This window comes from Notechis scutatus, chromosome 3, assembly GCF_049901735.1.
Source record: "Notechis scutatus isolate UNSWTSFEM ecotype Mainland chromosome 3, rNotScu1.2, whole genome shotgun sequence".
NCBI lineage: Eukaryota > Metazoa > Chordata > Lepidosauria > Squamata > Elapidae > Notechis > Notechis scutatus.
The window spans coordinates 48,157,280-48,229,368 of NC_142011.1; the positions used below are offsets into that span (position 1 = coordinate 48,157,280).

Below are 72,089 nucleotides of genomic sequence, written 5' to 3' on the forward strand. Positions count from 1 at the left end.
AAGGATAGAGAGGGAAAGTACTTAAAATTAATGCTCTCACAATATAGAAATGCTGGTATCTCTCTCTCTCTCTCTCTCTCTTTCTTTCTTTCTCTCTCTCTCTCTCCATTTTGAGCTGAAACCATTTTGGGAGCATCTTCAGGGCTGCCACAGCAAGGCTGGTTGGAGCTGTGGGAACATAATGGGGGCGGGGGGATAGTGATAGCTGGGGATGTGTAGCCAAAGCAACATTCTTTCCCGTGAGAGCCAAGGATGCTCTACCAGTGCTGGAGAGGCATGGACCAGATCCAGCCAGGATAGTAGCTGCGACCTGGTTGGACCTTGTGACAGATGTATGACCTGGGGGGGGGGGGGAAGAATTTTGGGGTTTGATTTGGATCCTTCAGAGTTGGGTTTTCCCCAGATGTGCCAATATGACACTAAATCCTCAGATGTGCCAATATGCCTAATAAATCTATGCTTTGAGGAATATGCCTGCCTTGGAGTTTTGATTCCGTTGGATGTGCTAACTGGCACACAGATTTCCCACCTGCTTAAAATTATCATGTAGGTTTGACTAGTTCATGTTGTGAACAATCCTGAGTTCTGAACTACAATGGTAAAAAATAAAAATAAAAACAAATGAGTCAATTTTGACTAACAACAAGATTACAAACTATTTTTCCAAAGAGCTACTTAAAAATGAATCAGCTCAGGCTGCATCCAGTTCAGTGGGTGCCGTTCTTGTTAAACTTAACAATGCTTGGGTTTTATTTGGAGTCTCATATACAAGAAAGCAAAACTAAAAGAAATTGAGTTATTTTTTGCACAGAGAAAATTTTGTGTTATGTCTGGAGCCAGAAGCTCAGAATCAAAATGTCAGTAGAAACATGACAAGATTTCAAGCACCAATTAAAAATGCTGCAATTTTTTGTTTATTGTCAAAAAGCCCACCCTCTTTTCAAAAAACTAAACAGACTCCAGATCTACCAGTGGAGGAGATCAAAGCAGAAAAGCAGCAATTGTGCTGAGCCTACTACTTAATTTGTCCCACTTCAGAGTAACAAAAAATAAATAAAGATATTTATTCCTCGCTACAGGGTTTTAATTGTCACTAATCTAATTGCTATGTCCAATTCTTGCTACATCTTTGCTCATTAAATGTTGTTGCTTTTCTGGTTTTTCTGTTTATTTCCAAGTAGCTTCTTTCTCAAGTTTTTCACACATCTTAGATCAGAACTACAGCCAATTTATACACCCAAGGAAAAGTTTACTTCTTTTCAACTAGCTACAGAGCAGTGTGGAAGGAAGAATGCTTCATCTCTCTAAAATATTCAGTGGTAGTATGTTTATTTTAAAAAGTGCTGATTTGCTAGCATTCAGGTAATCAAAATCAAATGGAACTAAATAAAAATATGAAGACAAAAACTCAGTAAAACTAGTAGCATTATTACTTATTTCATCCAAAACTGAAATGCTACTTAATCATGTAGTGTCCAAACTTATCGTTTCCATCCTGACATCCCCAGACTTTGTAAAGTGTGCTGTTAAAATGGGTATCACAATTATAAATTAAGGAATTATATTATTTCTCTATTACAATTCCCAAAAGACAGGTATATACAAAACCAAAGCATTGTTGTTGAGGTTTCTTATGGAGTCATTCTCCTGGTTTATGTTAGGCATTAAGAGGTGTGCACATAAACTGTGGTGATACAGTACTGCAGGATAATTCCTGCTCACTGCCAGGAGTTTGATCCAGCCTTTCATCCTTCTGAGGTCCATAAAATGAGGACCCAGATTGTTGAGGGCAATATGCTGACTCTGTAAACTAGCTAGAGAGTGATATAAAGCACTATGGAGCAGAATATAAGTGCTATTGCTGTAAACTGCTGCTACTGCCAGAATAAACAAAGGAACCAGTTCAATTGCAAAAACATGAAAATAATACATACTTGCATACATACATACTATAAATGATGAGAGTTCTTAATTTTGACCTCTTAATGAGAAGAGATTTCAGAAATATTCTAATTCTGCTACAAATTTGTGCATTGTCAGTGATGGGGGGAATAAACTAACCATTAAACTTAAAACTGAGTGATTTTTTCTTCAATATAAAATAAATTTTAATGATTAGAAAAAAATTGATAAGAGAAAAAGTGAGCTTTTTTGTAATCATAGATCAAGACAATTCTGTAATCCTTTGCTCTATCCATTTTGCATTAGTTGGCTATTTTTTATGCTCTCTTTAAAACTTTTTTTAAAAAGAAAAATCTGTTCTATCCAGAAGATGCTAGTGCTTGGATAGCAGCCATAATAGGATTGCATTTGTAATGTGTTTGCTAAAGTACTCCTTCCATCTGTTCTTGGATTTAGGGTTAAAAATAATTATTATCTACAAATTTCCATCAACAGACATGTCATTTACACAAATTTAGATGTGTTTGTACACATGCAAATTCATATATGGTCATATGATGAATCATGTATGTCCAATAGTGCAAGCAAACACATTTCAACATTTGCACACAGTCTCACAAAAATGTATATACCTTATTGCATGTTTCAAGTAGAGATTTTGGTTTTTACATTTGGACATTCTGTACAATTTGGCTAGTTAAACCTGCCCAGCTGGCTGAGCAGATGCTTTGGCCTTTGAGGAGGGGAGGAGGAAAGGCCTTCTCACATTTGGCCCTCACTTTCGGAATTCCCTTTCCCAGCCAAGTAAATAGAGCATGCCAATTGAGGGTCATTCCAAAGTCAAAATAAAATCATGTTTCTGTCATAGCATCATTTATTTTTTACTAGTGATCATGTTTTAACATTTTAATTTAATTTTTAGTGATCATTGTTTTTAATGGATTTCATATTGTATGATACCTTTGTGGAACATTAATATGTATTTTTGAGTACCTATGCACCATATTGTGTTATCTTTAAAAGTAGTCAAATGTATAGACACAAAATAAGAAACACCTACACAATACTCACAGAAGAACTGTTGTCAATGTTCAAATAGAAAGTCATGTTGGATGCAGAAAGCTTTATATTCAGTGGTGGGATTCAAAGATTTTTTACTACCGGTTCTGTGGGTGTGGCTTGGTGGGCGTGGCAGGATACTGTAAAATCCCTATTCCCTCCCCACTCCAGGGGAAGGGTACTGCAAAATCCCATTCCGTCCCCACCCCACTAACCTGCTTTCCAGCTCTGTTCTCCTGTGCAAGGCAACAAAAGAAGACCCAGCCAATCAGCTGGGACTCGGGAGAGAGAGAATAGATGGGGGCGGGGCCAGTCAGAGGTAGTATTTGCCAGTTCTCTGAACTACTCAAAATTTCTGCTACCGGTTCTTCGGAACTGGTCAGAACCTGCTGAATACCACCTCTGTTTATATTGCTACAAGTCCTTGTTGTGAAGGAATGTTGATGTCATGCATTCAAAGTCAAGTCTTCTCAGTGGAAGCACCTTCCTCTGCGAATTCCTACCTCCAAAAATAAGTTCAGCCGCTTAATTTTAGCCTACCAGGAAATGTTGGGGAAAGGAATGGAATCTTGAACTGTACTCCCAAGGAAGTAATGTTAAGTGGAATATACGATGGAAACACTGCTGAAATCTGAGTTTGGATTATCTGCTGTGTGGTTGTAACTCTATGGTTTCAGTCTTACTGCTGTGCAGTGGAACTGTATGCCCACTCACCCCAGAGAAATTTTAACTGAAGTATCATTAAAGCCTAACTAATAAAAGGTAAAAAAAAATTGTACATTCATGTCTGAGTCTAAGGGGCGGTACTCATCTCTATTTCTTAGCTGAGAGAGTCAGTATTGCCTGAAGACATTTCTATGGTCATGTGGCCAACATGACTACATGCCAAGGCAAATGAAACACCGAAGTGGTACTTATTTATCTACTCTCATTTGCAGGCTTTCAAACTGCTAGGTTGGAAGGAGCTGGAGCAAGGAACAGGAGCTCAACCTGTCGTGTGATGCTTGAGTCTCAAACTTGGGCTGTAATCTTTCCAGCTGACAAGCTTAGCATCTTTAATCACCGAGCCATTGCACCCAAGTAATAAATGAATGAATGAATGAATGTCCAAGTAAAATCGCATGAACATATGGACTGGCATGCAAATAGACTGTGTACGTATGCTTAAAATGAGGGATTAATAAAATCTCTTGAAAAAAAGATTGCACACTTTTCTCATTATACTATAATTACTGAGAGCAAACTAACCAGCCATGTTATAGTGCTACCACTAGAAAAGCATAAAATTTGCTTCTTTGATTGCTGAACTCCATTCTGCCATGGTAATAAAACCAGTGACTGGTGCGGTCTCTGTGCTTTAATGTGGATCAAGTCAAGGAAAGGATTGGTGAATTTTCATGGCTTTTTTCTCTTCCCACCAAGCATCAATGGCTGATGGGAAATCAATCCTTAGCCTAAGGGAGCCAGGGTTGGGCACAATTGTACATACTTGGACTGTTATACTTATCCGCCTGCTAATTTGCCTAACACATCACAGAATCTCTACACTATCAGTTGACCTATTTCTGATTTAGTGTTCTTCTGAGAAGGCCTGGTGGAGGGGTGAGGATTAAAGAGGGAAGGAGCAATTGGTAATATTGATTAGTCTTGTTACAGAATGGTGCTGACTCCAGTTCTGTCTTCACAACTGACAATACAATAATTCCTTTTGAGATGTCTATTGTTGCTCATTGTTGTTTTATCATTTACAACTTTGAATTCTATTTTAGTGGGAGACCCTTATTGGATAGGGAAAGACGGGACTAGTCAATTACTGATCTTGCTGTTTGCCCTTTGCTTGTTTGTTTGAGTACAGATAAGCTTTGACTTACAACAATTTGTTTAGTGACTGTCCAAAGTTACAACAAAGTGAAAAAAGTGATTTATGACTGCTTTTCACACTTACCACCATTGCAGCACTCCATGATCATGTGATTAAAATTCAGACACTTGACTAATGACTCCTATTTATGATGGTTGCAGTATCCCAGGGTCACATGTTCACCTTTTGTGACTTTCTGACCAGCAAAGTCATTGGGGAAGCCAGATTCACTTAAGAAACAAGTTATTAACCTAACATCTGCAGTGATTCACTTAACAAATGTGGCAAGAAAGGTCATAAAATGGGCTAAAACTCACTTAACAAATGTCTTACTTATCAACAGAAAATTTTGGGCTCAATTGTGGTCATAAGTCGAGAATTACCTATATGGAAAAAGTTCTGGAGTCGATGAATCCTTTCATAGAAAGAAAAACAAAACACTTTGCTTAAAGTATGCACACATAGACACAGACACAGACACAGACACACATTTAACCCTACCTTTTTATGAACAAAATACACAATAGAAACACTGTTGTGGGTTACAGACATAGGATGAACTTACAAGTGAGAGATTTAATGCCTTTAATGAAATGACACAGAAAGACAGTGTTCCAGGAAAGGAGAAGCTTTCATGATATTGGATAATTTGTCTTTTTTGAAGCAAGAAAGGAGAGGGAAGGGGAAAGGAGCTAGAACATAAGCATCTTGAAATAAGTCTGTTTTGACTGCGATGTCAGAATCATGGACTGTGTCAGCCCTTACATGGGCTTAACAAAGGGCTACAAATCTGACCTATAAAAGTCCAGGAGACCACTAGATAACAGTAATGATATAGGATGTCTCAAAATACAGTTGGGATGCCCTGCATACAACTCCCCTTCCCCTCCTAACTGAATTTTTTCGCTGCTATCTTAATAGTTATCCAATTGTTTGCAGTCCAGATCAGGTAGCGCAACAGTTTAAATATAAAAGCATGTAACCTTCCATGTAGACGTTGGAACTGGTGATTTGCTTATTGAGCCTGGATAACTTAGGGATTCTTATTCTATTACCTTGACTGTACTGCACCTTCCCAACTTTAATTCTTTTTTAGCATAATACAAGGGAAATAAAAATGTATCTTGCAGACCTGATGAAGGGTTTGATATTATCTATTTTTTCACACTTATTCTCTGTATTTTTTAAAAGGCAACCAAAACTCCTCAGTGCCTATAGGAAATTTTCTCTTAGATGGTATCCTCCAATAAGTCGTTTTTGCAAGGACAGGATGAGTGAGGAGAGGCAGACTTTTATTGCCTGCTTGCCATACTGTATCTCATAATGACCAACTTCCAGCATCTACTATTTGTATTTTAAAATATATAAATGTTAAATATAAAAAGTGCATCTAGCATTGCATAAAATTTGCCATCAAGATAAGGATTTATACTATATATGCATAAGAATTGCTGTGGAAAAATAATGACACAACATACTGCAAGAAGGTGAAATTGAAGATTAGTTAACATCTAAAAAACCTATCTGATAATGATCCAGCAAAAGGGGTAAGACCAGGAAACTACAGGCCAATTAACTGCTTACCAACAACTTTCAAATTACTAACTGGTATGGTATCTGATGCAGTCTGATAACATCTGACTGAAAGCAAGCTCTTTCCACCCAAACAGAAAGGAAACAGCAGAGGAACAAAAGATCAGCTCCTAATTGACAAGATTCTAGAAAACTGCAAAAGAAGGATAATCAGCTTCAATGTAGTGTGAATTAATTACAAGAAGCATTTTATCCTGCCACATGATTGGATAATCAAATGCCTAGAAATAACAGGTGTCAGTAGAAATCTCAGAAGCTTTGTGCAAAGATCAATGGAATGCAATGGAAGACAAAGTTGCTGGTCAATTGTGACAGATTGAGACAGGTTAATGTCAAGAGAGGAATCCTTCAAGGAGACTCTTAAGCACTATTGTTTGTCAATGCACTGATTCCTCTGTCAACGATACTGAATAACTCAGGCCATTGCTATCAAACATTAAAAACATTCGCCAGGCTATCCCACCTCCTTTACATGGATGTATCCAAACTCAGTGAAGGAAATACCAACAAAACAATTAACATCTAGGCAATTCCAGTCCTTAGATACACAAATGGAACAATGGATTAGAGTTAAGCAGGGCTAAAAGCTCTGGATAGGAAGGCTAGGAAAATAATGACAATGAATCATGCTCTTCACCCTCGGAGTGACATTGACAGACTCTACTTACCAAGAAAAATAGGTGGACATGGAATGTTGCACATACATCAGATGTAGAATAAGAAAAAATGGCATTGGAAGAATATCTGAAGGACAGTAAAGAAAATGCCGCGAAGCTAATATACCAGAAAATCTTATTGCATACTGGACCAAACTGGTCTACAAGAAACCCAAATGAAGAACAGAAAAGAGACATGGGAAAAAAAACATATTACATGGCCAGTACATTAAAAAGATTAAAATGCTCTGAGACTTTAGATTTCCAACAGACAAATAATGGCCACATAGTCCATTTAATGACAGTTTTGCTAAAGAATTGTCATTAAGAAAAATAAAAATCAGGATAGTGGATATTGCAGTACCTAAGATTGGCAACATAGAAAAGCAGGAGAAAATAATAAAATACAAAGACTTGCAAATTGAAATAGAATGACTATGCCAAAAGAAAGCAAAGATAGTACCCATAATAATGGGTGCAATTCGAAAACCTATGGAGCATCGCTTGAACACCATTAATAGTGATAAAAATCCCCATCAGTCAATTGCAAAAGGCAGCTTTAGCTGGAAAAGCTTACATCCTGCGAAGATACCTTTAACACCATCAAACAATATGGGAAGATGGATAAAAAAGCCAAATCCAGTCTAAACATCTGGCTGACTCTGTGATCAACCATAAGAATAATAACAATCTCAGTTGTGAAGCCTCTTTAATTTGTAAAATGTTGCAAAGGGTAAAGAAAGTGTAATGTTCCCCTGAGGAAGGGACAGTTGACATTTGGAGACTCTGAGAGGACTCGGTTGATTTCAAAACAGACAAACTGATCTAATGGGAAAATGGAAAATAAATGGATAATAAAATTAGGAAAAGGAATGGCTACCTGTGGCTACAAAGGTGTCCAGAGACCTTCTTTAGCAATACCGGTGCTCTCTGTCCATTCTTACTTTTGAAAAATAAAAGGTTGCTGTAAAATATTAGGAAGCTGATCTGTTTTAAAGCAATGTTTTAAAAACAACTTGAAAAGCACTGGCTTAAACTACATTACATTCTAGCATCGTATTTATTTGTAGAAATCCCCTTGGGCCCAACTGGGAGGGTAAATAATATATAGTGATTGCTGTATGATACAAAATTCATCTGGTAAATGGATGATCATGTGACTATCGTTCTTGTAGCTTTGATTTTGGCTTCTCTTTGATTTTGCTGATTCAGTAAAAATTCATATTGTGCTTTTAAAAAAAGAAAAGAAACATGTATTTTGTTTTTTGTACAGAGTGGTACTTTCACTGAGACATTTTCTCAGTGAGTCTGAAGGCTTTGTTCCCAGATGAGCTTTCATAAAAAGTTTAAGCAGAAACATTTTCTTTAATGTGATCTGTATGTTTTTCATAATTTCATCCAGAGTACCCCAAAAGAGCTCACATTGTTTGGGTGTGTCTCTGAATTAGTGCTCTGCAAGTGCTTTAAAAAAAAAAAAAAAGGATTACTTACTTTGTACTTCATTGCCTGTTACTGAACAGCTTTATTCTTTCTATATTCAAAATATAACACAAACAAAGAATAGCACAAGAAATGGGAAGACCATGTTAAATAGCTCCTTCTGGCTTTCCCATAACAGAGATTTTTGTCCCTGTACACCATACGGTAAGTCTGCTAATACTTGATTATTTGCATTTACTTACATTTGCACACTGTTAGGGCTCACAGATCAACAACATTTTTGAGTACCATCATAGGATTTGGCACAATACCCCCAGTTTAAAAAAAATAAAAATAAAAAAATGACTAAAGGCATGAATGCTGTGATCTTGCAAGATTCTGTGTTAGAAATGTTGATGAGGTTTTAAATATGTATGCCATGTTTTGGTATTATGGATACCATATCAACCATAGGTACTGTGGTTCCAGCCACTGCTAAAATGTTTTTCAAGTACAATTTAACATTTATTTATTGATCCTCCACTTGTATGACTTTATCGGGAGGGCAGCAACATTTCTTGTGTAACAAAGGGGGAGGATTAATTTCCTTCATTATGCCTGGATAACTGTTGCTAAGGCTGCTGATTACCATGCATAGAAAGCTAGCAAAGCCCTAGGTCCTCAAGAAGTACAGATTGCTCCATTGATTAATGACATAATCCTTAGGTGCAATTTGGGGAGGGGGAATCAGATGTCAAGATAACCTTGAAATCATCATGATAATGATGGATCTGTCCTGTTCAAGTATGTCACCCTATTGGGTGGCAATTTCTGTCTAGGACTGGATTTGCTTTATTCCTCTTTAGCACTGCATTTGAGTTTCAGCCAATCTATGTGGAGTAAAATTATGAAGATGAGGAGGTCGTCTAACTTATTGCTGCTAAGCATGTCATCACCAGTCCTGAAGGTCGTGCTGTATTTAGTTGCTCATTGCATTCCACAGTGCAAAGCTGCACCAGCAGTTTAATTCCCAAAGAGCACAAACAGGAAGAAAATTCTCCATTATTCTTCATTTCATCTTCAACATACTGCCTTGCCTGCACAGTATGCAACCTGCTATGTACAGTACGCTGTGTATTTGGTCACACTTGCTAAAGCTATTTATTATACCTGTTAATCTGACTATCCCTCACCTATTAATTCAGCATCATTAGACAATGGCACGTTAACGTTGTATCCATCTAAATGAAATTATATTGCTTGTTTCAGTGATAACAAATCTAACTTATTTTGTATGCTTGGTGATGTCGGAAAACCAGTAATGCTTTGCGAAGCTCTAGACAGCAAGGCAGTAAAAGAAATGCTGCATACTAAATACATTTAGGCATGCTTCCTTCTCTCTCTCTAATATATAGATAAAGGGCAATATAGCAGAAATCAATATTGCAATATTGCCATGATCTTCTGTGAAGGCTGCACCCATCTCAGAAGACTCCTTGCAACATTTGAGGGGCAAAAAGCATCCATAAAATGCTGTATAAAAGAGAGCTGCACAAAGCACAGAGCTTCCAGCAGCCAAAGAAGAATGAAGCAGAGTGGAGCAGGAAAAGCCTGGGTAGAGATGCTAAGGTATATTCTCCTTGTCTAACATAGACTGGAATCAAGTCACCGTGCAAAGCCAAAGTTCCAAGTAGTGGCAATTGCTGCAAGGCTTAATATATAACCGACTGCAAGAGTCGGAAACACAGCATCAGGTCCAAAGGGATGGGTGGCTTCAGTAGGTTGCCGTCAAGGCGCAGGTAGCGAAGACGTGGCACATTTTCAAGATCTGAAGATGCTGCATTAAAAGAGACCAGAGAAGTGGGGCATATCTGAGTCCCATTGATTTCTGAAGGCAAAAGAAAAAAAGAAAAAAACCCACAGGTAAGTAATAAGCTAGGGTTAGGGAAGTTACAGAGATCATCTGTTTCATATTCCAATCTGCTCTTTCAGCATTTATTATTCATCAACTAATTATTGACAGAGTTATTCAAATACAATATTGTATTATTGCAATAGTCCCTTCCAGCTTAAAGATATTTATAATTCTACTCCTCTGTTTGAAATCATGGAGGAAACTTCCCTCGCCGGCAGTAAACAAAGCCTTTTCTATTCAGTTTTTCATTCCCATGCTTTTTTTCCCCACATTCATTTAATAAAGGGTCTATATAAATCACTCCTAAATACTGAGTATCTACAAAAGCAGATAACAGTTAGTGTAAAATAGAAGTATAAAAACAACGTTCTAAAGCTCCTTAGAACACCTGCAATGTTTTATAATAGTTAGGATTTTAATCTTCTCTATAACTTTACAAGCTATAGCTTTTTTTGTTCTGCTTTAAGATATTAGAAATGTGCAGTGAAGACCAGGGATGAACAAGCTAGTACATGCACTTTCTTTGCTCTAACTTTTATTATCCCTTCCCTTCCTTCTATACACACATTGATGGAAAACTGTAATACAAAGCCTTTTGTTTCCATGAAGGATTCCTACATATTTTAGAATTCTAAATTGTGCACTGAAATTTCAGGAATATAAAGGTTCCCTGTTGCAGAACACCACAGAGTGAATGAAGATGGAAAGAAAAGTTAGTAGCATCATATTTCTTCATATCTATGCAATACAGCCTAAAACACAAAACATTTATGGACTGCTTTTCTAACAAGTATGTTTGTTATATAATATACTTACCTGAATGCTTGTCTTCAGGTGTGCATTTGATTCATATTTCATTATTAGAATGTTGTTATAATGAGATCTACATCTACATATTCAGAATTTATAAATACAATTTATTAATTGTGAATGATATTGATAACTCAGAAATTTGCACTAAGCTCTCCTTATAGAAACCAAGTTATTGTGCCTTTTGTATAATCATCTTGGAATAAATCAAGTACTTTTTGTTGACTGGTTGCAATGTGGGGCAAATCTAAGAGCAAATGGGAGGGCCAAAAACTGGATCTGGAGTTTCCTTCTCTGGATAGCTCTGACTTCTACGCCTTCCACATCATGCTTATCAAACATGGTAAATTATATAATCTTCTAACCAGTATAGTTGAAGTGCAATAAACTTGCAGGATATTACTTTATACAAGATACAAGATTATGCTGTACTGATCATCTAACCACTCGGTGGCGCAATGGTTAGAGTGCGATACTGCAGGCTACTCTGCTGACTGTCGGTTGCCTGCAATTTGGCAGTTCAAATCCCACCAGGCTCAAGGTTGATTCAGCCTTCCATCCTTCCGAGGTGTGTAAAATGAGGATCATGCTGGGGGCATATGCTGACTTTGTAAATTGCTTAGAGAGGGCTGTAAAGCACTATGAAGTGGTATATAAGTGTAAGTGTTATTGCTATTGCTATATTAGACCATTGAAAAGCCCCACTCAAGCACATTATTAATAAACTACAGGCCATTTTGGACAATGACATTGCACTTTCTCAGACAGAGTAGCAGAACCCATATCCACATATAGATAACCACCCAATATGAAGCAGATTCTCACATGCAATAAAAAAACAATAAGAAGATTATGTTAACAAGCAAACAAGACTATGTAATAAGCCCAGTTGTCTATTTTACACCAGCAGTGCCATACAGATTCCAGCAACTTCATACATATGATTAGAGGTACCATTACATGTTCTTCCTCTAATGAAATCTATACCATCATCTGCCAACATTGCCCCTCTGGAGTCTACATAGAACAAATAAGACAAACTCTGCACAAAATAGCAATAGCTATTATATATTGATTTACAGTTTTCTTGCAGCCCTTTCTAAATGGTTTACAGCAGGGATGTTAAACTCAAGGCCCGTGGGCTGCATCTGGCCTGTGATGTGGCTGGATCTGACCCAAGGGGCCATCTGGGTCTACCCAGTGCAAAGAGGAACAATCAGGCCAGTGTCTTTGGCCCAATCTACTCAGTGCGAAGAGGAAAGATCAACCCAGCATGGCTTTGGCCCAGTCTACCCAATGCGAAGAGAAAACATGCCGGCAGTTTGGGGAGTGGCATCAAGTTGACCACACCCACCCAGTTGGCCACACCCATCTGACCCCCCCGAGGTCAACTACAGCTCTGATGGGGCCCTCAATGAAATTGAGTTTTACACCCCTGGTTTACAGTGTCAGCATATTGCCCTGTACAAGCTGGATCCCCGTTTTATTGATCTCGGAAGGATGGAAGGCTGAGTCAATCTTGAGCTAGTGAGACTTGAACTACCAAACTGCTGCAGTCGGCAGCCAGCAAAAGTAGCCTGCAGTACTGCATTCTAATCACTGTGCCACCACGGCTCAAAATAATGAATGGATACAAGTTTAACATCAGGATCAAAACAGAATTTCTGAGGACTGTTTCCAACACAATGGCTGGGCTGGGAATGACAGTAGTATGGTAACTGTCCCCTCTCTCTGGACTTACTGATTCTGTTATTCTGTTATATTTTTTACCTTGTTTCTTTTGTTTCTGTTATTTATCTTTTGTATTTTTCTAATCTTTCCTCCCTTTTTGTATCTTAAAGCAGTATTATGAAAAATAAATTTAAAAACATTAGTATCTGCTACTAGAAAATATTTTATCCTTACTGTTCAGACTAATGCTCGGAAATGTATGCACAACTTTAAAAAACAACCTTCAGTTCTTTTAATTTAAGATGTGAAAGAGTGTTATGATTGTCTACTGAAATTCTGGGTTTGAAATAAGATTCAGGTCCTTCCTATATAAGGTCCATCTTATAAGGACATTTTATTGACCTACAGAATTGCCAAAAATTTAACTTGAAAGAAAAACCAACCCCAAGCTTTTGGGGTTGGTTTAAACTATAGCAGCTCATTATATTCTTTATTACTTCCTTGTTAAGACATTCTGGAAGGAATTCTGCATTTCTTAAATGCAGATGTTTTCAATTAAGGCAACAGATGTTGGGAACTCCTGCTGAACATACTCCTGGGAACAGGAAGAAGAAATGTTTTATTTTTCTACAGCTATGTTGATGTATTCTAAAGGATACAAACTAATCTATTAAATTATTAAGGCTTTACCCAATAGTATGCGAAATATACGTTGATTTTAAAAAATCACATTTAAAGACACAAAATGTGAAAACTCATTGATATTTTTTCTCCGTACTCCTTTACACAGTCACTCATTAATTTAAATTAATATAAAAATAGTATGCAAAATAATTAAAATTGCTTTGATTTGCAATGATTTCTCAGCAAAGAGAAAAATCTTGGGAAAATAAATCAGTCCTAAAGCCAAAATCTATTAGCTATAGATTGACAGAAGCCGCAGAAAAGTAAGTGGACGGATGCTGACTTTTCCCCCTCCCTTTCTCTTTCTTCCTATATCAAAGAAACATAAAAATAATTTCCATTTTTGTTATATGGAAAGATCTAAATGTTTCTTTATATGGCAATAGTACAATTTGCATGGAAAAGAACAATTTGCTCTCAGTCTGACTCCTCTCTACTCTGCCACCCACCCTGTTCTGTTCAATCATCAGTCATAAAGTTACAGCTTTGGGCAAGATGGAATTTATAATTTCGTGGAATCCCATGGAGTTAGGAGCAATGAGGGAGAATAAGATTTCTTACTAAGGTTCCCTTGAAAGCATCAACAGAAGTAAGTCATTTTGGAGTTTTTAAAATGAATGTTGAGTCATGAGATAATCTACCTCTTCCCACTCCCCTTTCCCCCCACAAACAGGACCTCTTGTAGATCTAACCAATTACAGACTTGTGCCAACTCACTTTGAATTGAGTTGTCATTCATGTAGAGGTGCTCCAGCTTGGGGCTGATATAGGGGATGCTGGTGAGGTTGTTGTATGCCAAATGCAAAACCAGCAAATTGGTGATGTTGAAAGTGTTGATAGGCAATCCTTTGTCAGACAGTTTATTATAGTTAAGCCTGATGAAGGCCAAATTGGAGAAATCTTTGAAGTAATCGTTGGGGATATTATCAATTTGATTCTCATCAAGAAAGAGCTGGTGAATGGCTTTGGGAACCCCAGGAGGCATCTTGCTTAGCCGATTATGAGCCAGGTTGAGTTGCATGAGGTTCTTGAGCCCCTTGAAAGTGTTCTTTTTGAAGTCTCCATTATCCAGTTGATTATGATGAAGATCTAAAAGGAGGAGGTGATCTAACTTGCTGAATACATTTTCAGGGATTTTGGAGATACGGTTTCTGCTCAGCCTAAGTTGCTCAAGATTGGGAGGCAAGTTGTTGGGCACTTCCTTAAGGAAATTTTTTTCCATGTACAGAAAGACAAGATTATCCAACTTTTGTAGTACTTGTGATCCCACTGAATCAATGCGGTTGTTGTCCAAACTGATCCATCGCAGCCCTGATGCATTCTTGAAAGATTCTTCAGAGATCTTATCAATGAAATTGTTTTGTAGGTACACATATTGGGCCCTGGGTGGGATGAGTGGGACTTTTCTCAGGTTGCGGCTGTCACAATAAATGGCTGAAGGAAAATCTGGGGGGCAGAAGCATTCTCGGGGACAATCTGGAAAAACTGAGGGTGGTCCTGGGGGAAGAGGTGGAGGGAACTCGGTCGGTTCAACTGGCTCAGGGAGTGAAGGAGTCGGACGTTTCTTGGGAGGTTTGGGAGGTTTGCGCCTCTGTCCATTTACCTCACAGATCAGCAAAAAAATGAGTGGGAAAATCAATCTGGCAAACCTCTTCATGGCTAAATAGAACAAGAAGAAAGAAAAGCAAGCGTTAAAAATATACTCCTTCATTCATTCATTCATTCAATAATAAGTCAATATTTTCCTACATAGACTGTTCTTCTTTTGTTTTGCATTTATGTTTGCAAATAGAATTTTGAGAGCTTGCAAATCTGGTTAAAGACAACAGTTCAAAATATTGGATAACAACAGGCTGGGGAAATCTGCAATAGAATGCTTGAACTTAGGAGTCAGCCACCTGTTATACTTAAGTGTGATCGAACTGGGATGGGACAGAAATTTTGGAATATACAAAACCAATGCTGAAAAAAACCCATCCATGAGGGATGGCGTCAATGAGAATGGTAGTCACATACTTCCAATAGTTGCAGGGAGTTAACAATGATGGGGTTACACTACCAATGAACGCTCTTGGATCACCACATGCAAACATACAACGCCAATGAACCCTCTTGGATCAGCACATGCAACATAGAACAGCATATTTGCCAGGCCTTGGATGCACGTAGTCCTCGACTTACAATAGTTTGTTTATTGACTGTTTGTAGTTACTACAGCACTGGCTTATGACTGTTTTTCACACTTACTACTGATGCAACATCCCCATAGTCAGATGATCAAAATTCAGACTCTTGGCTATTGATTCATATTTATGATGGTTGCACTATCCTGGATCATGTGATCAACTTTGGTGGCCTTCCGACAAGCAAAATCAATGAAGAAGCCAGATTCACTTAACAACCATGTTACTAAATTAACAACTGTAGTGATTCAGTTAACAACTGTGGCAAGAAAGGTCATAAAATGGGGCAAAAATTCACTTAAGAACTTCTGTTTCTCATTTCCCACTTTCCATTATCACATCTCTTGCTTCCCTGACCCTATTCATACTTCACAGATGATGGAGGAAGCTGAAGTCACTGTCCATCTCTCTGCTTTAGTCTGTTTTGTCCTCATTAGTGTGGACTTTTCTCTCTGAATAGGTCTCTAACCTTTATCCCAGGAGGGCAATGTATTTCGCTAAGAACAGAAATTTTGGGCTCAGGTATGATCAAGGGCTACCTTTATTTGTTCTTTTTCCCAGCCATTCATTTGGAGCACAGGATACAAAAGGGAGGAGGACTGCAAGGAAAACATATTGCCCTTCTGGGATAAAGGTTAGAGACCTATACAGAGAGAAAAGTCCACATGAGGACAGAACAGACTAAAAGCCTGCTTGCTTTTGGGGGCACAATCTCAAAAAGTTCCTAGATTCATCAAGCTTTCTCATCATCCTGACCAAATTCCAGAAGCAACCTATCCATCATCCATTATTAACAATGACATACATGGCAAAAGCATATTGCAGCTCAAGAAAAGTTGATCTTGAAAGAAAAAGACTTATATGGGAATACCAACTTCCCTGAGAGTGCACCCTGGAAGAGTACATATAGTGGGAATTGCTCCATCAATAAAGCTGTAAAGGCTTTACAGGGTTCCAGTTCTATGTCCTATCATTGTCTGCTATGATATCAGCAGGATGACGAAGCCTACCTGGAAAGTGACTCCATAGAGGAAAGTGACCCCATAGAGCAGGGGTCCCCAACCGCCGGTCCGCGGACCGGTACCGGGCCGTGAACAAGCCTTACCGGGCCGCTGGTTGCTGGCGCCGCCATCTTTTTGGTAAAAGAAATTTTTCGTCAAAAAAGATGGCGGCGCAGCATTTTCGGTGAGCTTTCCGGGTAGAAAGCCATTTCTACCCGAAAAGCTCACCGAAGTGCTGGCGCCGCCATTTTTTGACGAAAATCGCCGGTGACATCACCGGAAGTGATTTTTCGTAAAAAAATGGCGGCGCCAGCTGACGCCGGAACCGGGCTGGCGCCCAGCTGACGCTGAACCGGGCCGCAGGCCGTCGAAAAGGTTGGGGATCCCTGCCATAGAGGACTAAGCAGAAGCACACTGGCAACTGCTGTTGAGATTGCAGGGTTCTTTCATGTAAATGCATGGAATATGATGTGCCATGAGCCCTTTGCCTTTTGGAAAAAAAGTATGTGGACAGGAAACAAAGACGGAGAGAAAGTAAAATTAGCAATAGCCGGTAGCCAGAGAATGTCAGGGTTTGGGAGGTTTTTGTGCTAAGGAGAGTCTGAAGACAGAATGGCACCACTTGAATGATGGATTATGGCTTATACTTTGACTGCATATCCAGCCCTCATTCCTTGGGGATTATTTATATGTATGGATATCGTAATGGAATTTCATGTTGGTTTCATGTTTGTTCTGCTCTAAACATCCAGATATGGCCAAAGTACTCACAAGAATCTGGACTGAGATTCTCAGCTTAGTCACTGATTTAATCACTGAGAAGCAAAGCTGTGACTAAAATGGCCTACTGCCAGCAGAGATTTCTTCCAAAAGGTAAAGGACTCATGGTACATGATATTCCAAGCATTTATAAGAAAGAACCCTGTAATTTCAACAGCAGTTTCTAGGGTGCTTAGTCTGCTTAGTCCTCTATGGGATCATTGTTCCAGGCAGGTTTCTTCATCCTGCCGATGTCATAGCAGACACATGTGGGGATGGCTTCTTCCTCTACGAGGTAACCTCATCCCCTGCACACAAAGTTATACAGGTAAGATAAGACACAATCTAAAGCAAGATTTGGAGACAGGGAAAATTATTGCAGCAAATCTATCACGGTTCCTTCTGTCTTTCACAGGCGTAACAGTGTCAAGTACTTCATCCAGGTATCCAACTGCAGCCACATGAGAATTGCAGTTGGGATATTGTTGTTTGGCAAGTTAAAGCAACTGTCAGCTGGGAAACCATTTTTCTTTGAGGCTTCTGAGCTGCCACATTCAGTGCCTGGGAAATTGGGAGGGGGACTTCAAGGAGCAGTGGAAAATTAGCCACAACAACATTCCTTTTTCAGAGAGTCAAGGACATGTTACTCTGCACGTGGAGGGGAGTGTCTGGGGATAGTCTCTGGTTGGAATGAAGTAAGGACTGGACCATGTGATGAACTATTGGATTGGATTTTGGATTATCTTTGGGCTAAGGAAAACCTGGAAATCTCAGATTCAGGTTTTCCTCAGATGTGCCAATAAAATCTCTGATAAAAAATCTCTAATAAAATGGATCTTTGAGAAGATGACAGTCTTGGAGTCTTTTAATTTGGAGGTTGTTACTTGGAATGCTGACAGCAACATGACTGTAAGGATGCTGAGCAAAGAACCATTAGCTATTGTTTAAGTTCCCAGTTATCCTCTCGAGACAATTTGTTTTTCTAAATGTTTCCTTTGGGTGCAAATTTTAATTACTTTAAAATTAATTCTAGTGAATTATATGTCTGAGCAATATAAAACCAGATGCCTATGTGTGATATATTTATACCGCTAGAGTGTCATTACTGGGAATTGAAATATGTGGTGCCTTCTCCTTTATCAAAGAAATGTTGCTGTTCTTTTAAATATGTATTTCCTCCAAGTAAATCAACAGGAGATATATTTCTGGAACTGATTTTTTTATGCCATTAAAAGGTGCGTATGTCAGATTTCATTAATATGATAGGACCACCACAAATCTTGCCTATAGTTTTGTTTCCTGAATTCCACAAAGTCTTAGTTGCAAAAATGCATTATTTTTATGACAACAGCATTTTCCTTACTTCTTTTTTCAGAGTTGAGATATCAAATAATTTTTTTGTGATCTTAAGAAAAATAACATGCAATCATCAGGTTTTACATTCCAGAAGCCTACAAAGAATGACCTACCCTATCATGATGTCCTTGCTTTTACAGGATCCTTCCATTCCTAAAGCTAATTTCATTCCAGTAATTCATTTTAAGATGTGATGGCCTTTCCCTAGAGCATTAGCAATGTTAGTTAACACAAAAATATGAGATTTATGTTCAGTTGCTTTACATTTTTAAACTTAGAAAATACTTGTAATTTGGATTGTAATTAACACATGAAAAGTGTTAAAATTGGTTTTATTACTTTAATAAAATAGAATGTCCACTTCTTGTGACCTGTAAAATCCATCTAGCAAGCTTAGCTGGTTTATCACAAAATGGCTGCTGCAGAAAAATATCCAGATATTAAAAAAAAACAAAAAACCAAGGGTAATAAATAAACAATTTGCCTTAGATTCTTTTTTTTTTAAATAAAAGTTTTATTAATTTTCAATAAACAAACATACACAAACAAAACACAAAACATGAAAACATAAAACTTCTTTTTGGAAAGCGGCTTAGTCCCGGGTTACATCTTTTTGTACAAACATAAATCAAATTCATGCTCACTTTATATACCATTTCATATCTTATTTACCATTCTATATTTTCTGTTTAGCTTCTCCCCTCTTTTCACTCTCTTAATTCTATTTTATTTATTTCATCTCGATTTAAATCATTATACTTGTATCTTTTGTCCATTCTGTTTCAATTATCAATTTATCTTTTCTCTTTAACACAAAATTTCTCCTGTAATCACTGATTGAAATATGACGCTTTTATATCTTTCCCCTAAAATTAACACTTAAAATAATATATAGTTTTCATTCTGATTCTGCTTAGTACATTCTAAAGCTACGTACTACATTTTAAAATAATAAAATAATAAGTTTATAATATAATTAAAACAATAATCCATAACAAATTAAACTCTATCATTAAATGTTAAGCATTTTACACATTCCCGTTAATATTAATATTATTAATTAATAATAATATTAATCTCCATTCTCTTCTGTATTCCTCTTTTCTGTTGCTTTCTGACATTGTATCGATTTAATAAATAAATCATATAATGTTCCAGTTTTCTAACTTTATTTCAAATACAGATACAACAATACAGTCTTATGTACTTTTGCAGAATCTCTTTTTTAATTATGTTTTTACCCTTTATCTCTGAAAAAAACCTGTTTCTTTACATCCTGTTTCAAACCTTTGTAACTTCTCTTCACTTTTCCCCTTCCTTTCTTCTCCGATCTAGCCTTTTTACCCCCCCGTCTCTTGACCTCCACCCTCTTAATCTCCATTCTCTTCTGTATTCCTCTTTTCTGTTGCTTTCTGACATTGTATCGATTTTTACCTTATTTTTTCCCTTTTTTGGTTATTCTTTTAAGTCGTAAATTCTCCATTCTCTTTCCCCTCTTTCCCTTTTCTTCCCCAGTTAAAGTTGTTTGTTCATTAAAGATGGCTTCTTCTTCTTCCTCCTGACCTTCTTGTTCTTGTAATTCCTGATAGTTAGAAATCGCCATTTCTAAGAAATGAAAAACAGATCCAGAAGAGCCCTTCCCTTCTTGTTCCTCTTCTTTTAGCTTTTTAAATTCCACTTTCAATTCTTCAACAGATAATGCCATTGTAAAAAATTTTTTAAATAACCCAAATGTTTTTAATCTTTCAAATAATAATTTCCAAAGGTCCCAAAGTCACCAAGCAATCCAGATCAACACAAGCTGTTTCATTTAGCACTTTCTCCTTTTTATACTTTCTCTTCCTGGGGTACAGTTCAATTGCAAAGTTCCAAAATGTATCTTTTAGAAGTCTTATTACAGTTTAACTCTGATCTTATAAGCTCCAAGCAGCCTCCTCCAGCGAAGTCTTAATATTAATTCTTTACCTCTCCCTTCCCACTTATAGCAAAAAAAGATTTTTTTTTCCAGTTCCAATGTTCAGAAATCTTTAATGTCCCCTTGGCTTTAATTTTCAAATTTAATTACCTGCTGATGCAAAAAAGGTTTTTTCTGATTTCCATCTGCTATCTCCATAGGGAAGGAGAGTGAGAAAAAACAAAACTTTCCCTTTTAACTTTCATCCGCCGCTTTTTACGATCTTCTTTGGGAACAATGTATCTTTAATAGAGTTAAGTTTCCAGGGTATTTAGATGTTACTTGTTATCCTGGTTCAGCCAAAAACTTTCACTTTCTCAGCTTCCTCCTGCACATTCTTGTCCAGCTGAAAGCTTCTTTGTGGCGGCCATTGCTGACCACTGCTCCACTGCTTTTGGAAAAGGGAGTTAAGCCAGCTGAAGAGGGGGGTTGCGATTCCCCCGGATCCCTGCTGGATCTCCCCTGTCTTCAGTCACCTCTACAGGGTAACTATTAGCCCCCAAATCCGGCTGGATCGGGGGCACTCCAGCGGCGAGCGCAGCAGAAACCGCGCACGATCGCGGATTCCTGCTGCCGAAGAAGCCTTGCAAACCAGAAGTCCAACAATTTGCCCTAGATTCTAAGAATAAAGGAAAGGCAATGTCTGATTTCCAAACTAACAACATTATTCCTTTTAATCCATAGTTCTATCTATGTAAGGATTCCTCCAACATTATTTTTGTCTTTCACACTTCCCAAACAAAAGGGGCATGTTTTGTCTCTTTTTCAGGCTCCCCACCATTAGCACATTCTTCATTTAAAAGACAGATATACATTTGTACATACTTTCCATATAATATTATCCAGTCAGAGGCCATCATGCTCTGTTCAGTCATCATCCAACTATACTCCTCATTTCCTCCAATTTACTAGCCTAAATTTAATACCCTCCTAACCCCTGCCCAGTCAAATTTCTACATGCCATCTCATGGTGCTCATCAGTTCTTCTCACCAGTCTCTGGATCTCTGTGCCACCTGAATCCATCCAAGATTGTCCACCACTCCGACTATGTTAATTTTCTTTCCTTTTCTTTCAAGTTACGTTGCATAACTGTTGCATGTCACCATCATATTTATACGTTTTTAAATATTGACTAAATCTCAGCGGCTGGAAATCCATCAATCTCTAAAATGTTAATACAGCTGCTGCCATTTATAAGTAAGCAAGTGAATAAACAGAATATTCATCATCAAATGAAAATTAAAGTCATGTCCTTTTACTGAAAATTATTCTTAATCCTGATATAGGGATCAAAGGTAGCATGTAAATGCATTCAGCCTTCATAATCCATAAAAGCACAGGTGAGTTCAGACTTTTGTAATTCCCAATCTTTTGTATTAGAAAGTCAAAGTTTAGAAAGTGTGATCCAGCTAGATGGAAAATAATTAAACCTCCTCCATTCCCCCCACCCCCCAGTTCCATTGTTCCCATAGATGTGTTTCCATTCTGCATTTTATGGAAAAGACAAATTGACTTTATCAACTATGCTATTTCTATCTTCAAACCTGGAAAACTTCGTTTGTATTCTTGTAGCACCCACTACCAGTTTTGTTATTTTCTGAATCCTGGGTGTTCTGCTTATTACTCTCTGGATGGGTATAAAGCAGACAGAGCAACTCCACAAAGCATCCATACAAAGTCTTTTTTATTGGTTCATCAGGCATCCTTATCAACTCACAGTTATGACGAGGTTCTTCTTAATGTCCAGTCCTTTGCATATCTGCATTATGGTGTAGAAAGATAATAAACTCTCATCCCCATGATGATTGAAGCATCTGCATGGTAATGGATTCAGGCAAGAGTGAGGGAGCCTCCCCCAACCCAACAAGGTTCAATTTAGTGACCAATCAGGATTACAGGTGTGACCACAAAATATGGACTACATTTTCCAGGACACCTTAACTACATTTACCATGATGCATTCCCTTAAGGGAACAGCTCTCAATTCCTAACTAACTATCCAAATCCCATTAACTCTAACTGTCTGGACAGCACACTGGGGAAGGAACATATCTGCCTTTTACTAGATATTTCTTTCAAGCCTGTGAATGAATGTAATTGCATTTTCTTCATTAATGTGTTTTTTTCTTTTCACCTTTTCACATCAAGCATACAGATGATGAATGTGGCTAACAATTCTGGTGATAAGCTTCCAGTCCTTTCCATTACCCAGGGCTCAAACATTATATTGTGGCTGCCTAAGTCAAACTAACACAAACATTTAATTTAACATAGCATTTTCAGAAATATCAAATGATCAGGAAAGACTCTGATAACTGAGAACATTAAATTCCATTCAAACAAATATTTGAGATTTATAATCAGCATCAGTTAGCTCTGGCTAGGAAAAAGAATTAAAAACTAACCTGAATGTATGCATGGATGCTTTTAGTGTTTTCATTTTGTGATAGGAAGTGCTTTAATTTCTCATGTTTCTATTTCTGAACTCAGTGCATAATTCAGAGTTTCTTATTTCTAATCGAATCTTGCATTCAGTACAAAAGGTTCTTTGGCTAGAGCCAAAGAAAACAAACAGCAGAAAAAACAACTCCATACAAAGACTATGTCTATTCTTCTTGTGTCTTGTGGCCATCATTTGCTCTTGTTCTCTGCTTGTTACATATGCTCTAATTAAGGAGTATGCCAGTGCCAGATCTCTTTACTGAGCGTTTGGCTTTCTGCTGCCTAGATCTGGTAGACCTGATCTGATTCTAGGTGTTTTATATGACAACACCAAGATGGAATCTTGTTACATGTCCCAAATTTGAGTTTGTTCTGCTAAACATTTGAGTTTTTCTTTTCTTCTTACTTTTTTTTTGGTATATTTTTTTATTTTTAAATATATATAAGTATTGAATACATGAGCAGTGTGACATCTGGGTATCCTTAGCTTTGATACTGAATAGTAATAATATTGACAATTTTAGTAATCTTAGTTACATTAATCATCCTCACATCATTATAATAACATTATACATAATAAACTCATCTTTCAACTTCTAATCCTTTCTTTTACATACTGATTTTGAAATATTACAAAGAAATATGCATAATAATATTTCCCCCCCCTTCCTAATTTCTACCTCTATTCTAAATCTTAATACCACAGATCTTAAATTAGTAGGTATTCTGATTCTATCCATCATCTCTTGTTCATTTTAATTTTTCAATTCTTGTTGATTTTTGCAATATTTCCCATATTCCTCTCTTGGGATTTTGTATAAGATAACATTAATCAAACTCCTATCATTATAGTAACATTATAGATATTACAATTAAGATTGTTAGCATATTACTAATAATCATAACGACACTATTTAAGTATATATATTACCATCATCTTTCAACTTCTGATCTAGTCATCTACATACTAGTTTTAAAATATTATGTAAGAATATACGTACCAATATTTTCCCTCTTTCTAATTTCTACCTCTAAGTCTTCTTGGTACAAATCTTATATTAATAAGTATTCTGTTTTTATCCATCATCTCTTGCTCATTTTAGTATTTCAATTCTTATTGATATTTTGGCATGTTTTCCATACTCCTCCCTTGGTATTTTATATCTCCATATATCATTCATATTTAATGTAAGTATTTTCTGTATCTCTACCTCTATCTCTCGCTGCCAAACCTTTACTACTTCTATTAGTGTTTCTGTCTCCACTTCTGGAATGTTTGTTATCCAAATCTATTTTTTGAGCTCTTAATGCATAATCTGCTTTGTCTATTTCATCAGTTTTAATTATCTCTGCCTTCTCCTTGTCTTTTTGATTAATTTGCTGTTTTATCAGTTCTATCTCCTCTGTTTTTTCTGTTTTCTATTTCCAGGGTTGCCTGTTCATTTTCCATTGTTATTTGCTGAGTTTTTCTGGTCTCACAACTATATCATGTATCAAATCCTTTATCTCCCTGTGGTTCTTTGTTATGGTTTCATGGAGACTTTGCAACATCAATAATAATTCTTTTTTAAATATATTGGTAATTCTCTGTTGATGCATTTTGTCTTATTTTAATTAGTCACAGGGTCCCAAACTCCCTGTTGTCTGTAACACCAAAAAGCCAGTATTAAAAAATTTCTCTCTCTCCTGAGATCATTCCTCAGGATGGACAGTATTTATCATTCTTTATAGTCCTCCAACAGTCAGTTTACTTCTTCCAAATTTCCCAATAAGTCTTTTTTTTCCTTTAAATTTTCTTCTTCCATCTCTTTATGCGGTTATCAGATAACATTTATAGTCCAACAGGTTTTCACCATATCTTCATAAATCACAGTCAACTCTTTAGTTTCAATAGTAGTTCCAGGGTATTTGTAATCCACTCTACTTGGTAATCTTCAAAAGTCTCACATTTTTCCCTTCTTAGCCATAAAACAAATAGATATCAGACATTTTCCAAAGAAAAGAAAGAAAATATAAAATTCTTTAAAATACAGAGGGACTGGACTTGAATATTTTATGGGCAATATCTTAAAAAGGCATTTTAAAATGCTGGAAATATTTGGTTGATTTTGGGGAAAACTTGCTTGAATAATATCAGAAATTGATTCTTAGCTTTTAAATCAGATATAACATTGGACACATAGGTGATAGTGCCATCTTCTAGTGAAAGAAAGGAACTACACTATATTTTTACAAGTCTGGAAATGTCCTAAAAGTAACATCTGGGAGACTGTTTTGCTTTCTTTTCTCTCTTAGGTTCACTTTCTTTCAGGTCTGCAGTCTTTCTCTAGGTATTTATTCGCCACTTTTTTAGCATTTTAAAGAGTTGTTCTTTTCTTTGGTATTAATCTCTAATGTAGAAATTGAAAATCATCTCACCCAAATCCAATCCACTGTTCACACACCACTCCAGGACATTTCTTTCTTTGATTGTCCCAGCTTCATGGTGGCCATAATGGCTGCCTTCTTCGTTGTAGGATAGGAGGGTAAGCCTCAGATCAGCAGGAGAGTTGCCACTCTCTGCGACCTGCAAGGTGCCCCTCCTTGCTTTGTCACCTCTTCAGGGCAACTTTAGCCCTTTAAGGACCCCCCAGGGATGAGGGTTCAGCCTAGGTTGGCGGAGTCCCATTCCCTACAACTGTCCCACAGCAATGACAAATTGGAAGTCCCTTTTTCTTTTCTTCTCTACTAGAGGATGACTCCTGTTGCAAAAAGCTGATTAAATGTTGATGGATTATTTATGTAAGTATATTTATACTTCACTCTTCCTTCCACTATGGGACCACAAGACATATGTGTAAGATTTAAAGATCTCTTATTCATGGAATGACTCCAGCTGATGATTGCTTCATATACTTATGAGTCATATTCTAAGCCTATGCTGCTACTCAAATATGCTTCTGTCAGGCTTTCTGCAATGTCTAACATCCATTTAGCAGGAGATGTTTAAGAATACAAAAACATAGCGCCACTTGTGATCACAGAATGGAAAAAAATATTACTCAGGCTGCAAAGATCAAAGCATTTAACTCCTAATAGACGTTGTGTTTATCATTTAGAGATATGTGAAGAAAACAGATGGGTTGTTTTGTGTCCAAAAGCTTTCACAACAAACAACTTATAGTCTTAGCAAGACAAAACGATACTCATGCCCTAACATTGGAAATACTCCAACACTATGTGTATTTGGCAAATGATAGCATACATTGTGAAGAAAAGGAAAGCGTATTGCCTAGTTTGGATATAATGAGCTTAGTAAGGTTACTTTCTTGTTTTCCTGGAGTTCTCCTATTGTGCATGTAAAATTGCTGATGGTTCTGAAGTTAGGATTTTTCTTCACACACATATATGTTTTAATAGCACTATACAAGTGTTTGTACTGAAATCCACATTGCTTAAAAAATCTGTGGTGAAAATGTGTAAAAAAAATAATTAACTTAGAAATGCTAGATTATGCTAGGTTTTACCCATTGAAAATATTGTCTGAATGGTTTGTGAAACTTTGGATTTCATTCAATCATATGACATTGGTTAAAGATGGGGCCCTGTTGACTCTTGTGCTATGGAACAAAATTGTTGGATATAAGTGTGCCACAGCTTTTTTTTCAACTCTATCCGATATGGTGGACTCAAGATCCATAAGAGCCATCAATTGCACAGGTCCCTATACAACACTAAGAAGCATTCTTCTCCACTACTAGTAACATAGTATCTTATACTCCACAATATTAGCAATATGCCTTATGAATAATGCCACAAATTGAACCCTAGACTCTTTCCAAGTGGAGCAAGCATGCTGCCATTCCCCTTGTGAGAGTCCAGGAGTACCCTAAACTGCATGCTCTTTATGTCTGGAAAATGCTACCCCATCCATAATTAATGGTGAAAAATCCCCAGATTTCAGGGATGAGGAGACCAACTTGAATGTAGCTTGTATTGATTAAAAGAAATCATTTGATTTCCAGCCACATGATTGGATAATCATGTGACAGGATTGGATAATCAAATATCTAGAAATAGAAATAGAAAGAAATAGAAGCATTAGAAGCAATGATGCAATGGAAAACACAATTGCTGGACAATGGTGAATACCATCTAGGGGATTTACACTTGTGCAATTCCAGTCATTAGATATAGAGCAGATATAGTGCATTGGAATCAAGTTAGAATTAAGTAAAAGTAATAAAAACCTTAGATAGGAAAACCAGAAAAATAATGACAATGAATCATACCCTTCATCCATGCAATGATATTGAAAGATTCTATTTACCAAAGAACGTAGGTAGCAGTGGAATGTTGCAAATAAACCAGATAGTTGAAGGGGAAAAAAAGGCATTGGTAGAATATTTGAAGGATAGTGAAAAAGATGTATTGAATCTAGTACACCATGAAGGCTTACTGAATACCGAAGAAACAACACTGATGGATAAGGACCAAATGGAGAAATATCTATGGAGATTCTCAATCATCCTGGTCATAGTTGCCCCAAAGGTTCTTTTTCCAAGGGGCAACTGGACTTTCTTGATTTTTCTTTGAAAACGTTTTGCTTCTCATCCAAGAAACTTCTTCAGAATTGAAGAAGTTAGACACCACTTAGACACCATCAACACTGACAAAATCATCATCAGTAATTGCAAAAGGCAGCTTTACATGGTACAGCTTACACCCTGCTGTTCCTTCAATATTATTAAAACTTTAATATTATTAAACAACAATATCTATCGAGCTCAGGTCCTTGGGAAGGATTAAATAGGTGGGTAAAAATGCCAAATCCAATGTAAACAGGTGGCTGAGTATGTAACCAACCATAATAATTATATAGCAGTAGGGAGACAGAGAAAAATGTCCCAAAACAGGGAGTTAGAAATGGATCTCTCCCACCAACTACCACTTGCTGGAAGCAAACTCAGTGGAAGAATGACCATAACAACACCACACCTTCGGGTTTCCGGTTTGTCGGCTTCGCGGCGGTAGGGATTCACGAAGCTGCGCGATCCTGCCGCGCTAGTGCTTTTGGGGCTCCGACCGGACGGGTGCGGAGCAAGGCTGCCCTGCAGGGGTAGCTGAAGGTAAGGGGGATCCGGAGGAAGGGTTTGGGGTGTTGCAGACCCCTCCCTGGCCGGCAGAACCCCTTTTACCAGGACGGTGCAGCGGCGGTCCGCAATGGCCGCCACAAAGAAGTTGACAGCCGGGCAAGTATGCGCAGGAGGAAGAAGAGAAAGTTATTGAAAGTGAAAGTTCTTCTTGGTCGACCCAGGGCTTTGAGATTTATCTAATTTAATTCCTGGAAAAGATGGTTTTTGATGATTTCTTCCACAAGAGAAAAAAAAGCGGCTATTTTGAGTGCTGAAAGGAAAGTTTACTCTCCCTCCCGACGGAATTAAGCCGGAAGGGAGAGGATAAAGAAAATATATAAATTTGGATCTTGTTGGAGGAGATGCCTTGAAGACTTGAGGACAGAAATATAATCTTAATAAGGCTTTAAAATATAGATTTGGACTCTTTTTTTTTATTTGTTTGATACCACCCTGGAAGAGGAAGGGGAATTTTGGCTTGCTTGGATTTATTGAGGATTGTGGATTTTGGGATTGTTTTGCCTTTCTCTGGAATATTTGGTTGGTGTAAGAAGAAAGAGGAATAAAGAAAAGAAAAGATTTATTTATAATGGCTTTTCTTTTTGAAGACCTGAGGGATGAATATGAGCAAACAAAAGCAGCCTGCAAAGATGGCATGGAAAAAGCTTTTCTATTTCTAGAAATGGCGCTGGTCAATTACCAACAGACAATGGAACAGATGGAAACGGAAGAAGAACAACAAGGAAGAGACGAAGACGCCATCTTCATTGAATCCCAAAACTTATCTAAGGAAGAAGGAAGGAAGAGAGCAAGGAAAATGAAGGACTTAAGATCTAAAAAACATTTGAGAAAGAGAAAAATATGATGCAAAGTAAATATAATGATAACAAACAAGAGAAAAAGGGAACGCAACAGAGAAGGGATCCCAGCAAGGCAGAGGTTAGAAGAAGAAGGGGGTAGGAAGATTTGGTGGGGAAGAAAGAAAGGGGAAAGGCGGAGAAAAGCCTCAAAGCTTTAAAATTGGATGGGAGAAGAGGGATTTTTTTAGAGACAAAGGATGAAATATAAATTTCTGTAAGAAAGATTCTGCTAAGGTGCAGAAGATGGTATTGTAACATTTATATTTGAAATAGTAAATTAGAATGGTTTAAGATTTAATAAGAAATTAAAATGTTGAAGTTTTTAATAATGATTGATTTTTAAAATGTAATAAAATATCGAAGGAAAGGAGGATACAATGTATTTAAACATTTTTGGTGGATAGAATGTACCAAGCAGAACCAAATTGGGTATTTGTTATGTTGAATGTTAATTTTACTAACTTAGGGGGAGGATAGAAAGGCATCATACTCTGATTAGTGATTTCAGGAGAAATTCTTTTTTATTATAAGAAGAGATAGAGGGATAATGAATGGGCAAAAGATACAAATTTAATGATTTAATTAAGATGGATTAAATAAGATAGAATTGTGAAGAGTGATATGCGCTATTATTTTAGCCCATGCAAAGAGAGGTAACTGGGGCCAAGGTACTTTACTAAAAGATTTTTTTATGTTTGTTTGTGTTTGTTTGTGTTTTATGAGAATATTGGGGAAATTATTGTAGAAAGACAGGGAAAGATTTAATATGTAATGATTTGTTTGTTGTTGAAACTTTTAATAAAACTTGTTTTAAAAAAAAAAAAAACAACACCACACCTTCACTCCCTAAATCAGAATCAATGTGATTGATGGTTATTAAGACACCAAAGAAGGGCCAGGATGAATGCAAAATCATCATCCCAGTTTCACCAAAGAACTCATCAAGATGTGTGATCAATGCAGCCTTGGAACTATGCTGAAGTCTGAAACCCAACTATTTTAAAATTCAGATTGATGCTGAAATTGAATTCACTTTCACAGCACCTACAGGTTTGAAATACACCTTGCTTGAGTTAATTTACTCAGAAAATACAGGCATGGAAGGACTGATACCACAATGTTTCAAATAATGTTTCAGTCATTTTAATAACAAAAATGTTGAGAATTTCTAGAAATGTATTTAAACTGAGCTAAAAGGATTTTGAGGAAACTAAATGTAAAGTTTGTCAATTTAAAAGTTGAAAACAGGAATTTTTTCCTCCTTTACTGTATGACCTAGTTAAGTTCCTACTTAAAAAATTTCCAAAGTAAACTGGGGGCAATCTGTCATTTATTGTTCTTCCCCAGTTACTCCTGGCCTTCAGTTTATCTCAGTTCTGCTTTCCTGCCTTCCAATTATGTGCTATTATGAATATGACTTTAGTTTAACCTCTATTTTTGCATTATCTGTATAGTCTGACTCTAGTTATAAATTTAGCTGGACCTCTCACTTTGATATACATCAGAAAGAAGCATGATAAGAAGCAGAGTTATTCTCTAAGAAATATGCAGGTATCTGGGGAAAAAAAATCACTGGATGTTATTTGCCCTGGAATACTTGCAGAAACTGTCAGAAAAATCCAACAATGGAAGCCTTTTATCTAAAATTTAAAAATCTATCATTCCTGCAATGCATATAAAATAGGACTAAAAGTATTGAAAAAACATGATTTTGCTTCCTTAAAATTTATATCAAGCAAAATGTTTTTTCAACGACATTTTTTTGTTCACATGATGAATGAAATAAGATAGCCTACCATGTGACCTGAAGGGGAAAAAAACTGTCTATATGAAATTAAGCAAATGCAGAAGCCAAGAAGTTATAAACAAAGATATTTTAATGGGTTTTTAAATTAGTGTTTCCGTTATGCAGAGAAGATTGTATTCCAATATTAATAAGTATAAGCTAAATAGAATACAGCAGGAGGCATGGTATACAACACTATAATTTATTTAGCTAAATAGCTTAATCTGGATTCAATTACCTTTTGAGTTTATTGAAGTCCAAAAATATATGCAGGATAAAATGATTTTCCCTAAATATTCCTGACATGTGATATGTTTTCAGATCATTTCAATGATAATGGAAGGCACAATTTGAAATCCAACAATTTCTCATTATAGCTTCCTAAATATAAAGGATAATAGATTTGCAGTTACAAAATGCATTTACCATAAAATCTAAGTAGGTATAATTTAACGACAAATGACATCCTTTGAACAAATGTTGAAGTCATCAGACAGGATTTCTTATTGTGAAGAATAATTTATAATAGATAACATAGACTGGTCTTGGATAGAGTACAAATGGGCAGATGTCAGTAGTTTTAAAAAGGCTCAAACCATCCTGCCTAATTCAAAAGATTGCGCAAAGCCCCAAACTTGTTTTGCATTTTGGAGTTCTGCTACATTCTAAATAGTGATATTGTAGGGCAGCTAAGGCAAAAAGGGGGAAATCCTCTTGGGGTTTGCAATTGGTGTTCTAATATTTGTACTCTAATGGGAAGAAGGGAAGGAGAAGAACTGGGTGCTATCCATGGTCAGCAAGAATCTTTTCTAATAAGGATTATTACTGTGATCAAGTCTGAATTAAATCCCTAATTACAAAATATAGGGAAACAAAGACATATATATATTTTTTTAAAAAAATACTTTTTCTTTATTGTTTTGACCTTTTTATTTTTAGCAGTTATATGTCTGTTATTTTTAGCAGTTATATGTAAAAATGTCTGTAATTGCCTATTTGCTGACTCTTTTCTTTTATAGAAAAGATCAGTCTTTAAGATTCTTTTCCTTCAACATTTGACTGTCAATTGCATCACATACTGGGGGAACACACAGTGCAGGTGGTTGATTGAATAACAACAGATCCCACCTCCTTCCACTCTGCCCCTATCCTCCCCACATGTCCTTAAATTTTAATGTTTGGCTTTAATGTATGTTTTAATGTATATGTATATATGTATTTTTATGACTGTAAGACTTCCAGAGCTACCCTATGTAAGATAGGTAGCCATAAATTTTATAAATAAATACAGAAGTTATCCTTCCTTACTACTCTTCCTCTTCCAAACAAAACCTCATGAACTATCTTGTGAAATTGGCCAATGGATCTTCTTAACATAAGCCAATGTTTATTGTACATTTTATCATAGAATATAAGAGAAAATGTTATACAGGGTTAGAATCCCACTTCATCCCTTACAAAGTATCAAAGAGCTGTGGTGGCATACTGGTTAGAGTGAAGTACTGCAGACTACTTCTGCTGACTGCAAATTGCCTGCAATTTGGCAGTTCAAATCTCACTTCCTCAAGGTTGACTCAGCCTTCCATCCTTCTGATGTGGGTAAAATGAGGACCCAGATTGTGGGGGGAAATATGCTGAAAACTCCTTAGAGAGAGCTATAAAGCATTATGAAGCAATATATAAGTCTAAATGCTATTGCTATATTAGAATGAGCAAGTGCCAAATGCTTTTAATTGCTCCTCTTTTTAGAGACATCTGAACTCTGGACACATGAATCAACAGTTCAGCTATTCTGGAGTGGATCTACTTGACCTAGCCAAAAGGCAGAAGAAGATTGTATCCATGACATTCAGGCAATGGAATTTCCTGCTCCAAGACAACATGTTGACTCTTTCCCTCATGCAGTTTAACTGCCAGATATTTTTATTCCAACAAACTTATGGCTTGCCTGACTTCTAGATTGTGTATTTATGCAAATTGGGTTGCTGACTATCTCCTGCGTTTTTGTGGAGATTCATCCAGATCATAGTTGTTTCAAATGTGTTTTTTTCAAAAGGCAACAGGACTGTTTTTTATCTTGAGGAAGAAGCTGTTTTTGCTTCTCTTCCAAGAAGCTTCATAAGTCCTATGTTTTCTTTATTATTTCTAGTTATTAAAACAATTGTGCTTAATTATGCTGTCTATCTCATTTAAGTTGGAAAGGCAGGATGTAAGTTTGTAATTGGTAATTGAAATAAAATGTAGCTTGACATTGTTCATGACTGATTGTATACAACAAGTTCATTCAAGCAAAAGAAATATATAGGTTTAGACTTTTTGTCCCAGTCTGAATATATACTGCTCAAATGGCATAGTGTGATATTTGAAGCAGCTCCACTCCATCACCATTTACTATCCTTCAAAATCCTTCAAAATAACTTGAAAGTATTTCTAAATCATTACCAGCAGTACAGTGCTGAGACAAATAAAAGAAATGATTGGTCTTGCTCTGAACTGTTGCAGGCTCTGTAGGCAAAAGAACCTTCCACACATAATGGAATGAAATAAAATTATTAACATGGTTAGGGTTTCTAGTCTCCTGCAAAAAAGAAGAGAGAAACCAATGGAGTCTTCCCCATTTCATCCTTGCAGCGGTACCTGAATTACCAAAGGGGAGGTGTGAAGCCAACATTGTCATTATTAGGCCTGACAAAGAATACCTGGAACTGGTGAAGCAAGAGATCCCTTCAGTGGAGAAAGAACTTATTCCCATGTACTTGAGAGGAGCCCCTCTGGCACCTCAGTTGATCCAGAAGTAAACTGATTCAGTTGCTGAAGAGAGAAATTGGACCACAAGTGTGTCACCACAAGTGTGCCAGCCCTGAACAATGCCAACACCTCAGAGATGCCCTCAGAATCAATACAAAGAAATTAATGTTAAAAGAACTAAACAGAGATGTGCACAATATGGACATAATAATATAGGACCTATGCCTTCAAGTTCTTTTTTATGCACTTTATCTTTCCTTTATTCCTTTACATCTTTCTTTTTTTTCCCTAAATATTAGTTATTTCATGTTTAAAATCTTAATAAATTCATTTGAAAAAAAAATAAAAGGAAATCAACAAGACTGAAAATATGAAAAATATCTGAAAAATATCGATCCTGGGACCATGTCCTTACTTGTAGTCAGTAACCATGGCCATAGTGGGATTTCCCCATGATTGCAGATATTTTTCTAGAAGTCCACTTTTTTCTCATACAATGGAATGGGAGCTCCCTGTTTGGTTGTTGCAATCTATTTCCTATTCCAGTTGTTTGTCTAAATTCATATCCACAAACTGCAAAATTGTTTGTCTAAGAAGAAATGAGGATATACACAAGGGAGAAATAAAGCACCAGGGATTGCTGTCATATATTACATTAGCAGAAAGCTTGGCTCCTTTCAAGACATTTTAACTAAGCTGATGCAATACATTCCTGGGACTCTAAGTAACTGACTGACTTCTTCCATGAAGAGATTCTGTATCCCTTGTCCCTCCCTTTTCTAAGTTTGCTGACATCTGTCTCACTTTGGAACTTTGATTCCTGCTGTTTCCAATAGGAAGACTTGGAAGTAGACACTAATCTTAGCACAAAAATAGTTGTGTGTGAAGACTTACTAATGATACCATAAAACCTTTCTGTTCTTTGCCCCCAGCTTGTGCCCTAGTAAAATATTTGAGCTGTGGTAAGCAGAGGAAAAAATGTGTGAAAATATGAAAACGCTATTAAAACATTACTATTTTTATGTATTGATTTTTTTTCCAGAAAAATCTAAGAGTTTTTCATTCTGGCTTCCTTCTTTAGAGTTTTTTACATAGATGAAAAATATCAAAACTGTATTACTTTACCAGAGAATACATTCAAGCTCAGCAGTGATCTGATGATGGACACTAATTTAGATAGGATTGGGCTATCAATAGCTAGTAGGCTTGACAGCTGTATCCTATGTCTTGAATACCAGATGTTAGAACATACCAGTTAAAAAGAGTTTCATTCTTTCTGCATGTGCACCTGAGCTTTCCAAATGCACTTGGGTAGCCATGTCCCATCCAAAATGCTGGTGTAGGAGATGGCTAGGCTGAGCCCAAGGGAGGGGTCAAAAATGTCAGCAATCATGAATCCCTTCACACCCACAATAGATCTAAGTCCAGCCCATTGCCAATTCCTTATCTACCGCCAAATTGCTTCAACTGTTAGTGGTTCAGATTCTTGTAGAGAGCCTCGGTAGTGCAGTGCTAAGAGTGAAGTACTGCAGGCCATCTCTGCTGACTACCGTCTGCCTGCAATTTGGCAGTTCAAATCCCACCAGGCTCAAAGTTGACTCATCCTTCCATCCTTCCGAGGTGGATAAAATGAAGATCCGGATTGTTGGGGGCAATATGTTGACTCTGTAAAACCGCTTAGAGGGGGCTGTAAAGCACTATAAAGTGGTATATAAGTCTGAGTGCTATTGCTTGCTATTAAGCTTGCAATAAATCTTTATACATGATTAAACTGTCTGGATCTCCTGATTTCCCTGACGCTTGATAGCTGGACTATCTGGACACATGGACTGAGCTAGCCTTGTTCTTCTTACATTCTTCGAACTGTAACTCACCCTTAGGGTGAATAAATAACACGTCCAAATGTTTATGTTACACACGAGTCTTTCAACTGAGGGGTAGCTAGAGGACAGTCCTTTATTTTGAAAACTTTTCAATTCAAGGACTTTGAAATTGCCACTCATGTTTCATTCTTGAAGCATACAAATCACCACATCAGAATCTTCTCTCTATATCTGTATTGGATTGTAATACAACTGATTGTAATTGTAAATGTACATGTACATATATGTAAGCAAATGAAAATATGCAGTTCTGTTTTAATGCATGTCATCTTTGAGACAATATGTAACTGATCATGTTATAAACAAACAACTGCATGTAAAATGTAACTATTTCATTTAGAATTTTCCCATAGAATTTTCCCATAGTTACAGGAGAGCTGCTAATCTATTTTGAATTTGTTTCGTTTCGTTTATGATGATGAAATCTGTGATTATGTCATGTGCTTCTATATTTATGTAGTTGGGCTTTCAATAATATAATACACATTTGTCTACTAGTTTAAATAACATATTGTGAGTTGAACTGCAAATTATAAAGGGCAAAATTAAGAGTCAGCAAGTTACACATAAATACAATGTATACATACTAAAGTAGAATCCAGAGAAGGTCACAGTTATATTTAGCTCCTAGTGCTTGAGTTAGAGATGGCCAACTGCTGTCTCTTGAGTTGCATCTTCTTTTAAACCATTTACTTAATTGTAATCAACATCTTTTGAATGTATAACATTAGATTTGGTTCCACCTTCAGAGCAACAGAGTTCTATAAGAAACAAGACATTCTAGATTTTAGTATGTTTTTGTAAGATGATACATTTGTAAGCAATGGCACGGTTATATACAGTTGTTTCATAATTATGATGTGAGATCATTATTGCATTTTGATTATGGAGCCAATGGGTTAGTTTGTGCAGAAAATACCAACCCCTGTTGCAGTAATGGGCAAACCTCAGCTTGCATATCTTCTTGTAATTATGCTCCCAAATGGTCATTTTTTCCCCAAAAATAAGAAGGAAATAGAAAGAATCAACCTTTTGAAATTTCACATTTAAGAGACTGTCTGAAACCACTACAGTGCCCTGAAATTGTGTGATGTTATGGTGTTTGGGTTTTTAAGCATGGAAATTGGAAAAGGCTGCTTCCCAGAACTTGCCAATTTCCATTCCTATCTTTTTTTAAAAATGCCAAAATGGAAAAACAGTCAAACTAATCTGCCAGTACAACTTCCTGTGATGTCATTGTTAAAATTAATCTCTTGCACAGTCCTGCAGCGGCTTGGGAAAAATTGTAATCTCTTGATGGTGTCCTGGAGAGTTGATTTCTATATGCAGACAAGTGGTGGCCATCTGGGGTGTGGGTCAACTTTTCCCAGCTTGGCATTTTGTTGATTTATTAATTTATTTATCAATCAGTCAGATTTAGGAACCACCAATTTCCCTAATAAAGAGACTTTGGGCTACGTACAACTAAATTTTCAAGATCTGTTGGGAATTTTCACTTAGCATGGAGAAAGCATATTGATGAAATTGGTCTAAATCAATGGGATATAAACAAGTAATCCAGACAAATTAAACATATACTAACAGATCTCTGCTGGATACTTCTTTTATTAAAATCTGTACTTTTAAGATTTTTAATGTCTGATTTATCAACGTCACATTTGTAGCCTATATTCAACTAGTCCCCCTTATAGTGATTCTTAAATAATTTTAGTAAGATGAATTCTACATTCATTGTTTTACTTGGTTTTAAAATGCAACAACAAGACAATATAATGACTGATTGGCTGATTTTGTATGTTTTTAATTACTTTAGTATAGATTTTTTTCATCCCCAACTGCAATGATACTTTTAAGACTATCAATCAACAGCATCTGCCTAACCTAGATCCTTGTAAAGAACTCAATAGGTGAATAAAAATGTCAAATCCAAGTCTCAATTTCTGGCTGACTCTATGACAAACCATAATAACTTAAGTGGAGTACATGCTTAAAATTATCTGCTACATAAAATTATCTGTTACAATGTCCTACCAGTCAATGACTACTTCAGCTTCAAACACAACAATACAAGAGCACACAACAGATACAAACTCAATGTAAACCGCTCCAAACTTGATTGCAGAAAGTATGACTTCAGCAACAGAGTGATCAATGCCTGGAATGAACTACCTGACTCTGTTGTTACATCCTCTAACCCCCACTCCTTTAACCTTAAACTATCCACTATTGACTCATCCCATTCCAAAGAGGTCTGTAAGGGGTGTGCATAAGTGCACAATCATGCCTACTGTCTCTGTCCTATTGTCCCCGTTTATTCGTACCTATTTCCTGTATTCATACTCACGTTTATACTTATACTTATCATCTTGTAAGCGATTGACAAATCAAATAAATAAATAAAAATGTGCACATGAAGGAAGGAAAAACATGGGTTGTGTTGTATGTCACTTACATCCAGGAAACAAGTTAATGGGCAATGAAAGAATCAACTTTTGCTTTTTTTTTTCCCCTGCCCCACTCCCGTCTTCTTTTCTTTTTTTTATGAGCATTTTTGGCAAGCACATACATTCTGCAGAAAAGCTACTCCTACGATGACATTCAATCTCTGCATTAGCCAAGATAAAGGGATTTTCAGGTAAAAATAGGGCATGTGTGACAACTGACAAAGCTCCAGGGAGTTTTTTTTTTCAAATTTTCCTTTATTAGCCTTTCCCCCCTTCTTTTAGCATAGACCAGGTTAGGTTTACATAATATGTAAGCAATGTAGTAGGTGAAACACTGGGCGGGTGGGGACCTGGTACTCCTAGTAACCAATACTTACGTACAAGCAGATTTTTCACTTCAGTACAGAGATGCTCTAGCAGTTTACACAATCTATCATTACTGAGGAAAGGAAGACAGAGATAACTCCAAAGTAAGGGAATGCATTTTTCCCTGATCAAGAGGGCAATAAACACTACTGATATCTATATTACAGGCTAATAGATATTAGGTCATTTTGTATATCTATTTTGAATCCTCATATCATCAGATAATACATTCAGAAAAAAGTAAAAGAAGAGATTATATATTCCTTCCTGTTTAATGAGACACTTGTTAGCGTCCTGATGTGCCAAGAAGTCACTATTTGATTCCAACAAGAAGGTAAGTTAAAAGCTAAAATGAAATAACGGGACAAAGTAAGACAGCACCAAATCTTTATAGAATGTGGTGGCTGTTTACTTTTCAACTGCCTTCACCATTATCTATGAGGAGGCAGTGACAACCACCAGCTGCGTCCCTCACTTTGTTGTTATAAAAGTTTACTTTTAAGACTTGGAAGGACTTTCTTGTTTGCTTAATGACACACAGGCATCCATATTTTCCTTTATGGAAGTTTACTGGAGCAGCAGCTTAATCTTACATTAAAACAAGGACAGAACATACATCTTCAACCATAGCAGCAATCTAACTTATGTGATGCAGACATGTATAGTTCTGACTTCCAGCACTTTGCAATGATCAGCCTGTGGTGCTGTAGGCATAGTGACACTAGTGTTGATCAGAGAAATAGGGAAGGCATGCTCATTTATCAATCCCGCATAATACTTGTTGACCTAAACAGGGATTTGTCTTTGCCTGTTCATTTAGTTATGGTCCTTTCCCAAAAACTAATCTGTAATTCAGGGAAAGGTGATTAAGTGAAGCCACCAACAACACCAAGCCTACTGCAAGGAAGGACTGGTGCTTGCTCAAAAGAATGGACATGCAGGAAAGGAGGGGAATAATATAGAGGGTCTTTACCCTACTTCCCAGCCCTTTGCTTAATGGCATTTGGCTGTTACTCCCAGGACTTGAATAATAATTGTGGAGATTAGTGGAAACAGAATGAAGAAGGTAGCTGTCCTACGAATACAGACACTCATCTCACTGGGTGGCTGCCATTTTCTCCATCAGGAAATTATCCTGTTGGCACTTCTGAAGAGCAAACTGTGTGGAAATGAATATGTGCATGGAAAGTCATTGCACACAAACAGCTCACTACAGGGGAATGACTCCTTTTCATTTCCAATAGTCACCACAGTATGTGCTGTTTGTATGGTATGAGCCTTAGTTACAAATAACAAGTGCACATTTCATTGTTATTGCTTGAGACACCCTGATGTTTGGAGAGTCCAGCTATGATGATTTGGCAAATTCTACTCTTCAGCTATCCAGTTTTTCATCAACCAAATGAGTATATAAAACCATTTCCTCATGCTTAACATAGCCAGCCATTTATGTATCAATATAGCTTTTTGCTAGAATATTTATAGTCTCTTTGCTACCCTGGCTTGCTAAGGGAATGTATTAGCTTCACTGCAACAAGTGAGGAGGGGCAAATATTTTGAGGGTTCCAATTGGCTGATGAGTAGCCAATGTTTTCTATTTCTCACTCAGAAATCTATCAATAACCAATCAAGGTCATATAATTACATCTCTCTGAGAAGGGAAAGAATGAAAGAAACTTCACATACCATTGTTCTGTATTGGTTATCAGGAAAAAAACGATCATTTTGTAAGGCATAAAGCATTGCACAAGACTGTCTAAATCATGAGACAGAGATGAAGCAGATTAGGGTTATGTAATCAAAGTAGAACACCAAAGTTGCTAGGACACTTTATTGCTAATAAAAACTACAAATGATGAAGGATTCATATTGTGAGTGTAAATGAATTATTCAGTGTAAAATTTAAAGCATTTAGATTATTTTAGCATTTTGTATGTGAGGATGTCCTTAAATTCTAGCTGAGCTACTTTGGCTTTCCACAGGTTTCCAGATCAAATTCAAGGTGCTTGTTCTTACACAAAAATCCTGAAATGTCTTGCCAGTAATTTCTTCTGCTATAAGGGCTGTCCTGAAAAGAGTGAGTTCTTTTTGCAGTGATGCCAGCTTCATAAAAAAAAAAATTCCTCCTGTCTTTTAAAGAATTAACAAATAATATCTCTGCTATAGTTTGACTGTTTCATCTAAGCTGGCTAGCATTTATATAAATTATATATTTACACAAATTATTTTCTTTAATAAAATAGAACAAATCAGCTACAAGCCACTGGGTCTGGCCAAGTACATTAGGAAATAAACCTTCCCCAAGGAAAATTAAACTTTTATGACATTCCTTAAAATAATCCCATCGATTTGCCAAGCAAAATGTCTATGCTGAGTTTGCGTAGGCAAATCCATTCAGAGCAGAAGCAAGTTGTACAAATTGAGAATCTTTCCAAGCAGATTTTTTTTCTGGAGTGCATACAGTTCATACCACCCTTTTCTTACTAACTTCTAGTATCCAGCTAAAAAGCTAATGGAAATGAGAACTGTCAACCAAATGTTTCAGAATATTCCTTTTTATTTCAATGTTCTTTTGATCTTGTGATAGCCGTATCATAATCAAAGCCTATCCTGGAGAGATAAGAATATCTTCATTTGCCTTGCTCTGTAGCAATGCCAATTAAGTTGGGAGAGCTTTTTAGATTCAGATTATTTACTGTTTTTTCCTATGTACATCCTCTCTTTATTATTGGCATTTAAGGTGGCATTCATCAGCAACATTCATTTTAACCTCCTAACAATAACCTGGGAAGGAACATTGGGGATGGGTGGCACAAGCACTGGTTCAAAATAGTTTATGTATTTATTTTATATCCTATCTAGAAACTACCTATCTCCCTCATAGAGCAATTCTATAATGTTTTCCAAATATAATGTTCCTCTTGTAAACTAATGCCTTGCTTCTAAACTCAATTTTCTTGTAGAATTGATTCCATGTAATATGTCCCAAAGTTCAGAACTGAAGAAGCTTCTTGGATGAGAAGTGAAATGTCTTCAAAGAAAAACAAAGGCCAATTGCTTTTTGAAAAAGCACCTTTGGCATACCCATGACCTAGATAACTGAGAATCTTCATAGACATTCATAAAATATGCTTTAATTAAATAGTACTGAATCACTGGATAGAATATGGATTAAGACCTTCTTATTCTCTATATCTTTGACACAAGTTACCTCACAGGTTTAAGAAGATAAATAAGGTAATACTCTGACAATTTTGCCTAAGAATAGAGGTTTAAAACTAACAACATGTAATAGCAGACCCATGTCTATAAACATGTTGGTCTTATAATACAGGAGTTTCATATAAAAGGCAATAACTTCATTCTCAGAAAAGTGTGAAAGAAAATTTAGAAGGATTTCCCCTCATGAACCCCATGGACTCTTATACTCTAAATGACTAGCTAGCTCAGAAACATGGCTCAGAATACAAAAATCCAAATAATTCTCTGATTGAACATCATTCCCCTTACCTTACCCAGTATTGTTTGCTCTGATGGGGCATAGCTCTTGAGTCTGGATATGAATTTGGAGCATTTCCCAACCCTACCTGTATATGCCAGACATTGAAAATGGGATTTTTGCATGCAAAAATGTGCTATACATATGAGCATCTGTCTCTTTTGGCTTCAGCATCTGTCTACTGCCTGATTTGCAACCAAAGATCCAGTTGTACATATGATTGGAGAAGACGACTCTCATTGGCCTTTAGCAATAAGATTGCTGTCTGGCTAGGGCAATCCCTGGTTTTCCATGCGCTGATGAAGTACATTTCATGGGCAGTAACCTTGGACAAATTGGTTAGTTCTCCATATTGGGCCAGAGCTCATAGTAATAAAAAACTGGTAATTTTGCTTTCTCTATTGGTAATATTCTGGATTCTAGCCAAATGTTTAAGCCTTGACTATTTGTTTTCATACTTCCTCTGCTTGCCAGTGTTTATATGAGTCATAATCTTTCTTTTGCCGTTAAAACAAAATAATTTGGAGTTTAAAACATCAAAAGAACAGGCTAAGTAGGAACCAAACATTCAAAACAGCCAAAGTAAAGGCTTACAATCCACATCAATATTAATAATCCATTTCTATTTGAAGAAAAACATCCACCCCAAAGTTTAGCTGGTGAATTTATGGATTATCCCCTGTTGTACTCCCCATTTCATGCCACCTCATGGTGGATATCAGAGTACTGAGGGCCACATGGAGTTCACAATAAGCAGCAGGTATACAGCTCTGTTTTCAAATGCAGAAAAAGAGACAATGCTAAAAGACCACCTCTCCCCCTAGACCAAAAAGTTTTAAAAGCCAAGCAGGAAAGTGCCTGCCTTGGGCAAGTACGATTATACTATTAACCAGTCCAAATTATGTGTGGGCTGGGTTAAGAAAGAAGCCTTAACTGCAACATCCTGCAACATCCTTTGTTCTTCAGTGAAGGCTTACTCACAGATAGGGTGTGCCTGCCTAGATGAAAGCTTTTGGGACCAACCAGTCTGTTAATTTCTGCAATACTGCAATACACCAGGGGAGAACCCCCTCTTTGTTAATACTTGCCCCTTAATAGCTAATTTTATGGTTCCAGATGCCTAAATCCAGATTTCAAAAACAATAGCATGATTATGCATTTATGGGGTTCATTTACAATTCTTGGCCAGAGGACACAAAAACAGGATGAAAAGCTGTAAGAGTTGTAAGCTGTCTCTTCCCCATCCAGTTTCCTATTATAAAGGAGAATCAGCACTGCCCAGTCTTCTAGCTATTTCCCTTGAGAACATAATTTTCCAAAGGAATTTCCTGCTCTTTGGAGCTGCAAATATAAAATGCATAACTGGGAGGGTAAGAATCCTGAAAAAAGGGCCCTCCCCCATTTAAAACACGTCCAGTTTACAGGTTTCAACAGCCATGAACCATCTCCATTTGTATCTCTGAAGGCTGAAGTTTATACTTATGTATTTCAGACTGGGCAGTGCTGACCAAGGCTTTCGGCCTCCTAAAAGAAAGCTGACTGACATATCATAAAGAGCACATATCACCTAGAATATATAAGTCTCCTGTATTTATCTAAACTGAAGCAGTTCATGCACATGATTTTTAATGATCTGCCTAGAGCCTTGTAAAGGAGTTCTACACATTTTCTATCTTGCAGTAACTTGGAATAAGACACCTTTTCTTTGACAACTTGTATGACCAGGTTGAGATGGATTAGAAAGCTGCATCTACTCCATTAACCAATAGTCTATCATGGCCACTTTTGATAATGTCGCCATCCATCTTATTCTCATGCCTGATTTTTGTACTAGTGATATCTTTGTTACTTAGTTACTTAGTTTTCTGGTTTACGAGAGAATATAGTAAAAATGATCGAACATTTCAAAGCATTATCAGTTTAACTTGTGTACTTCAACTTTGTTTATGAAGTTGAACCTCTAATTCAGTCCAGCTATTTCCCCGGGAGGTGAATGCCTGCATGAGTTCTCATAATTGCTTATATCCTTCTCACATTTCAATCTCATTTATTATCTTGCCTTCCCCCAATTTTTTTTTTTGTGTGAGGGAAATGTGCCCACACTTCCCTTCAGCAACATTTCTTAATTTCTCACAAAATCACATGAGTTAGATTCAATTCCACTTGGAAAAGCAAGGCACAAAGTACATATGTTGCAGGAAAACAATTCTTTTGGAAAGCACTTGACCTCAAGCTATCAAGAATAGATCTGCTGTCCCTTAAGAGTTGAAATGTTACAAGATATATCTCATGTGTCTTTCTTTGATGTGATTGTCTTCCACTGAAATGGATAAAGGTCCAGTGAAAGTAATGTCCAGGCTCCTGAGCAAATCTGAGGACTTGTGGAATAATTCTGCAGAATGTCATCTTTCCCAACCCTCCAGTCATCACAGGAACAAGTAATGAGAGATCATTTGGCTCAAAGAAATGCTAAACCAGTAATGTGCTTTGGAAAGGCATGTTCCTAAATTCAGCATATACAGTATATCTAAAATTCAATCAATCATTCAATAAACCTGCACAGTTATGTTAACAGTGAGATGAGTAGCATATAAATTTAATAAAGAAATAAAGATTAATCTGTCACTGGAAAAAATTGCATTTATTGATCGGGATGCATGTTCAAGTTAGACATATTTAGGACTGTGCTATAGGGAAATCTAATGTGCTCAAACTTACATTGGGGACCAATTTGCTTTTATTTATTTAAGGATAACAAATACAACAAGCAGTGGGACTTGCTTCCAAGTAAATACATTAATATTGCTAAGCAGCAGAACAGTTCTGCACATACTTACTCAGAAGTAAATAATTCTAAATTAAGAGAGTTTCCAGGTAAAGTATTCATTGCAGTTAGTTAAATCCTTTAAGACTCACCTTTAGGTTTAGAAAAAAATGGGGAGGGAATTGAAAACTAAGATCCTAGTTTATGAGTATTTAAATGTTTGTTTGGTTCCTTCCTTCTGAACTTCAGTTTCTTATTACAAAGGAAAACTAGTTTAAGAAATGAAAAGCCTGGGTATTCTTTTGCTTGGAGAGAAAGCAAACATCACAAGATATTTTTTTCCAAATATCATTGTTTCATAAGAAGCAAAATCACTGGCTATTCAAGAGAACTCTGAAACTCTTTCTTCTTTCAAACAAGATACATAGCTTTGATAAAAACAACTTTAAATTTCATGCAAATAGAATTAATCAGTACCACTTAGACATTCCATTCTTAAGAATGTAGAACATATAGACCTGGAGTCTAGCTCTCTTTCTTCCATCTATTAAAGCTATTATTTTGAATCAGTTTGATCAATGATGCAGCTTTTGAAAACAAACCTTGCTTTTCTGTGGGGTTCATAAGCAGGAGACTGACATGCACAGGAAAACAAAACAAGGGGGAGGGGGGAAATCCTTAAATCCCATGGAAACAGTTTCAGCTTTTTAATCACAAACTTCACATGCAAGTCTTTCTGGTGGTCAGAAGTTTTATGAGTCAAAAAATCAGATATGAAACCCTGCAAAACAACAAGAGGATAAGTAGAGAGGGAAACATCCCATTTGACTGGTGGTGAAAGAAAAAACAGTCCCTGCTAGATGAGGTTATTCCCAAAGAAGACACTTGATCCAGGCTTACCTGTTGACACCTGTCTTCCTCCTGCCTGCTTTTGTGTGCTTTAACTTCCGGACTCTTTGTCCCCCACTTTTCTCCTCCTCCTCCTTCTTCCCTCTCCTCACTCTGATCCAGTCCTAATACAAATGTGAGCCTCTTCCAAGCTGTGTGTGTTTTCTCTGGTTTTGTTCCTCAGAGATTCTTTTAGAGAGGGCGGGTGGGAGCGAGGGAAGGAGGAGAAAATCATAACAATAACGTCTTTCTTTGGCAGCCAAACTCCTCAGCGTTTAAACTACATGCGTGTCCTGCTTGCCGGTGGAGAGAATCATGTGGAAAAACATTTCCTTCTCCTCAGGCAAGAGGGCTCCCCACCCGCATTAAGCAAATCACATGTGCCTATGCACATCTGTACATACATACCCACACTTTATATATTTACCTTGCACTTTGCATTTATTATTAGCAGGGTAACCTCTCCCGACTTTACAGTAAAACAATACATGGTACAAAATAGACAGAAGGAAATATGAACCTCACTTACTTGGCAGGATTTGTGGGTTTGGGCATGAATGGTAGCAGTTAGCAAGGATATTATTTTTCTAAATGCAATTTCTTTTATTATCCTGTTCTTCTTTTATGCTATGATTATTAATATTGATAGTGCCAACTCACTAATTAAAAGTCACTTGTATCTCCCCCCCAATTTGACAGTTTAAGAATAAAAGGGTACTCTACAGTGTAAGTATAGTGTAAAGCATAATGCAATGTATGTATCACTTTTCTTTAAAGCTCTTTAAACTAGAATAAGTGAAAGTTCCTCATCAAATTACTCCTTTCTGTTCAAGATCTTGAATTCAAATCAATACCTGTTATGATCAAAGTAGAAGCCAGCCCAGAGAAAGAAAACACAATGATGGACAGAGGTAATTTGCATCATTTCATTGTAACTTTATCCCATGTTTGTATTCTTGAAAGTAAGTTCCATTTAGTTTAGTCCAAGGCATGTTTATGTGGGAGTGCATGTATTGACATCAAAGAGCCTAAATTCTGCCTAAACACATTTAGGATTGCACAGTAAACTAAGATAAAAGTTAACAAGAAACTAATTGTAATCCTATGTTAAATACTAGGTCTTAATATATGCCATATCACAGTCCTATACAATTAATAATATGTTAAACTATTTAATTACTACTTGTTTGTTAACCAAGATATTTTCAACAAGGTATTTTTATTGTATAGTAGTCTTATATTTCATTCAGTCATTTATTTCATCCAACTGAAAAAGAAATGGCAGCTTGGGATATGTGTATGTGCCTGAAACGCAAATGATCCAATGATTTTTTTTTCTTTCCCAAAAGTCTCTTGCAGTTTTGCAAAGATTTCAGATTAATATCAGACCTGTGAAAATAGTTGCTTCAGCCTGATAGGCTTCAAAGAGTTGTATCTAAATCTGTACAATTTAAGGTAATTTAAGATGAATTATGAAATACCTAGCTATAAGATTTAATTATACACTACAGTATTTAATTTTCTTGGTCTATCCTTTAAAAAAAGACTCAGACTCAGCTGAAAAATGTATTGGTCTTTTTTGTCATTTTCAAAGTGCACTGTTTCACTGGAGGAAGAAGAGGAAGAAGAAGAAGGAAGAAGAAGAAGGAAGAAGAAAGGAGAAGGAGAAGAAGACATAAAGCAGAAAAGCTAGGAAATTAGTCTCAGGATTTCTATTCTGCTCCCCAGCTGTTATGGTGTTCTTTTTTGTGCTTAAATGCCCTCGGAGAACATGGCCTGACTGGTGGTGCAGAGCAACTGATTTCATGTGAGGTGGCAGCTGTTTCAATGAGACACTTCTCTTTTTCCTTGCCCCTAATGAGTTTTTGGCACATTGTTTTGAAGAAATTGCACAACATTCCTGTGGTAATGTTTCAGCAGCTTTATGTACATTGACTTTGATGATTTTTTTCTCACCCTGACAGGATTTCTTTTCCTTGGCGTCCTTTGCTTTCTCATTTGAGGTTGATGTCCTTTTTCAGCACCCTACTGAGGCCAGCCATGACAATCTTCAGGATACATTTCTTTGTCAGCTAACCAACTACTTGGTCCAGCAAGGCTCAGTTCAAAATACTTCTGTAAGTTCTTTGGTTTTCTAAATACAGAACTGGTCAGCTCAGAGCAATGTGTCTTTCCTATTTTTTTTTTAATCCTTTCGATATTAGATACATAGAACAAAATGCACCAAGTCTTGGAACAAGCTCCCATCAGAAAAGAAAATACAGCATGTTGCAGATGCACATGAGTTGTTTCTCATGTAGCTTTTCAAAACGTTCTCCTTAAAAACAACAAAGCATATAAGACAACAAACAAACACTTATTGTTCTATAACTTCTATAAAAATGCACAAGCAAGGCCTATGTCCTCTGCCCAGAGGAAATCCAACTGATTTCTTTTCTCAGAAATCACTTATGTTTATCAGTATTCTTTCAAAGACAGTTGAAAAATCATGGAAAATCATCTATAAATATTTCAGTTATCTGTCTCCAAAATCTTAAGCCAATTCTCTTTTCCAGTCCTCCAGCTTCTTCAATGGTAGCAAGAGCAGCAAAGAGGCCATAATTCACTGCTCCTTGCATCCATGAAAAAGTGCCCTACTGAACTTTTAATTCCTTCCATCCTTTTGGAGAAAACCAAACCACAAGATCTACGGATGGTTCATTATGAGAAATTTTCTCAGTTTCTAGGAACAAGATGCTCACATTTGCTTGACTGAAGTTCAGTTGACATAGCAAGCACCTCTTTGTCTGTGGTGATCTGGAATCAACTTTAACTTGTGGGACCCTGAGGAAATGGACAGTTTTTTTCTATGTTATTGGATTCCTATTGGTATTGTCTGCTGGTGAAAGCTTCCAGGGAGGTGACAGGAGGCTTGGATTCAGTTTGTAGCTCATACATTCTCGAATGGGAGTTGCTTGCCTCCTATTCTGAAAGAGGCAGTGGTGTGTCCTTCCTCAAGAACTTACTGCTCAATCAAGCTATTTTAGACAACTATAATATCATCTCCAATATATTGTTTTTAAGGCAGGTTGTTGAGAAGGTGTTGGGCCTGTAGTTATAAAAAGTCTATATGGAGCATATTGTCTGGACCTTTATCAGTAAGTATTTGGGCCTGGAGAAAGGATAAAAAATGCATCTTTGGTAGTATTGGCATAGTGTAAGTTCAACACTCCATGCTCTACTGGTTGTTGCAGTGGGTTTTGATACCCTCTGGCCTGATATGCAGTCTGCGATGGGCACAAAGTTCTGCAATGAGTCCTTTCTCCTAAATGGTTGACTCAGTTTGTGTGTGGAGCATTAATCCCTCAAGTAGCATAAGTGGAATATTACAATACTTAAACCTTTCCATAAGTTGTTTTATATCTACATGAAACTTCTAGCAGATGGCATGTGACAGCACAGGATCATCAATATATGAATGATATTTAGATACATATCTTCTGGGCCATATAAAGGATGTAATGGGGGTCTTGTTTCAGAATGTGTAGTCTGCTAAGATCTACCGTAGATAGGGAAAAACTATCTCAGGCTAAATTCTAATGAGTAAGCGTGACTATAGATACAAAGATGGACTGATGTCAGAAACAGTCCATCTAGATGTGGTTGTGTACCTTTAAATAGAACTCACTTGTAGTGCCTGAAGGATCAAACTCATTTTTTCCTGATTTATTTCCAGGCCAGAAATTCCAATAAAACAAACCAGACTTTCAGTGAAGGTCAAATAAAATATATTTATTCAACCCAAAGCTGTCAAATAACTTTGCATGAGTGACCACAATGGGCTGCTTCTCTATCCTCCTTTTTATAGGTTTTAGTTTAAATTTAACCAATCATTATCAATGGAATGGAATTTATTAGCTTATTACAAACAAATGTGTTCTTATCTTAGACTTAAAGCAGATGCCTCCTTATTTATAATTAAAACAAATGTCTTCTTTTCTTGAAATTAAACAGATGTCTGGTTAAATGGATGATTTAACTTTATCATATATAATGTTTGTGTGTGTGTGTGTGTGTGTGTGTGTGTGAAACAAATATATAACAAAGAAATATATATGCACACACAGACACAAGATATATGGCTTCCTTTACATGGGTTTTGCTATGTGATGTATTATTTATTTGTTTATTTATTTATACTGTCAGAAGCCAGGCCAAGAAATATATATGCACACACAGACACAAGATATATGGCTTCCTTTACATGGGTTTTGCTATGTGATGTATTATTTATTTGTTTATTTATTTATACTGTCAGAAGCCAGGCATTACCACTGCTTATCCAATCTTTCATGATTCTTAATTTAAACAAATTGTAAACATATAAGGGACATATTCCAATATTAGGCTAAGATGTCTCCATGAATAAAGACCAAGAACAAAAAAGACCATGTTCAGGAAGACTTTTGACATCATATATGCCAGTTCCATTAGGAGGCTCTGGACATGGTCATAGAAGGTTGCTATGGTTGATGGTATCGAAAGAAAATTAAGGCAAGGATGGACATCCCCCATCCTGACCATCGCAGAAATCATCCAAAAGTGTGACCAATGCAGTTGCCATTCCATGCTCAGGTCTGAATCTTGACTGAAAGGATCCAGATGTCTTGTTGGTGAAAGTTTTTCTCTCAGCATTTCACTGTTGCCTGGGCAGGAAATTCTAGGAGAGATTATGTGTGCATTCATCTCTTGGTATTTTCAAAATCTTCCATGCAGTGCAGTGGTAGGATTCAAACTTTTTTACTGCTGGTTCTGTGGGCATGGCAGGGGAAGGAAACTGTAAAATTTTCAATCAGAGGTGGTATTTGCCGGTTCTCTGAACTACTCAAACTTTCCGCTACTGGTTCTCCAAAACTGGTTAGAACCTGCTGAATACCACCTCTGATGCAGTGAGGGGTTTCAATAGAACAATGTTTCAGCTATTTGGCAGATCAAAAGCAAGTTCATTTTTTCAAGTTCAAAATTTCATTTTTCAGATCTTCTTCTCAACATTCAGAATTTGAAGTGACAGGAATGAAAAGATTGAGCTGAGTTGTTTCCCTCCCCATGCCCTGAAGAAAATTCTGAGAAAATGCTGAAGCAGGATTCCTTGAGGATAAAGAGGTCCACTCCAGGTTTTTTTTAACCAAGCCACTACCTCTCAAATCATAGCTTGCAGTAGCACAGCAACTTCCAATTGAGTTGCAAGCTGAGAATCAACACAGCAATTAGTTTCAATTGTTTCTCTTTTCCTGAATGCTTCAAAATAACAACAAACAGTTTGAATACCCAGTTCAAAACCTATTGAATTTTCTGTGACTTGGGCCTTGCAAACTTAATTAGTGCGTTTTCATTTATATACCTAGTGGACTAAAAATATCAAATGAGCAATAACAAAAATGGATCTATATATAAAATATATCTAGAAAATCCACAATATAGTATATAACAAGGAATTAAACATCTTTAACAATTATTCTTACAGTGAAACTTTATCGCACACATAAATAGTTTTGTTTGCAACTGTGCTTGGACTTGTCCTTGACTAGGATGTTCTTTTTCCCATAGTTTGTTCATCTGGACTGCCCAGAGCATGGGTGTCAAACTCGATCGCATCATGAGCCAGATTGTGATGTATTGAGATGTTTTTTGTCTTAGCGGAGCCAGGGTGGGCGTGGCCAGATGTGACATATCTGGCCCACAGGCTACCAGTTTGACAGGCCTGACCTACAGCTTTCTTATCATCAATTCTGCTGTTTTATAATCAAGACATTCTAAATTTAGATGATTGCTAAAAAAATTGTTCTGTAAAAATCCAATGGCTGCCTGTAGAACTATGATCTTTGATACAGAAAAGGATATTGCAAGTTATCAGTCACGGATGTATTTTCTATCAGAAACACAAAGTTATTCCAGTATCAATACATCATTTCACAAAAAATAAATTCCTGTTTAAAATGGTATGTTCCTTCTTGGAACAAAATGCATTTAGCTAATTCACAGCTTTCTCTCAATCAGTTGCTGGATGATGGACCATGAATGGAGAAACTGTCAAAAATCTCTCAAAAAGATTACCACAATCACATCTCATGTCTTTGTTTTAATCTGTTATATTTTACTTTTTATGTGTTGTTAGCTGTCTAGGTCGATACAGATGGCCTTATACATTCTTTAAATAAACAAACAATTCTGCAAATGCACTCGACTTGATTGACAAAGAAAAAATATGTGTGAGAGGCATATAGCAGCTTCTATATTTTGGGAACAGATTCAAAAGCAGATAATGTTTGGCCACACATAATAAAATGTAAGTCATTGTTAGCTAGATTAAAATTCTTATCTGTCATTAGGTTTATTATATTCATTGATATATATTGATAAAAGAAGATGGAAAACAATTTGCATTGCCAATACAGAGTTTGAGAGGTATTAAAATTATGACAAGGCAGTATCTGGAGAGGTGTTTTAAATGGAGATGTTTAGAATGCCAATGGCATTTAATTTTCAAAATAAGATGATGAAGAATGGCAAAAAGATGAGTATTGATATATTAATCTGTTACAGAAAGGGGGAATTCAGTTCTGTGATGTTTACAATTACTTTGTAGTTGTTTCTTCATAGACAACAATGACTGCTCCAACTTCAATAGCATTCTTATTATGAATTGAAAAGTCTAATGAGATACTGTACAACCTGATAAAGAAGAACTAATTGAATGGTTTTCAAGGCAAATTTTTGGGATTGGCTAAACTGTGACTAGAAATCACAGCATTGCTTAATAACTTAAAACACTTAAACAGTATAAAACTCAGCCACAAAAGCATAAAAATCCCCGTATCAGTAAATGGCAGTACAATATAGAAGATACAAGCTTTAAATTTAAAAAATCGTTGCTTTTCTTCATTTATGTAGAAAAGTTTGAAGGAATGCAAACCCAGAAAAATAATTTAAAATCTTAATGACAAAATCAAATGTATAACGACTCAACAATATATTTATAGTTTTTTATCATTAAGATATCAAAGAATGCTAATTGTATGACAGAGATAGAAGCCTGACTTTCTTTGTTATCTGCTATCTTTGATCACTCAACCTCCACAAAAATGCACTGTTGCAAGATCATAAAATGCAAGTTTGAACACAATCTGCAGTTATGTCTAATAATGACTAAAAAGAGAATGTAGATGAACGTATTACTTCTGTCAGCTTTCTCAATCCTACTGTCATTCTTGTTGTCTTCTGCACATGGAAGAAGATTGCCCACACCAAGAAGCTTTCTATATTCATTGAGATTTTCCCCATTATTTTAAGATTGAAAAATAAAAGTTCTGTGTTATGGTGGAGAAGACATTGCTGCTGCCAATAGATACAATACTGTTGTGACAAGAATGACAAAAAAAATGCAACTTAAATTGCGCTCTGCCTTCATTCCTGTCTTCATATGCTTGTAAATATTTACAAGGATTCCAATTACACTAATTACACTGATGGGGTAAATAAATGACTTTCTCTGATGGATGCAAAATGGTAATTTGGCTTGGAAATGAGTTGGTACACAGCAGTACAAATTTGCCCTGGGAAGCAAAGAAATAAATTGGGCCTAAGGCACCCAGCTTTAGAAATTAAAGTAGAGAGGAAAGAGATCTCGAACATAAAGTTAAACAGTGGGAAATAGGATGAGAATGAAAATGAATGGATACTTCTTAGAAGGAGTGAGGCCTGTAAGGAAATCACATAATTGGAGGCTTTTTGAAGAGGGAGGGAGGGCATAAGTTCCAGGAGTGTCAAACTGGTGGCCTGCAGGCTGGATGCGTCACATACAGGCCACGTCCAACCCAGCTACAAGAAGGAAAAAAAGTCATGATATATCACATGACAGCAACATGATGCGGCACGTTTGACACCAATGGCATAACCAATAAGAAATGAAACTTAAGAGTTTGCAGAAAGGTATAAAAGATATGGACTTGTGATACAAGAACAGACCTAGCAAAAGAAATGCTAACTGATCTAGAAACTGACTGATGCAGATGGGCTTCCGAAAGAACAAGCCTAGAGGTGGTGAAGAAGGGGGAGACTGCCTGCAGGGTTGAGGAGAGCCGCATCTCTCCTCCCCAGCTGGCCATTATTCCCTTTCCCGAAGGCGGTTGTAGCGGTGGTCAGAAATGGCCACCACAAAGAAGAACCTGACTGGAAAAGAATGTACAGGAGGAAGATAAGAAGAGAAAGTTTTGGTTGACTGGGTCAAACAGCAAAAGCAACAAATAAGGTACCCTGGAATTGAAACTATTAAAAAAAAACAATAACATTGTTCCCTAAGAAGATTTTTAAGCTGTGAAGGAGAGAGAGAAGGGAAAATATTTGGGTTTTTTTTTCTCCTTTTCCTATACTGACAGCTAAGAGACTTAAGCAAGAAATTGGAAAAAAATCCACTTTGACATTAATAGGCATTTAATGCTGAAAATAAAAAGTCAAAGGGATAATAAAGATTTCTGGATAATCAAAAGCTTTTGAAAACAGGAAAGGAGAGAAAAAGAATAAAAGGGCAGGATCTGGAAGGGAGGAGACCACCTGGAATTAAAAAGAACTTACAGCAAAATCTCAACAAGACTTCCAAAAGATACATTTTAACTGAAACATCGCTACAAAAACCCTAAGAAGAGAAAGTGGAAAAAGAAATAAGAAGAAACAGCTTGGGACTATTTGGATTACTTGATGATCTCTGGATTTTTGGTTATTCTATTTGAAAGACTAAAATCAATCGGGTGGTTGTTTAAAACTGTTTAAAATGGCTCCACTTTTAGAAGAACTGAAAATGGAACTTAAAAAGTACAAAGAAGATGCACAAGAAGGGAGAGGTTCTTTTGGCTTCGTATTTCAGTTTTTAGAAATGGAGATTTGGAATTATGAGAAACAAGAAGAAATCCCTGCAGAACAAGAAGATTGTGACAAAGAAGAACCCATCTTTAATGAACAAGTAGTCTTAGATGGGGTGGGGGGGAGGAAAGGGGGGAAAGAGAATGGAAAGTTTAAGATTGGGAAAAACAACTCCCAAAAAAAAAATAGAGTGAAAAATAAGTATAAAATCAGAAAGCAACAGAAGAGGGAAATGCAGAAGAGAGAATTAGAACTAGAGAGACAAGGGGTTAAAAGGGGGAGGGAGAAGATGAGAGGGAAGAAAGAAAGGAAAAGAAGTTATAAAGGACAGAAGCAAAATATAGAGAAACAGGGCCTATTTAGAGATAATGGGTGAAAACTTAATGGAAAAAGGGATTCTGCAAAGGTACATAAGATAGTATGGTTATATTAGAAGCAGAAATAATTTTAGAAAATATGAAACAATGTATAATTAAAATGTCTGATAAAATAGCTATCGTAATTCAGTGGAATGCTTGTCAATAAATAAATGTAACAAAAGGTATATTTAATGATTTATAAAACATATGTGAAGAGAAATAAGGGAAAAATTAATTATGGAGATTATATGTATTTTTAAGGGAGTATGATATTTAATTGAAAAGAAGTGTTAAAGATGTTAAGATTTTAATGATTATTAATGATAGAACTGAACTGGAATGGAATGAGGGTTTATAATTACATATTTTTACAATCTTTTTTTTTTAAGAACATAGTGTGTATTATAAGAATGTACCAAGCAGAATTCGATTGGAAGTTATGCATTATGTATTATATTGAAGGTCATAACCTTAAGGTATATATTGAAGTTTAAATAAGAGTTGAATGGATGTAATTAAAAGATATAAAGGTGTCATACTCCAATTAATAACTACAGGAGAAAACTTGTTTAATGAGAAAAGATAATATGAAATTGAAACAGAACAGACAAAAGTATAAATATAATGATTTGAATTGAGATGAGATAATCAACATAAAATTGAGAAAATTAAAAGAGGAGAAAAACTATATAGAAAATGTAGAATAGTATAAGATATGGAATAGAACACAAAAAGGAGCATGAAATTGAGTTTTGTGTCTGTATAAAGAAGTTCAGCCAGGGACCACGCTATTTAAAAAAAAGATGTTTTACTTATATTTTGTATGTGTGAAAACCCAAATAAAACTTTATTAAAAAGAAAAAAGAAATTGGAACTTTGGTTGACTTTCTTTTGTCTTCTACATCATTTCTGATGGTTCCTAAACAGCTGTGTTCTCTTGGTTCTTGAAATAATGTTACAGATGCAAAGATTTGTTTAATCAAATAACTGGTTAGTCTCTGGATTCCTTCATGGATCTGATCTATGAAGTGGAGACATTCCCATTTGTACATATGCATGCACACAAACATACACACAAATGGAAAGTATCAAGTTGTTGGTGCTCAGTATTTCCAATGAGTCATCATACACATAAACTGCTATGAGACTTTCTGAAAGTTACTCTGCTCCATTTGTTGATATAGCATCTGCCTAAATGGCCAAGAAAGCCTGGGCAAGAACGGAGAACTAAATAATGGTTATGTTCTTGCAGTTTTTAATCTTGCTTTCTCAAGGCCCTCAGAGGAATAAAGCTTCTGCAGAAAGACTTTTTGTTGGGAGAACAAATCTCAAACACAGGAATACTGCCACTTATAACAGGTACATATCCTTTGACTGAGTCAGCAAAACTGATAAATGGATTAATACCTGTGATGTCACCCATAGGCATCAAAAATGTCTTCCCTGCCTTCTCATATCAACAAATTAAATCCTCTGCTTTTGGAACCTGGAAGTTTATCCTTGCAAAGGCTAATACTAATCTTCTTAACATTTAAAGCAAATCACATTTCAAAGCAAAGCAAATTGTTTCAAGACATATTTAGTCCTTTTAATTACACAGAGCCTTTGAACTGCGTGGGAATGAAACAGGCAGCACTAAAATGCAGACTCTCATTCAATTGGATTGGCAGTACTGTAATGACTTGGAACTGCAAGGGAAGGAAGTCTGATATCAAATGGAAAAGTTCTTCCCATTAAAATGGACAGTTCATATTAAAATTCAACATGCTTTAATTCATTAGCTATCACTCCTAAATTTGAAAACCAGAGAGTAGAGAAGCTGGCATAAGAACAGAGGCATACTATCCTCTCTTGTATTTAGTAAACTTTTTTTTCTGACTGTGATGAGATCTATAATGCTGCATATGATTTAAAGTATTATGTTTATTTTCTTCCAGCTTCCCTTCTTAACATAGTACCAAACCTAACTGCAGAAAGGCTTTATTTAAAATAAAATAACTAACAGGTGCATTTACTATTCATTTTGTTTATTTTATTTACCATCCACTTCCTGAGTTCTAATAATAAATAATAACTCTGAGCATCAAAGTTATTAGTGATAGTTTATCTGGATTGCAAAAATCCAGGTGACCACTAGATGGCAGCAAAGGTTTTCGGGGTTTTGTTTTTGTTTTTTTGCTGGTCATCCTGATTTTTCTAGCCATGATCTGGTAATCTAAAATCTAAATCTAAAAATATAGAGAAGGATACATATGGGAAGACATGCATTATTTCCCCCAGTTCTTCCATGTGCTTTCCAAATAGCTCAAAGAAGCCTTGGTAATTATTTTTTAAAATATTCTTATGATACAGGTTTCATTATCCCCAATCCATAACTGAAGTCCCCAGATTCTGTATTCATTTGAACTGATATTATAATGGCATTAGAATATCTGGTTAGAATATCTTCTTCTGCTACAATCCTTGTTAAATAAATTATTTATGGTGCCTTTGGCAGTGAGGTAATTGTCTAATGGCCACTTTGGACTGCTGTGGCAGGCCTCCTTGTCAGTGACTGCCTTCCCTGGCCATTTTGACCAGGACAGATCAAATACCAACATCTACATATGCAGTGTTTGATCAGTCTTTTGCATAGTACCAGGCAGATATAATGTGGCTTCTTTATTGGCCCTAGTGCAATTGCTAGAACTATATAGAGTGGGGAAGGCCCCAACTGTCAGGCAGTTTGTGCAGAAGAAGGGTGCTGTAATGAAGTAGAGTCCACCCTCTAATCCTCCCTATCAGTTGTTTTTAGACTGACAGTAAGCAAGCTATGGGGAATGAGAAAATGAATAAGTAGTAGTGCATTAAACAGTAATAATGAGAAAGTCAAACACGCAAAACAGTCCTAGAAGATGGGAGAAAGAAAGAATCAGATCCATAGGGCAAGTGGGGTTTCCCAGTAAAACCAAAGCAAGAGAAAGCATCCATGCATTTTGCACGTATTATAAGGTTCTGACAGATGACTAAGTCTTCTGTCAAAACCCATCTCTGCCTTCAGTTCCAGCCTATGTTAGAAAGAACAGTTAGTACTGTTATGAACGAATAAAAACTATTTAATAAAACTTTTCAACCTCATGATAAGCAGGCTTGTAATCCTGCACTTTTGATTGGCCCATGGATAGCGAACAGGGATTGGTCATTACGGAGCAGCCTGATTGGCTATTAGTTGAACATCTCTCATTGGGCAAAAGTTAAGCATTTGGACACAATTCATTGGTTAACGGGTCAGCAGCCAGCTCTATAAAAGAGCTGCTGCTGCCCAGGGTTTTCACGCTCTGTTCCTAATCCTTAATAAAGAGTTGAAGTTCACTAGTTCTCTGACTCGTCTCCGTTCCTTGCACCCATGCTCAGAATGTAACAAGTACCTCTTTTTCATGCCGGTAGGAAATCCACCATCACACATTAAAGCTATAATGAGAGCACTACTCCTATGTCTTCTTCCCCAGACAGTTTAGAGCTTAAGCACACAAACTGGTTATCTGAATGTGTTTTCAATCTCTCTGTCTCTTTACTAGACTTACCATATATGAGCTTCACAAACTTGGGCATCCCTAGATTGCAGCAGATACTCAAATCCTTTGCTTAGTAATCATCCAGAGTTTTGCAGCCCTGATATCGTGTACCTATGTAATTTATAAATCCTATTGCAGCTTTCTGGGATCAACATTCTCTAGTAATGTAATATTTGTCATTCCCTCTAGCTTTTCTGCTTTCCTAATTTGCACAAGAAAAGCTGAAAATGGCAGTTTTTTTAGAGAGTATGTCAGGCCCAGAGAAAAAACATAAATGTGTATGTCAAAGAAGTAAATGCTTAATTGAATAAGCAGTTATAATGTCAATCTCTTGGAGAAGAATCTGGGCCAGTAACTAATTCTACAAAGCACTTCTTTTTCTTAGTATATTGCTTCCATTTGGTCTCAGTAAATACCATTGTGATGAGATGGATGAAAGTTACATAGACTCAAGTATGTAAATGTGGGTAAATTTTCTCTAGCATTATCAGCAAAAGTCCTTTTTAATTTACTAATCTAAGTTTAGATTATTTGGACATTGAACTAGTTTCTGCTCTTATGGATCTCTCCCAGTTTTCCAGATTCCTGGCTATAGCAACAAATTTGCATAAGAATCATGGAAATGATTCAATTTTTATGGCTAGATAAATAGAGACTTGGCAGCATCTTGAATGTATGAAACAATGGCAAGTAAGACCTTCCAGTGGAGAGTTCAAGTGAAGAACTGTGCTAATAAATTGCTTTAGTCACATCATTAGTGGCCAAGCACTTGTGTTGTTTTTAAATTATTTATACTGGCATTAGATTCTACTATTTGAGCATCAGTGCTAAGTAGAGAGTGTGATAAAACAGCTTTAAGGACATGTGAATTTGCTCCTAATCTTGCCCACCTCACTCAAATGTAGAGTTTGTCCTGCATATCTTGTCCATTAGAAAATACTTTGGTCAGAACAGCTTGCATTAATTAAAAGTAATTCATCTCCTGCCAAAGATGTGAGGAGTGTGGTGTTGCTTGAAGAACTGGAGAAAGTGAAATTGCACACTTATCCTCTTGATTTCAGCCAGGTTTCAAAAACCACAAAGAGGAACACATTATTGGATAATTTGCTCATTAAATCCATAGATAAATTTCTTCCAGGAAAATTAAGAAACCAAAAGCATAGAAGTTAAATGAAGGGGGGAAATGTGAGTGGGTACATCCAGACTTGCACACACATTCTTCTCAACTTAGTTTATTATTTTCTTCTGTCATCTGCCTTGAAGATCTGACAGTTGAAAAATCAAAAGGAGAAGGAAAAAAGTCATGTGATGCTGCAGTTTTTACAATGTTATTCACACAGAAGCCCATCCGATAGCTTTACACATTTGAACTTTATTGTGAATATATGTACATTTTTTACATTTACACTTTGAAGACCTTACACCCTGGATTTTATCACTTCATGTCAAAAGCTGGCAAATATGATCCAAGGAAATTACTTGAAAACACATTTGTTTTTTGTGGATTAGGGAACTTGCAGATTTTATTGACTTGTTTTATTTGCTTATTTACTTACAGCATTTCTAAGCCACCTCAGTCCCAAAGGAGTCTAGGCAGTGTGCAGTTAAAGCAGAATTAAGTAAACAAGTTGGTTAAAATTAAAACAATAACTTATTTAAAAAAACTTTTAGAAAACCCACTGTGGCATTCCCAGGCAGCTCAGGTAGCAGGTGCTTCACAATAGGACCTATTTCACTTGCTTTCAACATGGAAGAAAGATACAACTAACGGGGGTGGGGATGAGTGCTCTACACCAGGGGTCATAGAAATCCCAAAAAAAGTCTGCAGGAAAATTCCCCACCCCGTTTTCCTATCGGTCGATCATTCTTTATTTGAGATTGCAGATACTGCCTCCAGCTCCATTGTCAGGGGGAGAGAGACTTTTGGCTTCATGCAAGGAAAGCAGCAGAAGCAGCAGAAGTCTTTCTTTCTCTCCTACAAACTCTGTCAGAAATGAGTCTTTGTGAGACTTGTCGCACCAGCACAGTCTCTTGGAGCAGGATGCCTTGCAGGGTTCCAAAGACTCGCTTCTGGCAGAGGAGAACAAATTCCCCAAGGGAGGAGACGCCGCTGCCGCTGCTGCCGCTGACGCCGCTGCCGCTGCTGCCGCTTCGCTCCGGTCCTCACTAAAGCTGCCGTCTCTGACTCTTGTGTCCGCCGCTGCAACTCACCGTGAACTCCCGTGGACTGGTGAGAGAAGGAAGAAAACCCAAGAAGCGCCGGCCGGGAAGATCGCTGGGTGAGAGCGCTCCAACTTTCTCTCCCAATTCGGTCTCCTGTTGTGGGTCGCTCCGGAGAGGTTTCCTTCTGGTTCTAAGTCCCCGTGTGAATCTAGAGAAAGGGCGATTCGGTAGCCACGTTCTCCATCCCTTGAAGAAATTGAAGAGCTCCGAGGACAGTAATCCCTTCCTCACGATCTAAAAGCCCTTAAATAAGAGTGGAGGGGGTACGCCATTTTAACTAGGACGAGCCCCTCAGACAAAGAAGACTCCTAATACTACCTCATCACCTCAAAACTTACAACTTTTCTACCTCATCACATATACCAACGATTAGATTATCAATTTCTATAAAATATTTTATTAATGGTTTAATTGATTTATTGTTTTTAACTGATTAGTGTGATTAGAGTGTTTAGTACAAATAGTATGATTACAGACTAGTTTAAAAGACCAAAATCCATGCAATTTAATTGAATAGCAAAATCTTTGATTTAGTGGATTTAAATGAACAGTGTGAGTAATGATTAATGTAAATAATTGACTAGTGATTAGAGTAATTAATTGACCAGGCTGATTGTTGCTTAGAAATACTATCTGATTTGAGAGATTACTACAATAGATTGTTTGATATTGTTTGATGTAATATTGACTATATAGATTACCCTAAATTGTTCATTTAATTAATTCAATCAACGTACTATTTTACCAATATTACCATGCCAAAAAGAAAATCCTACCTCAAACCACAACTCAATGAGAAGACAATCCCCACCAATGAACAACAAGACTCCTGCACCAATGAACCTCAAGACTCCTGCACATGCCTTAAATGCTGCAAAAATCTAATAGATAATAAATACTCCATCAAATGTTCTCTGTGTAAAAATACACCCACCATGACTGCTTGGGATTACCTGAGCAAATGATTCGATACCTAGAATCATCCAATGAGTTTCCATATTTCTGCAAATTATGCTTATCCAAACTAGATCTGTCTAAAAGAGATGATACCGAAACCATCAAAACATCCCCAAACATTGAAACCATTGAAACATCCTCAACCATCGAAACCATTAAAACATCCCTCAACACCATATTAGCATCCCTGGACGCCGTAAAAGAAAGAATAACTAACCTTGAAAAAAAAGACACAACACAAAAACCTGAACATCAAATAGCCACAAACCACATCTCCACCCAACAACCACAATCCAATCCAAAACCCAATCCACAGATAAACGCAACCCAGACAAATATTGATATCCCAATCCTCATCAGAGAAGCTGTTGAGCGTGAACGGAAACGCCCAAACGCCATCTTATTTGGACTAGAAGACAGCATTGTCAATGATGACATCACAACTGTCCGAAACATCATCAGAGATTACCAAGCATCAACCATCTCCGGCGATGAAATACTTGACATTTCCCGCATTGACCGAGAGCTTAAAAATAGAGACGGCTCTGTGGCCCCACGCTTGTGCAGGATCATTTGCAAAAATGAATCAAGCAAACGTAAACTCATTTACACTATAAACTCACTCGCCAAAACCAACACCAACCACAAAAACCTCCGTTGTCGCCCTGACTTAACCATACAGCAACGTGCCCGCTCCGTGCACTCCGCATCGAACTCAAAACCCGTCTAGACAATGGAGAGAAGGACCTGTACATTGACTACCATGCTGACTGCATCAAAAGTAAGACACGCAACCCAATACCCAACTTTTACCCTCAACCACTACCCTACCTCAACCACCTACCACCACCCACCATCACCCAAAACTACCCACCACCCACCATCACCCAAGACTAGGCACGCATCCCCAACTACCTCAATCCCAACTGCTGCCAGACTTAAATGCAAACTACTCAATGCAAGAAGCCTCGTGAATAAAATACCTGAATTTCTCATCCTCTTAAATATGGCTAACTTTGACATTATATTTGTCTGTGAAACATGGCTCAATGCATCTCTCCCGACTCCATTACCACAGTAAGAGACTATCATGTTTACCGATCAGATCGTGAAAATCGTCGAGGAGGTGGTGTTGCTATATTCTACAAAAAATCCTTACATCTAAAAAATATCCAAGTTACCCAGGAGCTTGCCCTTCCTGAAACCATCATCTGTGAACTATCCTTAAATATCACAATTCGATTCTTACTATGTTACAGAGCACCTGATTATGACATCGAACATATAAACAAGCTAAATACACTACTAACATGGGCTACATCCTGCCCATACCCTTTTATCTTTCTTGGAGATTTCAATCTACCTCATATTGACTGGACCCTAAATAATTGTACAACTGAAATCATACACACAACCTTCTTCAATGCTATTACAAATCTAGGTCTTGAACAACTAGTAACCAACAACACTAGACTGAACAACTGCCTCGATCTCATCTTCTGCAATAGTTTGAATTTAATTTACCGAATACAAACCAAAGAACCCTTTTCCAGTAGTGATCACAATATGATTGACTTTTGCCTCAACATACGCCCACGCAAAAATCACCACAACGATGTCATCCCTAGTTGTAACTTCAAAAAGGCAATTATGATCTTATAGATAACGATCTCTCATCCCTCGATTGGCAATCTCTATTCACTGGATGCAATACTGTTGAAGATCATTACAACATATTTTTACTTGAAGTCAAAAGAGTCATCAAACTATATGTTCCAACAACAACTCCAAAAACAAAACAAAAAGCAGATTACCCATATCAATAAGGAAACTTCAATCCAAAAAGAGATCACTCTGGCGGAAAAACAAATCTGGTCACGTTGCTAATTTCAAAAACCGATATAAAAATTTATGCCACCAGATAAAGACCGAATGCACCAATTACCACATTAAACAAGAGGAAAACCTTCTAAGCACCAATTCCACCCGTGCTTTTTACAATTTTGTAAACAACAAACTAAAAGACTCAAGGTCCATCCCTCCCTTGATAGGACCTGATGGTAAAGACTGCAGCGACGACACCATTAAAGCCAACATCTTTAACACATTCTTCGGCTCAGTGTTTGTAAACAGTAATGGATCATGCCCAATGTTTCCTAGCCGTACCACAGACAACAATAATGATCTAATACATATCGATTTTACAGTAGACAACGTTGAAAAAGCACTACGCAACCTAAAACCATCTCTATCTATTGGACCGGATGGAATATGTGCCTACTTCTTAAGAAAACTATCCGCTGCCATAGCCAAACCTCTAAGCATAATCTTTGAAAGATCTTTCAGAACCAGCTCCTTGCCCAACCTATGGTTACAAGCCACAGTCATTCCCATCTTCAAAAAGGGAGACCCAAGCCTAGTTGAAAATTACAGACCAATCTCCTTATGCTGCGTCACCTGTAAAGTCATGGAATCAATTATTAACCAATCCATCATCCTCCATTTAGAGACAAACAACCTACTCTCCAATAAACAATTTGGTTTCAGAAAAAACTATCCTGTAATCTGCAACTCTTACACTGCAAAAACATATGGACGACACAACTCGACCAGGGCAAAGCAATAGACACAATCTACATAGACTTCTGCAAAGCCTTTGATTCAGTGGTACACGACAAACTACTCCTAAAAATAAAATCTTATGGTATCTCTGGACAACTGAATAACTGGATAGAAGCATTCCTGTCAAACAGACAACAAATGGTCAAAATTGGGAACGCCCTATCAAATCCAGTACCAGTCAATAGTGGTGTTCCCCAAGGCAGTGTTCTAGGACCAACTCTCTTCATAATCTACATAAACGACCTTTGTGATCATATCAAGAGCAATTGCGTTCTCTTCGCTGATGATGTAAAGCTGTTCAATACCACAGACAATACTACTACCCTTCAAAAAGATCTAGACTATGTATCTGAATGGTCTAACATATGGCAACTCCAAATCTCAACAAATAAATGCTCTGTCTTACATATTGGTAAAAAAATCAGAAAATAAAATACAAGCTGAATAGTCAAGATCTTGTTGATGACCCAAGCTCTGTAAAGGACCTGGGAATACTCACCTCTAATGATCTAAGTGCTAGAGCTCACTGCAACTACATAGCCAAAAAGGCATTAAGAGTTGTTAACCTAATCCTACGTTGCTTTTTCTCTGGTAATATCTCACTACTAACCAGAGCATACAAAACATTTGCTAGACCAATACTCGAATACAGTTCATCAGTCTGGAATCCTTATCACGTATGTGATATTAACACAATTGAGAAAGTCCAGAAGTATTTCACAAGAAGAGTTCTCCACTCTTCTACCCGTTATAGAATACCTTACGCCACCAGACTCGAAATTCTAAAACTAGAAAACCTCGAATTACGCCGTCTTCGGTCCGACTTAAGCATGGTATATAAAATCATACATTGCAATGTCCTACCTGTCAATGAATACTTCAGCTTTAACCATAACAACACAAGAGCACACAACAGATACAAACTCAAAGTAAACCGCACCAAACTTGATTGCAGGAAATACGACTTCAGCAATAGAGTGGTCAATGTCTGGAATACTCTACCCGACTCTGTAGTCTCTTCCCCAAACCCCAAAAACTTTAACCTTAGACTGTCTACTATTGACCTCACCCCTTTCCTAAGAGGTCTGTAGGGGCGTGCATAAGCGCACCAACGTGCCTACCGTCCCTGTCCTATTGTTTCTCTTATTCTTTTATTTTTCTTATATGTACCCATTTCATATATTCACAACTATGTATACACTTGTACTTATTATCTTGTAAACAATTGACAAATCAAATAAATAAAATAAATAAAATAAAATAAGTTTGAGGGAGAGAAAGAAGGACTTTTGCTGCTGTGTGTAGCCAAAAGCAGAAGAAGAAAGAAGTGGAAAGAAGCAGCCCAGTGGCCAGGCGAGGCACATGGGGCACGTGGGGCAAGTTCCCCCCCTCCGCCCTTTCCTCCTCCCCTCACTACCTTGTGCTGTTCGCAATGCAAGCGACGCAAGCCTTGTGTTCCCACAGGCTGTGTGGGCAGCGCAGCCTTGTGTTCCCATGCAGCCTGGATTAATTGCTTTGGGGGATGTTTGGGGGTGACATTTCTCTGCAGACCACCAAAATTTTCTCACAGACCACCAATGGTCCCCAGCCCACTGGTTGGCAACCACTTCTCTGCACAGTGGGGTCTTCTAGTGAGAAGGCTTACTATGTTCCATATATCTGGCAAGAAAGGTCAATCCTACTCTAGATGTTTGAACTACATGTAGAGTACTATTCTATTCTGACAAGGCCTTGTTTGAACAAGATGATAAGAAAAGAGAGATCTTTTGGCAGGCTGGAGGCCACGGTACAAAATGCCATCTTGCTATCCATGACCTAAACTAAGCCATTCAGTTTCAATGCTTTGGAAATCCATGAACTGAGCTCCTTTATACTTTTCTTCCTTTAAGCAATTTCTGCTTAAACTATTTCCTCTCTCATGGAATCACAGAGTCTACTTGGGTGGTCTGGACAAGTGTATAATGTCATTTGTTATGGAAGCTGAAACAAATTCCTCCATCCAAACACATGCTTTTTCTGTTGTGGGTTTAAGCTGGGGGAAAAAGTAAGAATTTCATGAGGTTTCACATTTCTTCATGGTTGGAACATCCGAATATTCATCTAAAGTTAAAAGTTGATAAATTCATACCCATGTCACAAGCATTATATCCACTAATTTAAAAAATCATTTCTTAGTTCTACATATATATGCTGGCTCCCAACTTATCCAATTGCTGTTAACTCTTTTCAGGCCTTCAATCTGTGAGGAATTAATACATATGGAAGTGGGAGAGGACTCACACGTATAAACAACAGGGTAGTATAAATTCATTTCTGGACGAGGAAATATTCTTGGATATTGCTCTATTACTAGCATTATTAGCACAAGGACCTAACGAAGGTGGTGAGAATTGGAGAACTGAGTCCAAACAGAAGGTGCTAAGCATCAAGCTAATAGAAAAGAGCTATGTGTCCCAAAGGAGGCAGCTGGAATTTCTTGTTTTTTCTTCTGAAGACATTTCACTTCTCATCCAAGAAGCTTCTTCAGCTCTGACAGGATATTCCATTCCCCACTATCCTGTTAAAACTGAAGAAGCTTCTTGGATGAGAAAGGAAACATCTTCAAAAGAATAAACAAGAAAGTCCAGTTGCTTCCTAAAAAAGCACCTTTGGGACAACCATGACCTGGATGACTGAGAATCTCTACAAACAAAAGAGCTATGTGTTTTAATGACATAAGCATCTGCCCCAAATATAAAAACCCAATGGGTATACATCACATTACAGGCTCTTTTTAAATTAGACATTTTCACCACTTTTTAAAATAATATTGACTTCTTTTAATCTGAGGAAGTTTGCTTACGTCTTCAATAAAAAAAAATATCTGATACAACCCATGTCCTTTCACAGAAAGCATAACCTCTTAATGATCTGCCACTCAGATCAGTGTTTTTCAACTAGCTGCCACCAGAACTTTGATGGTGCAGTACTCAGAGCTCATCAAGATGAGATGCATCTTTTTTCCTCTTATCAGGAAGGAGCCTATTTGAGAGGAAGACAGTATAGGAAGAAGATAAATTGGAATATGTCGCCAATAAAGTACACTGAGAAAAAGGGAAGAAAATCTCAGCACAGTGTTTTATGAAGTCTAGAATTGAAATAAGCTCTGACAGACTTGAGCTTAAGAGCCATAATAAAATAAGTAATGTTTTGCCCTAGTTCATTCTCACCTCTTTTCATTATTTCCCACAATGGTGTGAACAGGACATCCTCCTTCATTATTTTCCCCATAACCAACCAGACAGGGGTAATTTGGGCTGAGAAATAGTAACCTGACCTCAATCACTCAATCCGCCCCTATGATAATGATGAGTTTGAATATGTTCATGTAGATTAAATGTAGTGTGTGTGTTATCAGATTCCCAACAGATGTACAAGTACTTTGGATTCCTCAAGCAATCCCCAAATGTTTTTTTTTAAAGACAAGTTTTCACGACATTTCTGAATAGCAATTGAGGCATTGATCTTATGTTGGGCACAAGGGCATTCCGTAAGAGGAAAACTCCTGCAGAAGATGTTCCCTCCAAGGCTCCTCCTGCTATATCTCAGAAGAGGGTCAGAATCCTCAGTAAGTGTTCTCTGCAGACATACCATGGATGAGTAAAATCTATTAGGAATAATTTGTTTTGGAGATAACCTGTAAATATCTATATAGCTTGAGATTATTGTCAGTCTTTTGCACTGCATTTAGAACCAACCAACAATTAATGCAGCTCCCACAGAATGGGTATTACATGACAGTATTTTTGCTAGTTGCAGTTTCACGAGTGACTTTAATGGCAGTCCCACATGAAGCAATTACAGTAGACCATCCATGAATAACTCTTGTCAGCACCTTCTGCTCTTAGAATGGTAACAATTGTCTATAGAGATATCTATTGGATGGATGGCAATACAAGTGCTGAAAGCATTAGAATTAATTATAAAATCAAGTCAATTGAAGAGATATCTGACTAGTAGCCCGCTACAGGTTATTAAACCAATTAGAAGAGGAAAAAAAGAAGGAGGGGGAGTCATTAATTTTGAGGAGAAATGTCTGGTATTCAGACAATTGTTGAAAAATTAATTTCACCTAGCACACGAAGACAGAAAAATTCTTGATTTTTCATGAATGAAGGCAAATATACATGTCCCAGGATAATGTTGCAGGATTCAATGTGAGTTGGTCACCGGAACCAGAGATTTAGTTTTCCAAGCTTTCAGACTCTTGCTGGAGCACATTCTGAGGGAACTTTTCTCTCTCTCGAATGTGTGCATTGGGCTGTTCTATGTGTAGTATTTATGAGGTTCCTGGCTGTGTGTGGCTTTTTTAGTTGTTAATTGGGGTGTTGATAGCTGGCTTTTAAATTGTTGGCTGTTGTTTCCTTGTGCTGCTTTGTTATCAGCTCCTAAGTACCTGATAAGCTGGTAGTAAAGCAGCACTCCTGTTGAATGATGAACAATCTGTTTTCCATGCTTCAATAATTTCCCTAGCTATTTTTGTCCCTGCTTAGCCAACAATCTTAGTAGCTGCTAAATTGAATGTATGTCATTGTTCATTGCAATGTGAGGCAATGAGTTATTGATTTCTGTTGGCAAGAATTTTCTTTTTAAAAAGGATTAAGATAAATACTAAGGATTCTTCTACCTTGGATTTGGAGCTTACCAACCAAGATGGAGATATATAGTAAGAATTTTGGGTGTATTGTTAAAGTTCTTAATTTTAACAAAAACACTGATTTAAAAAAGTCAAATACAAAGAATGGGTTTTAGAAGGGCAAGAAAAAGTAATAAAGAAGGTACTATGGGAAGAGAACTTTAAAGGAAAAGATGATTTAGGTAACTTATAGCTGACTTTCTATTTGCTGGAAATCTGTCTCACATTCATGCCAGTAGTTTGTGCAGTGGATTAAAAAAGAACAGGGAGTTCTGTGCAAAATAAATGTTGCAGATGCCAGCAGACGTTCACTGAGAATTTAAAGATCACATTTTTTAAAATGAACACTCTGTTCAGAGAAGTCACTGCATCCAGGAGTTTTGTAGAAATGATAAACACCAGAAAATAAATGTGTGAAATATACCATTTCACAACTAATAATGGCAATAAATGGACCTCTGGAAGAGATGTAAGCGCTTTGATTCATATCAACTGCTACTTCTGTGCTCCCACCAAATAGGAAAGATCTTTGTCCTCCATTATGAGTTTCATTTACTCATTGTATTTCTGCAGTATCAGGTTTATCTTTTGAAGTTGAAGTCAAAACTCCAGGAATTTTTTTTCACTTACTGGAGTTATAATGATGCAAAATGGAGATGGCATGGTTTGATTTATCTTCCCACCCCCGAATACAAGAATCTTTATTTGCTGTTTTTGATGGTATTTTAAGGCTGATTTTGCAAACCAGCAGAAAACCATGTTACTAATTTTCCAGTGCTTAGAAACCATACATTGCTCTGGGGTCAGAGATTGTTTCTCCCTGTTTCAAAGCAGCAGATGTTTCCCACAATACGAAATGTTTTTATAAAATTAATATAAATAGTATGAGCATTGCTTTAAGATTATTATTGATGATGAGTGAATAACTGAACATAGGACTTTCATACATTTGGTGGCCCATAATAAATGTCATTTCCATTTTCTACAAACTTTTGTTGAATAAAATCCAACTCGCCAGAATGGAAAGAATGAGACAAGACTAAGAATAAATTCTCTAAAGGAAAGGAATTGCTGTACAATCCTTATCATTCCCAACCCCCAGTGATGAAAGAAGGCACTAGGCAAGCTTCGCCAAAGAGGCTAAACAGAATTATCTAAATAGTACAACATATTCTAAATACAAACATTCTGTAGATTTATTTTAAAATATTATCGGTCTTTTTGTTTTCGGTTTCTTAGCATGGAGTTTGCCCTTACCTTCTACTGTCATCAAATTAAGTTGATGTTTATCTTCATTAATCTATCTACTATTATTCTATGTTCTTGTTAATTAGTTCAATTGGATATGAAATTAAGTTCAAAAAATTTTGAATGTACATTTTCATTTGTCATTTATTAACTAAATCAAAGTAGACAAGAACTCTAAATTACTGTAGATGGATTAATTAATAACCTATTAACATAATTAATAAACTGTTCAATTTATAATCTGGGTGGTCAAACTGGTTTAAAGATTTCTTCATTCTTATGCTGAAGGATCAGCTAGCTCAGTGAGGGAAATCTGTAGCTTTCCAGATGTTGAATTAGAGGTTGAATTACAGCTCCAGCTTCACGATTGTCCGTATTCACTTTATTCACCACCCAGAATCACCATATAGGGAAGAAGAGCACCAGAAAAAATTAATAAATAAAATAAAAATATTGGCTGAAACACTGAACGTTGTAGCTCAATAATATTCAAAAAGCCAAATATTCCCTATGCTAGCTCCTTGCCATAGCACTAAGAATGTCTAAATATTCAGTATTTGAGCATACAATTGCAAAAGCTAACAATAAATGACATTCTGGTGTGTTGGAAGTTGAATTTGATACACAATGGCAGTTGTAGATAACCAGATGGTTAGGCAAGGTGCCTGGCACCTCAGGATTTTCATTTTTTTCCCCTTTACAACTGTAACAAGCCAACTAACCATTTATGAATCAACCACGAATTTAAACCTGAAGATCTTCCCAGGGTTGCTATAGAGCAGGAGTCTCCAACCATGGCAACTTTAATACTTGTGGACTTCATCTGTTCATTCTTCAATCTGGAATTCTGGGAGTTGAAGTCCACAGGTCTTAAAGTTACCAAGATTGGAGACCTGTGCTATAGAGCACGGGTGTCAAACTCGATCACGTCAAGTGATGTCATGTGACATATCATGACTTTTTTTGCCTTTCAGAGCTGGGGTAGGCATAGCTTGTGTGTGTGATGCGTCCGGTCCGCGGGCCACCATTTTGACACCTCTTGCTATAGAGTTTAAGGCATGGGCATCCAAGCCCTATTTGTTAGGCCTAAGTTAAACAGTTGAAAGCTATGCCAGTAATACATTAGTGAATTGTAATATTTTAATGTTATGAGGCTGAGCAGCTCTATGCAAATAACCTAAAATGATTACCAAATCATTCTGAGTTTTATCTAGTTTTAAATTAATATTTTAAAACAACATTTGGCAACACTTATGGGTCTGAAAGCAGATTTTTCTTTTGTTTACAATCACATAGCAACATCTCTTATTTCAACATTTTTTTTAAATGTTCCAAAATCATGTGAATGCATGTTAAAATATAATAGCCATTTTGGATAGTACATTTATGAAATTGACCCATTTCCACAGATTTTATCCAAATCTCTTTGATTACCATTGATAGCCAAATGCTTATTAGGTACCACCTGGTGCCAGAACAGATGTCAAACACATTGAAGCTGGCAGAAAAGTCAATACTGCCATTTCATTACACATGTATGAGGCTAATGTTTCAGTGCTAAGCTACAAATTAGTTAGTTGATGCACACAGGGCTATTCCAGTCTTTATGACCAGTTCTTATCTCTAGGATTTCACAGAACAGGCTGCATTGGTGCTCAAGACTGGAAGTTATTATTTGAATGAAGGTTAGAATTTCCTTCTTCTAAAAGAAAAATCACTTTATTCTACTGGACCCTTCCTTCTGGCACCCATTATTTTGGCACCTGTTATTATTAATAATGCAATTTTCATTCATCCTGTTTTGATGAGTTCCTTTATACCAACTTTCTAATCCTCCAGGAATGCTTTTTTCTCTCTTTTGTTTTCTTACAACATGGTCAACTTTTCCATATACCTTTTAATCGGGTTTCAGACCTGGTCATAGTAACTGCATTATTT

General features: G+C 36.8%; 1 protein-coding gene across 9 annotated transcripts; it reads right to left on the reverse strand.

The window, feature by feature from the left end:
* Window positions 1-8,569: 8,569 nt before the first annotated feature.
* On the reverse strand, window positions 8,570-45,800 carry PRELP (proline and arginine rich end leucine rich repeat protein). 9 transcript variants are annotated; one of them, XM_087959755.1, is made up of 6 exons: window positions 45,631-45,800; window positions 45,333-45,511; window positions 36,245-36,418; window positions 18,983-19,073; window positions 14,288-15,229; window positions 8,570-10,378 (listed from the first exon to the last, which is right to left on the reverse strand). In XM_087959755.1, exons 5-6 carry the CDS (start codon window positions 15,225-15,227, stop codon window positions 10,203-10,205), a joined length of 1,116 nt encoding a protein of 371 aa, XP_087815881.1. In that variant the 5' UTR covers window positions 15,228-15,229; window positions 18,983-19,073; window positions 36,245-36,418; window positions 45,333-45,511; window positions 45,631-45,800; the 3' UTR covers window positions 8,570-10,202. The 9 variants fall into 9 exon arrangements, with proteins under 9 accessions (XP_087815881.1, XP_087815880.1, XP_087815879.1 ...); XM_087959754.1 differs by lacking the exon at window positions 18,983-19,073 and adding an exon at window positions 31,265-31,407; XM_087959753.1 differs by lacking the exon at window positions 45,333-45,511.
* Window positions 45,801-72,089: the final 26,289 nt, after the last annotated feature.

What these genes read in the sequence shown, in the direction of transcription:
- PRELP (XM_026676867.2), bottom strand. Translation starts at nt 15,227, where the DNA reads ATGAAGAGGTTTGCCAGATTGATTTTCCCACTCATTTTTTTGCTGATC. An exon ending in GAATGACAACTCAATTCAAA is followed by an intron (nt 10,379 to 14,287) that starts GTGAGTTGGCAC and finishes TTTTGCCTTCAG; the next exon opens with AAATCAATGGGACTCAGATA.